General features: G+C 37.7%; 4 protein-coding genes and 2 long non-coding RNA genes across 15 annotated transcripts; 3 read left to right on the plus strand and 3 right to left on the minus strand.

The window, feature by feature from the left end:
* Positions 1 to 6,860: 6,860 nt before the first annotated feature.
* On the plus strand, positions 6,861 to 11,878 carry LOC131322153 (probable calcium-binding protein CML49). The gene is made up of 4 exons (XM_058353360.1): positions 6,861 to 7,433; positions 10,738 to 10,784; positions 10,873 to 11,067; positions 11,426 to 11,878. The coding sequence occupies exons 1-4, from the start codon at positions 6,950 to 6,952 to the stop codon at positions 11,528 to 11,530; spliced, it is 831 nt and encodes a 276-aa protein (XP_058209343.1). The 5' UTR covers positions 6,861 to 6,949; the 3' UTR covers positions 11,531 to 11,878.
* Positions 11,879 to 15,256: 3,378 nt separating this feature from the next.
* LOC131322459 (uncharacterized) lies at positions 15,257 to 16,306 on the minus strand. 2 transcript variants are annotated; one of them, XR_009198846.1, is made up of 3 exons: positions 16,263 to 16,293; positions 15,985 to 16,071; positions 15,257 to 15,397 (listed from the first exon to the last, which is right to left on the minus strand). It is a non-coding gene; the product is annotated as an uncharacterized LOC131322459 (long non-coding RNA). The 2 variants fall into 2 exon arrangements; XR_009198847.1 differs by having other exon boundaries at positions 15,264 to 15,397; positions 15,961 to 16,071; positions 16,263 to 16,306.
* A 2,174-nt stretch (positions 16,307 to 18,480) lies between these two features.
* On the plus strand, positions 18,481 to 24,092 carry LOC131322386 (eukaryotic translation initiation factor 3 subunit E). Its single transcript, XM_058353695.1, has 8 exons — positions 18,481 to 18,863; positions 19,775 to 19,929; positions 20,684 to 20,911; positions 20,990 to 21,111; positions 22,122 to 22,341; positions 22,790 to 22,926; positions 23,442 to 23,579; positions 23,689 to 24,092. The coding sequence occupies exons 1-8, from the start codon at positions 18,656 to 18,658 to the stop codon at positions 23,786 to 23,788; spliced, it is 1,308 nt and encodes a 435-aa protein (XP_058209678.1). The 5' UTR covers positions 18,481 to 18,655; the 3' UTR covers positions 23,789 to 24,092.
* Positions 24,093 to 24,980: 888 nt separating this feature from the next.
* Positions 24,981 to 39,142, minus strand: LOC131322125 (uncharacterized). 3 transcript variants are annotated; one of them, XR_009198701.1, is made up of 12 exons: positions 35,818 to 39,142; positions 35,327 to 35,566; positions 33,730 to 33,859; positions 30,252 to 30,404; positions 29,898 to 30,139; positions 29,722 to 29,791; positions 28,322 to 28,528; positions 27,422 to 27,609; positions 26,866 to 26,944; positions 26,652 to 26,792; positions 25,341 to 25,673; positions 24,981 to 25,307 (listed from the first exon to the last, which is right to left on the minus strand). XR_009198701.1 is itself a non-coding variant. In XM_058353300.1 (11 exons), exons 1-11 carry the CDS (start codon positions 38,973 to 38,975, stop codon positions 25,509 to 25,511), a joined length of 4,773 nt encoding a protein of 1,590 aa, XP_058209283.1. In that variant the 5' UTR covers positions 38,976 to 39,142; the 3' UTR covers positions 24,981 to 25,508. The 3 variants fall into 3 exon arrangements, 1 of the variants encoding a protein (XP_058209283.1); XM_058353300.1 differs by having other exon boundaries at positions 24,981 to 25,673; XR_009198702.1 differs by lacking the exons at positions 24,981 to 25,307; positions 25,341 to 25,673; positions 26,652 to 26,792 and having other exon boundaries at positions 27,422 to 27,605.
* A 3,119-nt stretch (positions 39,143 to 42,261) lies between these two features.
* LOC131322327 (eukaryotic translation initiation factor 2A) lies at positions 42,262 to 52,696 on the plus strand. 7 transcript variants are annotated; one of them, XM_058353620.1, is made up of 14 exons: positions 42,262 to 42,548; positions 43,953 to 44,075; positions 44,163 to 44,517; positions 44,638 to 44,824; positions 46,035 to 46,269; positions 46,362 to 46,430; positions 47,212 to 47,313; positions 47,454 to 47,494; positions 48,944 to 49,077; positions 49,811 to 49,874; positions 49,966 to 50,062; positions 50,161 to 50,276; positions 52,270 to 52,292; positions 52,392 to 52,696. In XM_058353620.1, exons 2-14 carry the CDS (start codon positions 44,036 to 44,038, stop codon positions 52,477 to 52,479), a joined length of 1,551 nt encoding a protein of 516 aa, XP_058209603.1. In that variant the 5' UTR covers positions 42,262 to 42,548; positions 43,953 to 44,035; the 3' UTR covers positions 52,480 to 52,696. The 7 variants fall into 7 exon arrangements, with proteins under 7 accessions (XP_058209603.1, XP_058209605.1, XP_058209607.1 ...); XM_058353622.1 differs by having other exon boundaries at positions 42,284 to 42,548; positions 44,015 to 44,075; XM_058353624.1 differs by having other exon boundaries at positions 42,285 to 42,548; positions 43,923 to 44,075.
* Positions 52,697 to 56,358: 3,662 nt separating this feature from the next.
* LOC131322731 (uncharacterized) lies at positions 56,359 to 62,407 on the minus strand. Its single transcript, XR_009198937.1, has 5 exons — positions 62,199 to 62,407; positions 62,036 to 62,098; positions 61,688 to 61,761; positions 59,376 to 59,474; positions 56,359 to 56,599 (listed from the first exon to the last, which is right to left on the minus strand). It is a non-coding gene; the product is annotated as an uncharacterized LOC131322731 (long non-coding RNA).
* Between the last annotated feature and the right edge of the window lie 8,433 nt (positions 62,408 to 70,840).

Genomic DNA, 70,840 nt, shown 5'->3' on the forward strand with positions numbered 1-70,840 from the left:
AGTACTTTTTGTGGTGGGCATGAATGAGAGCCATCAACATAGCTCATAAGGTCGTACCCGATGAGAAGGGCATTGAACTGCGCACGCCAAGAGAGGTAGTTCGTCGGGGAGAGTTTAAGAGGAAGTTGGGCAGTGGCATTAATGGAGATCAAAACGGGATTGGAAGCTGTGGATGGAACGGAAACAACTGAGGTTACCGGAGGGATATTTGAAGCGTCGCTAGTCATGGTAAAAAGGGGGGAAAGAAAGATCTTGGAACTCGTTAGAGTAGAAGGTGCTTTGATACCATATAAAGTAATAGGGCCATGAAATTGCTTTGTTGATTTTATTGATCTTTTGCTAGAGTATATAAAGAGGTTACAAGATAAGGCTTACAATGAATACAAAATATTTAAACAACATTTGGATGTACTCTATCCTAACTAACAAGCTTGATGCAGGGACTTTGCTATGGTGAAGGATTTTGATCCTTATCCTTTACAGAACATCCCCATTGTAATAAGTAAATACGTGTGGATAAGCAAATTTAACAACAATGCTTAAAAAATACCCTATATTGTAATAAGCAAAGTTATAAGTCTTTTAGCAAATAACCAAATTCCATTCATTTCATAACCAAACTTAATAACTTTTACCAATAACCAAACTCAAAACTTAATAACTTAAAAACACCCTACATTATAATCGTTTCATCGAGACGAATAATTTGATGTGATCGGATGCGTAATTAGAATTCGTTTACGATTGGACAGATGTGCATTGTGTATTGTGGGGGTTTTTTGTTAGGAATGCAAAAATAACCAATATAGAGATAGAAATTGTTAAATTTAATTATAAATTAAATAAATAATCAAATACTGATGTGACACATTTTAATTATTACCATCGCAAAAATGGCTTTAAAACTTCGAGCAACTTTGCCAGATTTCAGGTCCGTTTAATTGGTGCACCATAGCACCGTTTAACATCGTGAGTTGTGTAGGATTGTGTAATTTATTTCCTCTCTATCTTGCCAGATGTCATTAACTTTTCTTCTCTCTGTCATCTTGAAAATGATGCACTAGATATGTTTGAGAGCAGCAGGTATTTGCCAAATTTACCCTTCCCTTGACCCACACGACAGAGACTACTGTTTTGGAGTACTTTGTTTTCCATTTTTCTTTTGATGCGGTAGACAAGTCTAAGCCAGAGTTTACGAGCCGAATTCTTGACTTTGTTCGTTTTGGGATTTTGAATTTGAATTTATAAGTAATAGTATTGAGATAAATAGAGTAATAATTAAAAATAGAAATTATAATTGGAGAGAGATAGAGAAAAATAAGAGTAATGATTGAAGAGAAATAGAATAATAATTAGAATCTAAAATTCAAAACCCTTAAACGAATGGGGTAAACACCCGAAGCCACAAATAAATCAACTCCAACGTGCATAACTAGATGAGGTGGTGTTCTACTACTTAATTTTCAGAAAAATAAGTTGATTTCGTCCTTATTTGAATTTTTTTGCATTTGTAATATTTGCGTGAAACTTCTGTGAATTATTAATTATGTAAAAGCGTGTAGCTAAGTAGAAAAGAAATTTTTTGAGAATTAATTAATCAAAATCTGCTAGCCATGTGGATTTGGATTGAAAAGTGAAATAATAACTTATTTTTTGTTTTTATTCAAAAAAAAATCGCATTTGTTAGTTTTGCGTCAAAATTTTTTGATTTATTGATTCGTCTAGGCAAATATTATCGGAAAAGTATAAAAAAAAAATTAATCGAAACTCATAATTTTTTTTAAAAATACAATAATAAATAAATAAAGTTATCTTTTTGACTTATTTTTGTCTTTATTTAAAAAATTATGAATCTTTTTTATTTACTATTGTCTTTTTTTTTTAATTATGAGTTTCTATTAAAAAAATTCACTTTTCCGGTTCCTCTTATCGAAACGAATCAATAAATCACAAAATTTTGACGCAAAACAAACAAATGCACAAAAAATTTAACAAGACAAAAATTAAGTCATTCAACTTTTTAATCCAAACCTAGCTTAAAGATTAGGAGGAGAGAGTTGTGTATTTCTTCCCAATGAGGGAAGGAGAGTGTAATTAATAGCTGGGGCCAAGCACATCACGTCAGCTACGCTGGCTGGAGCGTGGTGGGTAGCCATAGAAAAAGTGAGGAGGTCAAATATATATAATGGAGTTTTTAAATATTCATCCTCAGATCTCATGCTACATAAGTATTCATCAAGCACTTTTTGAACAGTTATATTTTCATTCTTTCAGATGGTGAATTACCTATATTACCCTTTTAATAAGAAATTCATATGCATGTGTATATTTTCTTCCTAAATTAGTGAGATTATAGTAATTATAGTTACCTAAAATTATGGGATGATTAATTTTCAATTTTTCAAATCCTTAGTGGATATTATATACTAAACCATTCTCACTTCTTAATTTCATGAATTTTTAAATCTTTAATTTTTGTGAATTTTCGTAAAACATGAATACACTGTGATTTATTTAAAAAATATTAATCGAAAAAAGCATGAAAACATGACTAAATTATTCAAAGAAACATGAAAAAACATGAATACAAGATGTTTTTAATCGACCATAAAAAACATGAATAAATTAATCGATCATGTTTTTCATGAATACACCATGAAAAAAATTGAATACAGATGTTTTATTCATGAAAATACATAAATAAACGTCAAATACATTAATACACCGTGAAAACAAAATTTGAATCGAAAAACATGGTTTATTCAGGAATGGAAGACTCATCCAACGAAAAATTGGGTTGGATTGGTACAAAAAGCACAAGCAGCATCAAGAAGGCCTAATCAAAAGCCTTTTAGAGCAAAGCCTTCTTAGTAACATTAGCAACCATCATTCACCAATAAAATCTGCAGGACCCTAAAACTGAGGGCCATCCACAACCATCAAGAACAAATCAGCAGCAGCAGCAAGTGGACCAAACAGATTAACCATTCAATAGCATCAATATAGAGCCAACACAAAAGCACGTAATACAATACTTGCAACCAATCAAAAGATAATTGCACGTTAGGCCTTCTTTTCTTTTTTTTTTATCCGCACGTTAGGCCTTCTTGTTGAACTCCAATTTGTACGACGACGCTGGGAGCTTCGACAGCGAATGGGCCGTTGTGTGGCTTGCCTGATTTGTTGGGTCCACCTATATTCTTCAAGGTCTCTGATAGGGATCGGAACTCTGACTTGGCGGCTGTTGATGGATGGCGGCGACTGTTGGCGGAGGACGTCGGAGGATGAGTGGATCGCCACCCACCGAAGGACGTAAGAGGACTAATGAATGGCGGCGGCTGTTTGTGGAGAGAGAGATGCTTTGTTATATAGAATATCAGCAGATTTTTAGGGAATCCAAAATTTTCGGGATTGAATCAACGGAAATTGTGGGATGGGACAGGGATGATTATATTTTGGTCCCCCTTTTTTCGATGATATATATATATATATATATATATACACACACACACACAGAGTCATTCTCCCATGAGGGAGGTCCTTATTTTAGTTAAAAATGAGGACCTCCTCATTTTTTTTTATTTTCCGATCGAATTTCGATAATCCGAGCTGCTCAATGTGTTCAGAACATGATTTTAAGGGTACCTGCGAGAAATCGGCAAAAAAAATAACCGGGAAGGGCATGATTTGAGAAATTTTTATTTGAACCGTTCGATTAAAAAACAAACAAAGCAAAAAAAATAACCGGGAAAGGCATGATTTGAGAAATTTTTATTTGAACCGTTCGATTAAAAAACAAACAAAAACTGCTTGGATGAAGTCCTTCGCGATCTTTTTTTTTTGCCGATTTCTCGCAAGTATCCTTACAATCACGTTCTGAACACATTGAGCGGCTCGGATCATCGAAATTCGATCGAAAAAGGGAGGTCCGCATTTTATTAAAATAATGTGGTCCTTATGGGAGACGGACTCTGTGTGTGTATATATATATATATATTATTTATTTATATTAGGGGCACTTTTGATATTAAAAATAAAAACAGGAGGAAAACATAAGTGCAAAAAAATGAAGGATGAAAACCTACAATGCATTGAATCCGATGACTATTCTTTAAGTCTCCCATATATAATTTGGCTTTAAAGCTTCAATCACTTCAAGCTGCAGAGGCCAGGAGTTATAGCCAGGGCCCACATACGGAGCTCTATGATGCACCCGTTAGCAATTGCGATGTACGAATTCAACAAATTGTTTCGGCCCGGAAAAAAGTGATTGAACCATTAGAGGGACTCAAGTCCTCTGAGGCCCCGTTTCAGAACCTTAAATAGGTACTTATTTTTTAATAATGTAATTTTAAATTCAAAAATGATGTGTTTACGCAATACCTCTCTAAAACTCTAAAATGAATAATGAATGTGACGTATTAAATAAAGATTTTGTAATTTATTCACACTTTTTGCGTCTTATGAGAGAATCTACAAGGGATCTATCATATTTTTAGAGATTTTGTCTCCAAAATGGGTGTAAGGTCTCCATATTTGGAGAACCAAAGGCAATTTGGAGATCCAAATATCTAAAATGTACAATGGGTCCCTTCTAGATTCTCTCCTAAGGTGCAAAAGGGGAGAATAAATTACAAAATCTTCCTATAATATGTCACATTCATTTTGGGATTTTAGGGATAGGTTAGACATGTTCTAAGCCAATATTTTGGTGAACCGGTGCACCAAATTATTTGAGGTGCAGGATCATGGTTAGAGATTTTCTTGTTTTGGGATTTTAGGGATAGGTTAGACATGCTCTAAGCCAATATTTTGGTGAACCGGTGCACCAAATTATTTGAGGTGCAGGATCATGGTTAGAGATTTTCTTGTTTAGAGATTCTCGCATAATCCTCCTGCTGAAAAAATTGGTATAAAGGAAAGGATACTCTTATCCCCATCCCCATCTAAAAAGAGATATTTTTGAATACCGGATGGGTACCACGTGGCCGTGCCCACGTGGTGTCCAAACAGCCCACCTGAGATATTTAAAAGTGTGTTGAACGGCCCTTATTGAAATCTTTTCTTTTCTCTTACCCCACCACTCTCTTTACTCTTTCTTTCTCATCTAAAAAAAAAAAGAGTTCGTTCTAATTTCCAAACCCTATGAATTTCCTGGAAGATCTGGTAGCGTGGCACACGAAGAGAGAGGTTTGAATTTAATTTAAATGAATAAGAAAGAGAGAATAATAAATACAGTAAGAATTGTCATTAATTTTGACGCGCCTCCGCGTATGAGTTGCCCTGCGGGGAAGAGAAAGTGCGCCAAGCCAAGCAGACGCGTCGCCGATAAATGAACTACCGGTCGTAGCCGTTTACTCTAAAAAATACTCGTACTTCAAGGCCCCTTTGTTAACTGCAAATAACAAGTTTGCCCATTTTTGCAAATCCCTTGTCATCTCTCAGAGTCTAAAATAACACAGAAAAATGAGAATTTGGGTGCCAAAATCCTCTCAAATTTGGCAAATGCCACCAAAATTCTCTCAAATTTTGGCAAGTGCCAATTCCTTTGCCATATATGGCAAAATTGCCATTTTTAAGTTTTGAGAAAGAGAGAGATTGAAAGAAATAGCAAAAACATGAGCCCAACACTTTTGCAAATTTGTTTTTTGCAAAATGAAACTACTCATTGCCCAAAAATAAAAATAACTACGGCAAAATAATATTCATGGGTGTGGATGCCTTAACTAGTTTCACTTCTAAGTTCTAATGAGTTTCAATAACTAGAATTCTAACCGCTCCATAATTTAATTAGTTATTATTATTATACCAGTCCCAAAAATCTATTCATTATCAAGAGTTATATAATTTTAGGATCAATGATAAAAAAATTGTGTATATATTCTTAATATTTGGTGCTAACTTAAAAAACTACTCCAATTAAGATCTTTTACAAAAGTCTTCCAATTACGCACAACAATATTTTTTGTTTCAAAAATTTCACAATTTCCTTCTGTTACTAAAATTTGAAGGCGGAGAGAGTTAAATTTTTTTCGTTAAAGAAATTTAATTATTCTATCTAACAACTTGCTTCTTTATAGCATCTTTAGTCCTTGTATTTTTCAATAACTTAGTACTGAAATTTGTGTAAAACCTAAACTTCACAACAATCTTTGCTTCAAACTTTGATCAATTTGAGTTTTCCTTAAATCAATAGAAACTCAAATTTTTACAAGGCCATTTTCTCTCTCTCAAATTTAGATTTATATTATCAACGAATTATTGTCTAAATTTATGCTAAGATTTAAATTTACTAAATGAAGTTTTACTCAAATTGAGTAAAGACCAAAGATATGCTGCTTGGAGGACAAACCCTACCCTTTTAAACTGACACTTAGAGAAAAATTAATAATGTTAGGGACACAATACTCTAACACAACATCAATCACACCCGCCCACATGGTGCAAAATTGGTGGTTGCGAGGTAGTTTCAAAGTTGTTCTTCTATTATTCATCCAATGTTATTCAAGCGGATGTGGTTGGCGTTGCGGTGAACTATTGTGTCCATTGTATTATTGGATAAAAAAAATATTCATTGTTCCAATGAATTTTATTAAGGAAAATTTTAAAATCAGCTCATTAGGCTGACGATAGTAGGTGTGTAAATGTGTATTAAAGGATGTAAAAAGTGCACAAAAATACATATTTTTCTTATATTTTAGTGTGTTTATCGTCAGCCCAGTGGGCTGACAATAGAAAGACCGTTTTATTAAAGTCTATAAAAATTTGTTGAAATTTCCCACAAAGATGGCAGTTTCGTCATTTTCACAGAAGTCGAAATCCACCGTTATGTTCAGCGTAATCTTCTATATTAAAGGAATTTTTTTCTTCCAATCCAGAAGAGAATTCCCCTTTCCAGTTTCGACGATCAAAACCCTCTCTCTCTCTCTCTCTCTCTCTGAAAACAAAAATGTCTGGATATCCCTATAACAACCCACCACAAGGCTACGGTTACGGCGGCCCCCCGCCGTCCCAGCAACCCTACTCCTCCGCCCCATACGGCGCCCCACAACCACCCCCACCCACCCAAAACCCCTACGCACCCCCACCGTCATCCACCCCCTACGCCGCCCCATCCGCCCCCTACGCCCCCTCAGGACCCAAGCCCCCAAAGGACAAGCCCTACGGCGGCTCCCCCGCCGCAGGGTACCCTGCGCAGGCGCAGCCGTCCTACGGGAGCAGCAGCCCCTTCGCCTCGCTGGTGCCGTCAGCGTTCCCCCCCGGCACGGACCCGAGCATCATGGCGTGCTTCCAGATTGCGGACCGGGACGGGAGCGGATTGATCGACGACAAGGAGTTGCAGGGGGCCTTGTCGTCTTATAACCAGAGTTTTAGCCTCAGGACTGTTCATCTCCTCATGTATCTTTTTACCAACTCCAATAGCAGAAAAATTGGTCATCTCTCTCTCTCTCTCTCTCTCTCTCTACGTTTATTTATGTTGTCTACCCAGTCCCTACGGGTTTTGCCCCTGCTCTAGTTGGGCCCGCTCTGCTAGTGGATGGTGGGATTGCTCCAAAGTAGGGGTGCAAACGAGCCGAGCCAAGCTCTACAGTGTTCGAGCTCGGCTCTTTTGTTGAACGAGCCTAAAACTCGACCTCCTTAATGAGCCGAGCCTAAAAGTCTAAAACTGTCAAGCCTTGACAAGCCGAGCCACAAGTTGCTCTCGAGCAACTCAGTTCGTTTGCACCTCTAGTTCCAAGATTAGTTGAGATGCGTGTTGCCTGGACACTTGAGTTAGTGAGTTATCAAAAAAATTTATATATGTAATCTACATACATACCAGTATAGATGGTTATGATATTAGTCACATATGCGCATGTGTGAGCACGAGAGGATGCGGGTTCGTAAGCATAAAAGAGAAGTCTGAAAATATCTGGAACTACTAAAATTTGCAAGAGCGAAGATTGAGAGCAGGAGCAAAATGTTTTACTGAAGGATTATCCAATTATGTGACTTAGGTTATGATTAGGACTTTAAATCAGTCAACCTATTCTTTATGTAAGCAAATCATGCTTGAAGGTTGTTAAGTTGTCGAACCGAATTTGAATTGTCTAGTGCTTGACTTGGTATGGTTATGTTGCTCAGGAGATCATGTTAATCGAGCTCGGTTATGATGAGCTCAATTGAAGCTCGTTTGGATTCAAAAGGATTAGTTAACAATCGAGATTGAATATGATTTTGAAGCTCATTTAGTGTTCAAACTAAGCTTGAAAACCTACCAATTGGCTGAACCCAACTCAATTTACAGCCCTATATATGGTCTATGAAGTCATTGGATTTTGTAATTAGCAGTTCACAGTGGAGATCTTGGTTATAGGAGAGCGTCAAATAGCAGGTAAGAGCTGGTAATTATGTCTGTGTGTGGACTGAGTATGTTAGTGGCAAAACTCATGAGTATTTGCTAATTTTTGCTAGTTGGGAGCAAGAAAGGGAAGGGGAAAGAGCTAAGAGTGGTAATCGGGAAACTCTGCACCCGTGTAGGGTAGATGTACGTGGTAACTTCTTCTTATGTTTTTTGGGTCACGGCTATGAAGAGCAACAAGACAGAAAACGAGACAGCTGAAAGAAAAGGAGTCACCCAATCCCTGAGGAAGGGAAGGATCCCACAAGTAGCTCCTTCGTAGGCTTCAAAATAGTGTAGGGCCAAATTGGAAGAAGGCAACCCCTTTGTTTTGCTGAATTGGCCTCCTGATTCGCTGCCTAGTTGGGTGTTCTTGGAACATGCAGCACTGAAGCTTTGCTCAAACGATTGGCCAGCTGCCGGGACATCCTTTACATAAACCTTGAGTTTGCCAAGAAGCGCTGCATCTGTGAAGAGAATTGACCTCAATATGGAATCAAAGCCGAGGCTTCACCAATTTAGGGGAAGATCCTTGATAATTTCTAAACAGAATGCCTGAGATCCCCTGCTTGAGCTCAGAGTTGATGTTAAAGACAGCAAATTTACTTTAATAAATAGGAAATTGAGCTAGAAAGGATCAAGCCATCAGATAAAGCCAGAACATATTTCTGACTCTGCCTGTAAAGCCATTTTTGTTACAAGGGAAGGAGACTAGGTTGTTTCTTTCAGTTTGATTCTGTGCGAGTCATTTGGCTCGTGGAATATGGATTGGACTATTTCCCTGCAAATACGGTGTTGGGGACCATTTGTGTCGTGCAATGTCCATAAGTCATCATATGGTCCCGCATTCTTCCTTTGATATAGTAGAAGAAAACTTGCTATCTTAGACTTGGGGAAAATTAATCACTGCAATAATTGTGGCATGTTCACGTGGTTCTTTTTACAATGAGGCTGCATTAAAAAGGCATGGGTTGACCCGAATTGGCCTCCCACTTAGCGGATCACTATTCAGATAGCCTATCGCATTGGACAGTCGGATACCGTGTCAAACACAGTAAGAAGCATGTCCTATTGTTCTTTTAGATTTTGGAACTAGACAATCTTCAGAAACTTAGCAATGCACCTTTCCATCTATAAGACATACACGCAGTATATTATTTCTGGAAAAGAAAGTGATTGGGGATACAATGATAGAATCAAGTGTTCATGATCTTAGGTTATGAAATAGGAGTATACATTTTTAATGTGTATTCATCTTGTTGTGTCTTGCATTTTTTAGGGATTGACGTGTTTGTGTTTGTGCTACTTAGCTGGCGGATAACTGCTTTTCAATTGGTAGTCAAATACATACCACCTACCTTTGCATTACCATGCATCAGTTCGAATCTATTTCTGTATATATGAAGCACCATGTTTATTGACAGAATTTATTGTACTTAGTATTTTAGTTATACATAGGAAAATAGTGAGACTTAATATTCCTCATAAGCTATGTTATTTGCATATAATACACCAAGAATAAATTGGGTAATAATTGAATTGTCAAGCATACAGGAGATAAAACTCTAGACTATTACAAACCATAATAAGCTTCTACTTAGTTTTCTTATGGTATGGGTATGGTTTGATTGCAAGGAAGAAACCAATTTTTGCCCTTTTTTTTTTGGAATCATACAAAGAAACCATTTCATTCAATTATTTTGGGGTGCTACCAAAGTATCTTATTTTTCAATGCAAGGTTTGGTTTCCTTGTTTTAATGAAAATAACCAATGATAATTGATAAACAAAGACAGCTAATTGTCCAAGTTCTGAATGACTAATTCCACAGGTTCTTATCAATTGTGTTTGGACAATAACTACTCCGGTTGACTGGTTGACTGGAATTGACTCGATGGAGTTCTTTTGTATAGTCGAAATTTGCATTATTGGATGGGGGGCTCGCTAATAATGTATACTTTTGGATAAAGAACACACAAAAAGTGGGCAAAATGCAGTGTAGCACATGATTCATCCTGCTGGAAAGTAGGCCCCATTCCTAATGGATGCGCAGTGCTCCCAACATTGCATGATTGGAACTGTCTGGGAAAATTTGTAGGGCAATTTTTTATTTTTTGGACCCAACAATAGTTTGACTTGCTACTTGGGTTCTCTTTTTTATTTAGGTTTTTCAAAAACATTTTTGTAAAATTTGCTTTGTGTCATAAGTAGCTAACTGTTTTATTTCAAGGCAAAAATAAGCATATTGGTGATAGTTTTATGTCTGAATCCCCTTCAGTTTGTCTCTAGTGTTTTCAAGTTACTCGTCTTGTTTATGTGCTTATCTTTCTTTTCTGGGTGACTGAATGTTGGGAAACAGGGCCAAAGGAATTCACTGCTTTGTATTACAGTCTTCAGAACTGGAGGGTATGTTAAAAGATCTCCAAAATCTTGTTTTCAGAATGTTTTGTTTATATATCTCCTGATTATCTGAATATACATTTTGTTGTCATAGTCAATCTTTGAGAGATTCGATAGGGACCGCAGTGGCAGAATTGATACTGGAGAATTGCGGGAGGCGCTGTTGAGCCTAGGATTTGGGGTGTCACCGGTGGTTCTGGAATTGCTGGTCTCTAAGTTTGATAAAACGGGTGGACAGAACAGGGCCATCGAGTACGACAACTTCATCGAGTGTTGCCTCACTGTCAAGGTATGTTTTTAGTGAACTCAACACCATCATCCTTATTGGTGGTGTTTTTATTTTTGGATGGTTTTTGTATCATTGTTGTAATTTTGTCTTTTGACGTGGTCCACGTGGATATCTCATTGACATAAAAAGAGGCAATTCTTATGTCCTAAATATATATGGGTACCACATCCAGTTCTTTGAGTTGATACTTGTATATGATATTCATTTGCATGGTGGAGAAATTATTTGTACAACCCCATGATTTCGTGGGAGGGAAGAGTTGATACATATGTAGAAAAGTACTCATTTAAGTTCATCGGATATACCTCTTCCATTATGGTAGGTATGTGTTTGAGGGTGAATATTTGATCTTTTGCAGGGATTAACGGAGAAATTTAAGGAGAAGGACGCAATGTATTCAGGATCAGCGACTTTCACATACGAGTCTTTCATGCTTACTGTGTTGCCTTTCCTCATCGCGTAGGATGTGAAAAATTCGAAGAATGCTATGACCTGTCAAGGACTGCTGGTTTGGGGTTTGATCAATGTAATGCATTATAATGTATGTCGTTTAACTTTGAGCACTGGCAATAATTTGTGGGGTTAGCTTTGTACACTACTATGCCAACCCTTCCCCAAACCCCGTGATAGCTGTATGGCTCGTGAACTGGGTTTGCCTTTTTTTTTAGCTTGTTTACTAGGTATGTTAACTGGTGTTTGTTTCCCAATTCGCCTCTTGTTTGCTTTCTAAGGCTTCATTTTTTGCCATTTTGTACCGTAACACTTTTATTTTTAAGCAGGAAGTCGTATTAGTGTAGCGTTAATTTCTGTACGTTTTGGTTTCGTATTCCGTTCACGAGCTTTGTTGTATAGTTCAATCATTATGTTCAAGGCAATCTATCACTATATTGTTGCACCTTGGATACATTCAGGGCATTTTTTTTTCGTGTTTAGGGAATTCTATTCCACGCGCGGTTTAGGTTTTGAGGATTATGAATCGCATTTTATTAAAACGACCCAAAATTGTTTGTTTTGTGAGTGGAAGTGGGTGGTTACGGCTTACGAGGTTATGTGATGTTTGGTCGTGACACAAAATTATGTGACTAGAGGTTATACAAGTGTGTATTTTAAGACCGGGGATGATGGAATGAAGACAGTGAAATGGAGAGGATCCAACTGTTGACATTGGGTAATTTTTGGGCAGTTGATAATGCTAAAAACAATATTGTTCCTGCCAAAACTAAAAGTGTTTCTTCCTAAACATTAATTGTAGCTCCTCATAAAATTACTTATTTGTCCTTCTTACATCACTGACTTCTCAACATTATCTTTATTAAGTGAATTACCCCCTAAAGCTCTTCGGGGGTATTTTATCTTTGTTTTGAGGTTTTCAATTGCTCTGGTGATAAATCTTCGAAGCTTCAACGCTTCCCTTCCTAAGGTTGGCTCACCATTCGGATCTTTGCTTTATTTTAATCAATCAAATACATGTGGATTGTTTCTCAAAAAAATAAAAAATAAAAATTTGTACATGTGGATTTAAGGGCTGGTTTGGCCTAAAAATAAGCCAAATTAATCTTTGTCTCTATTCAAAAAAATTCCACATTTGTTTTTTTGGAGTCAAATTTTTTTTTTTAGATTATTGGTTCGTGTATACAAGAAGAATGTGAAAAAGTAAAAACTATGGAGTATTATAATTTAAAAAAAGTTCATTAAAGACAAAATAATTCAAAAGACTTTTTGGATTATTTTTTATCTTTCTTTACAAGAATATAATTTGGTTCATCAATTTTTAAAGCGGAGTGCTTTTGGTTGGATGGATAACTTGAGATAAATTTGTTATTTTTTTGCCGGATTAGAGAGAGAGAGAGAGAAGTTGGACAATTGGAAGTTTTTTTTTTTAATCTCCCAAACAACTTAATTCTCATTTACCCTTCTTATTTTCACGATTGTTATGACCTTCGAGCAAAGTATTTTTTCCACTTTCCAATCCATGAAAGAAAGATGCAATCTATCATACAACATGAGGTTCTTAACTACTTTCTTGAATTGGCCTTCACTAGTACCCTAGTCATTTTATTATTGCATAAATAAATTAGTGGAATATGGGATTCCATATAGCTGCGACGATTGTAGAACATAAACGAAATAGGAGTATTAGTTCTTTGTGTGTTTTCAGACACAACACAGGGGGTGATTAATTTGCAATGCTTGGCCCATTAGCTTAGCTATAGGAGAAGATTATTAAAATTACCTTCATTCTCCAAAGCCGCCAACCAACTTAATTTGAGTACACATTAAGGCTTCCAAAGTCTTCGGGTGAAGTTTATTACGACTTGGACTCACCACCCTACCATTAGTGCTAAAAGAGGACTCCGATGCAACAGTAGACACAGGCACGGCCAACACATCCCTAGCTATGGCTTGCAAAACAGGATACTTTAAACCATTAGACTTTCACCATGCCAATATATCAAAATCATCACACATTGGGAACTGCTCCTTCTCCAAATAACGATCTAATTCTGACTTTACATGCAAAGTTTTGGTTCTCTTTTGTTGATCAAGATAATCGGAAAGAGAAGTCCTATCCCTCAAATAGGTAGAGGGCGGTGCCTTGCTTGAAGATTCACTACGGTCCTTGCTTGAAGATTTACCTTGGTACAACGTAAGCAAGTCATAACACCTTCTTCGAATGTCCTCCGCCATCCCAACACCATGGTCTCCATAAATTCTTTTATAGTAGTACTCAATCAAGGACATCTTGAACCTTGGGTCCAGCACAACTGCGACTGCCAAAAATCCATGCGTATTATCCCAATACTTGTCATATTTCTCAAGCATATTTAAGGCCATTTCCTCCACTACATAAATCCCACAACAGACCCACTCTGACAATCTAACTTTAATATCACACACATCTGGAAAAAATAAATTGGAAGTAGGATAGGTAGTCCCACTAAATAACAAAGTGACCTTGTAGAATATTTCCAATCTCTCACATATATCTTCAGCCAAGTTCCAATCATCATCATTTGGGCAACTTTTATATTGGGGATCCTTGAGTTTTAACCGACCAAAAGCATTCCTATATTTTATGGCAGTTTGAAGCATCAAAAAGGTGGAATTCCACCTTGTAGGACAATCAAGGGACAAATTTTTACCATAAGTAATTCCTAATTGGCGAGCTGCACCTTCAAATGTCTCCTCTCTCTTTTGAGTTGCTGTCCAATAAGCAACACTATCCCTAACCTTCACAATGGAAGACTTAATGACATCCAAACCATCTTTTACAATCAAGTTAAGAATGTGGGCAGCACATCGCACATGAAATAAACTCTTACACCTTATATGATCACCTCCAAGTTTTTCTAACAACAAATCAATCATTGCATCATTGGTAGTACAATTATCAACGGTCAAAGTAGACAATTTTCTATCAATATTTCACTCCAAAAAGGTATCCATCAACACTTGACACAATGCTTCCGCCGTGTGTGGACATGGCACATACACGAACCTAAATAAAATAGTTACTATTCAGTATGAATGTACAATAACAATAACAACACTCAACTTGCATAAAATTAAACTTGCATAAAATTAAAATTACCTTAGAATGCGGCTTTGTAACTTCCAAGAATCATCGATGATGTGCGCCGTGATAACCATGAACCCCCTTTTCTTACTGATAGATGTCCACATATCCGTAGTCAAGGAAACTCTACTTTTGTTTCTTTCAATAAGCCTCATTGTCTTCACCTTCTCAACATCATATATTTTAAAAATGTCCCTCTTTATAGTGTTTCGAGAAATCACATGAAAGGCAGGTTGTAAAGCATGGCAAAATCTCCTAAACCCAGCGTGTTCCACCATGCTTAGAGGGTACTCATGCATTATTATCATGTAAGCTAGTTGTTTCCTGGCAACTTCTGGATCATAGTTATATGATTGAATGTTGGCCTTTTTGCCCTCCCCCATCAAAAGACTAGGTGTTATAAACTTCTGCTTGCTATCAATTGCTTTTTTCATGTAACAAGAGCTAGTATGATCTTTCAAATGTGTTGTTCCACTCTTACCATCCCCAACAAACTTTCTTTTACAATACAAGCACCTTGCTTTTTCTACACCAGTGTCCTTGATTGTTATTTTCTGAAAATGCTCCCAAACTGTACTCCTACATTTAGCTTTTGACAATATTTTATCACCATCAGAAGTATACCCAAGATCTTTTGGTTCATTTGTAGGGAGATTTGACTCAGTTTCTGCTTGTGAACTATCAAGTGTTGGTAATTGTGCCTCATTCGATTCAATTTCAGTTGACGTAGAGTTACTTTCCCAACTAGGCACACTACATATTAAAAAACATAAAAGATTTTATAAACATAAGATCACAAGAGCTCACACACACTCACAATAAAAAGATGATGCACTTAATTTATGACAAATGACTAAAAAATGGGCAAAATTTTCATTTTGTTCAGGGTATTCTGGATGCATCAATTCTTTGTCTCCTACATATTCCAGTAGCCCTATAGGTGGCCCCTAAAAAGAGATCAACTGCTTCATGCAATTATTAACAACATTTTATGGAGGATTATCCAACAAAATCGTATCCATCACCAACTCAAATTCCAGAAAGAAACACACTTGAAAATGCTAATAATAATAGCAAATACAATGAATTTCAAAAGGTATTATTGTGCATGCAAAGTCGCAATTCAATGATCAGATTCAGTCATAACAGTCAAACTATATTTTGAATTTAAGGACTTGGACAATTCGACACATCAATTGTTAAAGAAACAATCCTTTTTAGAATCACCATGCTTTTTTATAACTTCGACTGTGAGATATATTGACTTAGCAGGCTTGACACTTCAAAAAAACCAAATAGATCAATGAACCAGTTACCTGTTTCGTGACCATTCGGTTTACCTTGACGAGCGTACGGTTGGTCTGGTTGGAGTCGGAGATCTCGAGCGAGGAGGGGGCATCGCCATTAAGAAATAACCCCTAACAAATCTCTCTCTCTCTTGAGAGAGAGATTAGTAGATTACAGAATGCAAATAGATCGAGAGAGAAAAAAGAGAGAGAACGAGAGAGAGAGAGAGAGAGAGAGAGAGAGAGAGAAAGAGAGAGATTTTACCCTGGTCGACTGTTGACACTCGACAGAGAGAACAAGAGAGAGAGAAAGAGAGTTTACCCTGGTCGACACTCGACGTCGACTGGGGAGGGAGATTGTCGAGGTGGACGGTGGGAACTGGGAAGTCGGCAGAGCACACAGTAGCAGTCGAGCTGGGGGGCGTGGGGCTGGGTGTGTGTAATATAACCCTAACAGGTAATAAGAGGTATTTATACTCGGGCATTCGGGGTGGATCGGAGCGGATCGGATACGGATCGGGGATCGGATTCGGAGCGGATCGGATCGGATACAAACTTACATCCGAATCCGATCCGAACTCCGAAAAAATCCCCGAATATCCGATCCGTTCGAAGCGGATAATAGATCGAATTCGGATGGATCGGCCGAGATGGCCATCCCTACCCATCAAGCGCCAACAAAGGATGGCAGTAATTGAAACCTTTGATACACGCATCAAATGCTACAAAAATCCTTCTAAAACAATTAGTTTTGTCACAATACTCAACATCAATAACACTTCCTGGGTTTTTCTCCTTCGCTACCTCATCATACCACCTCAGTAGGTCAAAAGATAATGCATAATCTCCATACAGCTCATCACCTGCCTTCTCAACCCCAAACCAAGCATGGTGATAACTGATTTTACTCCCATAATACTTCTCAAAAAACTTCACTGCTTCTATTGGTGCAAGTTTGTCTTAGTTCGAACTTCCTCCCTAATCTGTTTAGCAACCAACTTTGAACTCATCCGAGGATTCTTCGAACTAGCAAAAACACCAACACAACTGTGATTCTTCTCAAACTCCCTAATACAAAAGAAACCGTTAGATCTCTCAATGGTTGCATGAATAAACCATTGACAACCAGATTCTGTATGTTTTTTTGAACATTCCGTCGTTACTCTAGTCTTGTCATTCTTCAAAAACTTATATACAAATCCGACTTCAATAGTATACATTGCCAGACAATCCCTAAATTCTTTTACTCTGCCTCTACTCTTGGCCAACATGAGTAATCAACTTAGCCCAACCAGCAGAAAGACGGACAGTCTCGTGGTGCTGACAAAACTTCTCAAGTGGATCTTCTTCTACTTCATGCATAGTACTACTTTGACCGACTTCAAAACTTCTTCGACATTCAATACTTTCAACAACAATACTCCGATTATTATGATCAGCACAAGAAGAAAGCACTTCAGCAACTACATCAATACAACTAACCCCATACGCACTAGCCAATGCGAACATATTTACAAAATCATCATCATTATTGAGATTGCAATTGTCATGTCCACCTACAGCATACAAAAGCTGAAAACTAGAGATTTCCAAATTTGACCATTTCTTAACCAGACTACGGACAACATCGTCAAAGCAGAAATCTCTTCTAACTGATACGACAAGAGTTTTTGAACCATATTTGCACAAAAGAACAATAAAAGATTCCATACTAGAAATTTAACACCCTCTGCAAGCAAAAAATGTAAACAAATATCATTATCTGTCCTATTAATCTGCTCCAAAAAATGTAAACAAATATCATTATCTGTCCTATTAATCTGCTCCAAAAAAAATGAAAAACAAAATATCATTGTCGACATCGATCTGTTCTATCCATTCAGTCCACAAACCGCACAAATGCACACACACTCAAAAGCTGACTTGTAAACTGGATTATCAAATAAACAAGAGAGAGAGAGAGAGAAAGAGAGAGAGAGAGAGACCTTCAAATCGTAGTGAAAAATCTTCGTCAGATCACAGTGAGAAACCTTCGGCTGCAATTCAAACCTTTCAATCGCAGTGAGAAATCTTCGTCAGATCACAGTGAAAAACCTTCGTCAGCAATTCAAACCTAAATCTCCAAACCAAACAAGAGAGAGAGAGAGAGAGAGAGCGAGCGAGCTCAGTAATTGAAACCATGAGAGCGAGAGAGAGGAAGCATTGATTGTGAATTTGGTCGTCCCCAAATTCACGACGGTAATGACAGTAAGAAGAGTTCTCTTCTCAGAGTTTAAATCTGGCTTTTATATACTAAGGGTAGTTTGGTCCGTTAATGGACCTAAATAGAAGTTAGTATCATGGATCCGCAGCCTGTTAAAAGAATTATCCGGACTAGAAGGCCCAATAAGTCTAGACTGTGGACTCTAGCCCAATTTATTTTTGAAAATATTTTCAAGTGTCAACCGAACACTGAAAAATAAAAATTTAAAATTTATTTTCTGAAAAAATATTTTAGGAGCCTAATTAGTCCCTATTTTGCTATCCACAAACCGGAACTCAATTCGCTCCAAAACAGCAGATAGGCAATCCCCTCAGGAATAAGTGAATTCTCTCGTTTTTTCTTATTCCGGATTCCCGTCTCCAAAACCAAACACACACTTCATTATTCTTTCCCCGTCCTCTCTTTATCTTCCTCCAGTCTCTCTAGGGTTTCATTCTCTCTCTAACTCTAGCAGCGGCGGCCATGGCGAACTACGACCTTACTCCTCGCATCGCCCCGAATCTGGACCGTCACCTGGTCTTCCCCATACTCGAGTTCCTCCAGGAGCGCCAGCTGTACGCCGACGAAGACATACTCAAGGCCAAGATCGAGCTCCTCAACAACACCAACATGGTCGACTACGCCATGGACATCCACAAGTCTCTCTACCACACCGAAGAGGTCCCTCAAGGTCTCTCTCTCTCTAGATGTACTGATGGTTATGCGTGTTCATGAATCTACCTTCATATGTACGTTTTGAGTATGAAGGGGTTTTCTAGGGTTGTATATTTACTTGATTCTGCTGGGGTTGATGTGGCTTACTTGGACAGCGAGGAATCGGACATATTTTGACGGGACACGATGCCGTTGCTTGAAATTTTCCTTTCTAGTTTGTTTAGTTGGTAGCCATTGATAAATTTTTAGACATGTTAGGTATTTAGAGCAGTGTATAGTCTTTTTTTTGTTTGTTTTAATGATTGGTCTTGGCCTTTTCATTTTTCCGCTTTCTTTTTGTACACGGGTGGCATCCCCTTGATGAATTATAAATTTGTTACTTATAAAAGAGATATGTTTACTAGGCTAGCGAGCCAGCTTTGAGAATTGAGGTGTATGGCTGGTGTTGCTTCTTTCGAAGCCGTAACACCTTTTAGTGGCCCAAGCCTCAGTGTAGTATGGATTGGAAGGGACAGTCCTGTTGGAGAATGTTGTAATCATCGAAAAAATTCCAGGTCGATCGGGTGTAAAATGTAGCCACATGATTTTGTCATTTTCGATTTGAATTATTTTTTCAAAAATCGCATCTCTTATCCAATTTTTATTTGAGGGAACCGATATGTCAAGTCATGGAGCTACAATTATCAACTTGATCTATTTTGTGTGGGTGAATGATCTACCCACGAAAACAGAAATGGAGGGATCAAGTCATCAAAATTCGACCCATTTTGGACTCTTAACAGCACCGCACAGTCCATTGCTGGAATGGTGAAAAGCCAGTCTGGTGTATTGATACACGTGTGTGTATGTCGATATGTATGTTTTGTGTAGGAATGGTGCTTTATGTGTTCTGTAGGGTTTTGAGTTTCTTTGTACTGTGTGTTGCAGAGATGGTGGAGAGGAGGGTGGAAGTGGTAGCAAGGTTGAAGGCACTAGAGGAGGCAGCTGCCCCGTTGGTTACTTTTTTACAGAATCCAAATGCGGTTGGGGAGTTGAGGGCTGAGAAGCAGTATAATCTTCAGATGCTGAGTGAACGGTACCAGGTTTGTACTTTTGATTTGACTCTACTGAATTAGCTTGTTTATTTGTTTCTTTCTACTTTTCCAGGGGAGAAAAGATAGCAATATTGTTGTTAAATCATGCATAAAAACAGTGTGGTATAGAAATCTGAAAATATTGTGAGTAATATAAATTCTAGAGATAGACGATATAATACAGATTACAAGAATGTGAGTTATGTCTATTTATAAGGGATTACCGGACTGGTAATAGGTTAGAATTGAACAAACTTTGGTTGTACGAGAATGATTAAAAGCAAGCTATTAAAATTGAAGAACTTTAAAGTTTAAAGAGCAATGTGGCTGGGAATAGGTTAGAAGTTGTGAACTTTGGTGGTTGTGTCAGTTGCAAGTTGAGGGTAAAAACCATCTATGTCAAGTCTGAGTGTCTGACCTTCATAAACATCTTCTGCATATGAATGCTTCTATAGTTGCTGTATATCGATTCGTTTTCTTCTACATAGTTTTGTGGCCAGTTCTTTTTCACTTGTTTTGTTCTTGTACTGATGCTGTAATCGGGCTTTTCGCTTTGCCCTATCTTTGTTTGTTGGGGGCTCTTCATTGCCTAGCTTTGTACAGGGTTTGGATCTACCCTTTTTTATGCTTCTTAATACATTTCCTTATGAAGAAAACACAAACGTATTTAGGGATCCTTCACTTCTCCCTTTGTCAGTATGCTGTCATTATTGCAGATACCTATGCTCTTGTTCTAAGCTTACTAAAATATAATTTCTTTCAGATTGGTCCAGAGCAGATAGAGGCATTATATCAGTATGCTAAGTTCCAGTTTGAATGTGGGAACTATTCTGGTGCAGCAGATTATTTGTATCAGTATAGGGGCTTGTGCACAAACAGTGAGAGGAGTCTGAGTGCATTATGGGGAAAGCTAGCAGCTGAGATATTGATGCAGAACTGGGATGTCGCTCTTGAAGAATTGAACCGGCTGAAGGAAATTATTGACTCAAAGGTTTCCATCCTGCATGAACTGACCTGAATTCCTTGTTTGAAATGCTTTTTTGATGGCAAGTCTTTATTTTTTATGCAGAGTTTTGCATCTCCTCTGAATCAAGTCCAAAGCAGAATATGGCTAATGCATTGGAGTCTTTACATCTTTTTCAATCATGACAATGGCAGAACGCAAATTATCGATCTCTTCAATCAGGACAAGTATGGTGTCTGAAATATTGCTCCTCTCTAGATTCTTTTTTCCATTGTTAGTGCTTGTTATTTGAAGACAATTTCTCCTGGTGTCAATTATACCTAGGGATGAAGATGCACATAGAAAAACTGGGGAACTGCTAGGATCTTCCCCTAATTTGATTGGTTGGATGCATCATAATGGGGGTGGGATGGTATGGGAAAAGAAGCTTACCCTGCATTATGGTGGGTGAGGCAACAGGTGTGATAACCTAGTGCGCAATGTAACGTGCTACAGAAAAGGAGAACAAAAGATTAGGCATGGTGGATTTAGTTAATATAATCAAGATAGAAAAGAAAAAAAATCAAAGGAAATAGTCAAATAAAATATGTTCAATTTATAATCTATTGAATTGCTTTCTTTACATTTTTTTTTCTTTGTTAGCTTAGTTATGTGAAGACAATTACTCTTGCATCCTTGTACTCCTAGGCAGTATAAAGTCTGATCGAGCATGCTACGGATAATTGTAAATCTGTAACAAAGAGTAAATCTGTAAGTCCATAAGCACATTTGGTCTTATTGTGAAAACCCCTTGATTAGTTCTTTATGCTCTCTTTTTTATAGCTCAATGCCACTTATTTGGTTGACCTATGTACAAGAAGCAAAATTTTGGAGCAACACTATTTGCTGTTGTTGAGCATTGTTGTTTTCATTGAGTTTCCTGCATCACAACCCAACCTCTTACCTTGACGACAAATTAGTCAAAGTCTTCCCCTGTAGTGCATCATTTTGATTTGTGATGGTTTAATTTACAACTCTGGTGGCCCTTATTACTTTTTCATACACTAGCAAACACAGGAATTGTAAGTAAAAAACTATTACCAGTTATTTTTAATAGCGCTCCAATCAGTTCACAGTTCTGCTCGGCGTACGCTTGCTGCTTTCTCGTATTTCACAAAGTTTAGTTATTGATGCAGCTTTATCAATTTCGGTTGTCATCTATTAGTGTTTGAGATTATTAACAATTATATTCTTCCAGGTATCTAAATGCCATCCAGACAAATGCTCCTCATCTTTTACGTTACCTAGCAACTTCCTTTATTGTCAACAAAAGGAGAAGACCTCAATTTAAAGATTTTATAAAGGTCATCCAGCAAGAGCAGTATTCCCATGAAGATCCCATCACGGAGTTTTTGGCATGTATATATGTCAATTATGATTTTGACGCGGCCCAAAAAAAGATGAGAGAGTGCGAAGAAGTAAGCTCCTTTTTCCTTGTAGAGTTCTTTTTTTATTGTTCAATGTTGGCTGTTAAATATTCTTTATTGTTTCAGTTATCTTGTGCAGCAGCTATACCATTCACATGGCATAGGGCTGACCAAGTAATTGGAGGCAAAAACATAAGATAATTAGATTGAAAATTCAAACTTCTTTTGGAACTAAACTTCCTAAAGCTTGACGCCTCTGGAGAAAAGAAAAAAAAAAGTGGGGTGTTAAGCACTCTTCCTCCTTGATCCCGTTTGGTTCCTATTTGTTTGGAGCTAATGCTTCTGCTGTTCTAAGCAATGAGTATCTGGTGTTCTCAACATATGGTCATACGGTTTTAGTTGCAAATTTGTGATGAAATTTTGGTTCGTCGCGTTTGTTGACTTTCTGTTGCGTTTCCTGTAATGTCTAGTGCTTGTTGAACATGGACTTATAATTCAGGTAATATTGAATGACCCGTTCCTTGGCAAACGAGTGGAAGAAGGCAACTTTGTACCATTGAGGGATGAGTTCCTTGAAAATGCACGTCTTTTTATCTTTGAGACTTACTGCCGAATACATCAGCGCATTGACATGGGGTATGTATTGTTTATGTAGTGGCATACCTTTGGTTCAGTTACAAACATTCTAATCCTTCTTGTCTTTTTCTGTCTTTTTCCGAATCTTGTTTCTTTTTGTTTGAAAGATGTGCAATATTGAGGATATGGACCACTTTTGAGAATCCCAAATTGAACATTTGAGAATATGTTAATGCTTTATTCGACTAGTACTTCGGAATGGTACAAAATTGAACTTCAACTTTTTCGTATTGGGTTGTTTCCGGAGAGACCTCTGAGCATGATTGTTGGAAGCGAACATCCACTGTGTGTGTGACTGTCCCATATTCCCTTTCATTTCTGGAATGAAACTGTCTATTGAGCATAAATGTTTTTGGGCTGTTTCGCAAATAACATTTTTAGACCAAGTTTCTTGCAATCCATCCGGAATTCCATTTTCCGAAGATTAATTCATTTATCTGGGTGGTATTGGATTTCAATGTGCTTTAATTACTTGTGATCCTTCATTTTGAATTTTATTCTCTCTTTCTTGGCAGGGTGCTTGCAGAAAAACTAAATTTGAACTATGATGAGGCTGAAAGATGGATTGTGAATCTTATTCGAACCTCGAAGCTAGATGCTAAGATTGATTCAAAGTCGGGAACTGTTGTCATGGAACCTAATCATCCTAATGTGTAAGTCGTTACTTCATTTACTTCCTGACCACCTTTTTCATTGCCCTCCTCCTTTTTTTTTTTAATTTTTAATATATGTTTCCAACCTAGACTTTTGTTTTGGGTTCAGGTATGAGCAGCTTATTGACCACACCAAAGCTATGTCAGGACGCACTTACAAGCTAGTTAGTCAACTTCTAGAACAAGCTCAGGCACAACCTACTCGATAGATTTTGGCAGCACTTCTGTGCGCACCTTTCGGATGGAGATCCAAACACACATCCCTTGGGGAAGAGGGCGGGTCTCGCTACGCGTGGGATGGTGTGCATGTATCTTGTTTCTGTAGTTTCGGCATTAAAACGAGATTTCTAGAAATCGCTTCTGTGGTGGGGGGCAGAGAGTCAAATCTAGGGCTAGTCTCCTTTCTTTTCTTTTCTTTTTCTCTCTGCTGAGAGATGGACCTTCTTTATATTATTTGGACTTCTTCAGATTTGGGGTTCTATTGTATGCTAAGCAAATTGGAATTTTTGCCCATCCATGTTTTGTTGTGTATTCTTCTTTAAGTTCGTTGTTTTGCTCGGTCTTTCCCTTCTGGCACCATTTAAGTTTTTTAGTTATTTCGTGGAATTGATGAAAAGCATTGGTGTAAATGACTTTTTCGCCAATGCCACCATCTGCATTCCCACGGCCGTCCAGCATATGCTGTCTTCCGTACGGTAAACTTGAAAATTGGTATAATTTGTTTAGCCGAAAATCATCCCAAGTACTCTGCTATTCTTTATTTAGAGTTCAATATTTTATTTTGGATTGTTCCTTAATAAATGTCAATTTTGTAAAATGGGTGCATTTTTCATTTTACTTCTAAAAGTAAATTTTATTTTAAAAAATTAGTGAGTAAATATATATTGATGATGTCTCTCCATAGAGAATAAGTAGAGAAAAGAGATATGAGTATATGCAAGTTAAACATATTAAAATATATGTAAGTAATCTAACTAATCTAATGAATACCGCTATCGTTATTGTCTCCCTATGTGGAAAACATCCAATAAGAAGTAAATTTTTTGTAAATGCTAGGAAAAAAAAGTGCTCTCATATATAATCTACAATAGCAGAACAGAACTTACCAAAAAAATAAAAACCTTTATGCGAGATGAAACAGCTCCTGATAAAGCATTTTCGAAACTATAAACCAAATTACAGTTAACCAGAAAGCTCTTTTCTGCATATATTTATTTTTTTGATAGAATAACAAGCAGGTCACCGAAAGAAAATTTCCAAACTCGACGAGGGAGTATATCTTTATGCGAGATGAAACAGCCCCTGAGAAAGCATTTTCGAAACTATAAACCAAATTACAGTTATCTTTTCTGCATATATTTATCTTTTTGATAGAATAACAAGCAGGTCACCGAAAGAAAATTTCCAAACTCTCCAGATAAAAGAATCCATCACATTCACTAGTTCATAGAATCCATCACAATACCTTACATTATAAATAGCCATATCTTGATAACCAATCTGTAGTATCTATATCCAAAAATACATACAAGTTTCACAACTTTGTATGCACTATGCTATTCCAACCCACTTTACATGACAAAATTTTGGGGTTGGTAAAAACGGAATTTCCATGTTTTTTTCATGGGAATATCCCAGTCGTAGTTGGCATCAAAAGTATAATTATTTCCTCCCTTCTCCCACGCTGCCATCTCTCCGTCACAAAATTATCTACATACTATACCATACCTAGCCACCCCCCCCGCCGCCACCAAACACCACCCCCCCCCCCCCCCCCCCCCCCAACCAATCTTGATGGAGCTTGTTTTGTTTTCCCTTTTTTGGTGCATATTGTCCATGGAACTTGGAATGTATGTCAATTGGTTTTTATTTTTTCTAAGATCACAACATAGCTGCCACAACAACATAATCCTCTTCTTTTACAGCTTGTTACCATTCGTCATAATAGGAGTACCTGTACCCCTGACGATACTGCCCATTTGCAGTGGTTCTAGATGGAGACTTGTAAAACTCAGGTGATCCTCTGAACCCTCTGCTTCCATTCTTCCCCTTCTGTTCATTCCTCAATTCCTCCTGAAGGTCATACTGTGAACGCTGCATATAGGTAAATAGGAATTACTTTTATGACCGCAAAAAAAAAAACCCATATAGGATCGGACAGGTCCCAGTATAGAATTCGTTAGATTGAGCGCAATGACTATGACAATCTTTATGCTACTACGTACCAATGTCAGATAAGCTTGAACCACAATAACATAAATTGAACCCATAATCATGAAAAAATTAAGTATTGATTTCTCTGCCCTTTCAAGTGATGCAATGGCCAACATGTATCAAAAAGGAGTTTGAAGTGTCAAAGTTAGCGCTTACCTCAGACTGATCCCATCTGACGGTTAGGGTGAATATAAATTTGTCAACTTAAGAACATTCAATTTCAATAGAAAGAAAGCCAGTACATACAAAGCAAGACTTGCTACAAGTCAGAAAGCACAGAATAAGCATAGTGGTCTTAAAAACACAACGTGCTGAGAAAACTTTTCCTCCCCCCCACCACACACACACCCACACACGCACAAAGAAAAATATCTCATAACCATTATTTGATGTGAAAAGAGGACGAATTAGACAATTCTTCAAGAGAAATGCAGTATGCACTTTTTAGTAAAATGCCACGTCGGTGGAAAATAAAACTTGAGGAACCCCTTAATCTATAAAAAGCTTCACAGTACAAGACAAAGTCAAGGTCAACCAGCTGTTTCACTTGTGCTGCCCGAGGCAGTGGTTACTGCAACTTTTGCACCATGCGCCAGCTTTTGCATTAAAATAATCAGCTTTAGTTTAAGTTTCACCCCTCCAGGTTCTATTGACCGTGAACGGTCCTCACGATTGGCTGGTTCAACTGTCTGATCCAAGTGGTTTTCACTAAGGAAGCCGATTTTTGAATACAAGTGGTTCCTTGGTTAATCAGGACAGGTACATTGACTGGTCGGTGGTCTAACCGGTCAAACCAGCCAGTCCGGTATGGTTTTTAAAACTTTGCTCATTACATTACGTATCGCACTAGTAGCATACCTTAGTGGGGTCTGAAAGTACTGCATATGCCTCTCCGATCATTTTGAAAAGTCTATCAGCATCCTTATGGACTTCATCAGCTATTTCCTTCCATAGTTTCCCATCATCTCCACTCTCACTTCTTGCCAGGAATTGACCAGCCTACATTACCATAAACTCATTTAGAAGATGGAAAGGGCAACTGTGTAAAAAAATAACTATTAAATCCAAAGACCTTGTCTGGATGATGTCTCAGTGCTGCTTTCCGGTATGCCTTTTTTATTTCCGATGCTGTATCAGATTGTTTAATACCCCTGAAATTGAAATGTTGAAATGAGGAATGGCTTTTGGTTCCCGTGTTAAGTTTATAGTTGTTTACCAAAATACTCACCAAAAAAAGACCAAAAATACCGTAAACAAATTGTACAGAGAATATTGAGCAGGCACAAAAGCACATAAAACCACCAAAAAGAGGAGGGAAAACAGAGGAAAAAGCCTACAAGATAGACCCAAAACCCTACTAGAACCCCATGAAATATCCACTCCCAATTACTGAAATGCTTCAACAAAGCTGCTTTACAGCAAAATCAAAAGAAAACCATATGTCACGTGGCAGGATGAGGAACTGTACAAGCCTGATTCCGAAATACTACAATTCATCAAACGATGCGTGAAAGTAGACAATGAAAAATGTAGATACATCAGGCACCATATTTTGGGAACCAACACAATTAAACATCCAACCATGAAAATCCAAATGCAACAGGAAACACAAAAAATGGATGCCTTACAAAATGAGGTAATGATCCAAGGACATTCCCTTTTTTGCCTTTTCTTCCATGGAATAATGGCGGCGACGGACTTGAGTTAATTCTTCTTGAGATTGCTTTTCAAAAAGAGATATTAGTAACAGAAGGTCACTGGCTGCTTGTTCATAGTCTCTAATTTTCTCATGTAATGTGGCTCTTCTAGAAACTGCCTGTACAAGGTCCAATCAGGCACAGAAATTACGAATAAAGCGAAAACAGTAAAAAGTAATTTGGAAGAAATGCCCAAAAACCTACTGCATTCTTGTGACAAAACAGCACATACGTTATTGATAAATAAACAAAAGAAACCATATCAACTCTAGGAGTAATGGTACCACGAAAACTAAAGGGTACAAATACATTTATTTGAATGAATGCAATACAAATACTGAAGTCCAACAAAACTTTTCACCATTAATGGAATTTTTTCTCTCCCTGGTAATCACACCTAGATTCTCATGCACCTATCCTTAGTTAGACAGAGTAGGCGCCAAGTGTTAAAGCATTTGCTTTAACAGTTTTTAAAGCATCACCAAAAGTGGCTAGAAAGTATAAACTGATACCAAAAGAAAGAACGGTTTCCTCAAAACCATAGAATAGTTAAAATTAAAAATCGTAGCACAAATTACTTTGTCACTGAATACTGAGCTATCCTATGCTCATTGTAGAATTAGCCGTCTCTTCGGGTAGAAAGACATTTTCCATGACCCATCATGTTCACATCCATAACAAAGATGAAGACGATGATGCCGACAGAAGGAGATGGAAAAGGAAATAAGTAAAGAGAGTACGAGAATCTTGTGATGAAAGCTTTTCTTAGAAAGAGAGAAGGTGAAAAAGTAAACCAGCAAACCACATAGTATATACACTTTAAAGGCCAACCTTTGAGTAACTTCCATCAAGAGCTATGGCTAGGCTGCAATCAGCGATGGCATCCGAAATTTGGCCCAGAGCTTGGTGCGCCGCAGCACGGTTGCAAAAACAAATGGCTGCAAAAGGACGTGATTCAATACTGCTGGATACAGCAGCAGTATAATGCTCCACTGCTTGTGTATGCCTACCAGATTGAAAAGCTTCATTCCCTGCATTCTGTTCACAAGTATATGCAGTTAAACCAGAGAACAAATCAAGAACTCAAGAAGAGCAATACAGAGCTCTTAATCTTGTTCTTCTATGGGTAAATCAGAAGTTTAGCAGTTTGAATTTTGCAAGAGAAAAGAAGACCGCCACCAATTTCTTCGCTTTTGATATTTTATTCTGACAATCTCAACAAGAAATAGATGCCACCTATTTAACAGGTTTATATTTGATTTACATGCATTGCATACAAGGTGACTTCAAACCAAATACTGACTTTTTGCATCATATTGATTGCAAAATCAATTGACTCCAACTTCAAGTTATAGTATACAAATTGTTGGAATTTGCCCCCGCAGTTGTTAATTATCACTTCCAAAACTAGTACACGGGCGTTTTCTCCATTTATTGCCAATTAGTTTAGATTAGATGCTTTAACATGGTATCATATCTAGGCTTATGGAGGTATTTTGACAAAGTCTCTTTGATTGATTTGCTCCTTTGTTTGTGGCTTAAATGCACCTTCGAATATAGTCTTGATTAACTGAACTTTAATTTATATGTATTGGTCATGACATGACCTCTAGAAACCTTGAAAACTTGAAGGGTCACTTTGCCTAATACCTCTAGAACCTTTCAAACTTCGCCCAGCCATTCCAGCGACATATTACAAGTTTCTCCAACCCACCCAAAACCCTAATCGGGACGCACATAATACAAGAAACTCCAATCCACATGATCACACGCTTCCATGAAATTCACCTAAATATTAAACCCTCTCAATTAGAGCGTCTATACTCGTCAACCGCCTCATTTGCGACCAAAACATCCAATATTTGGTGTCCCTCCACAAAAACAAGTCTCTCCAGTACAAGAAAAGGTGTACTTGGGGTCGGCAGCCAGAAGTACTAGTTCTATTACAACAGGGTCAGTACCCGTCATATGCTACATGTTCAGGATACAGTAAATGGCATCTAAATCCCAGATTTTCTTCCAGTCTTGTTTTAGGAGGGAAGGGTATCTTCATCTCTCTTTTTCGTAGTTTTGTGTGTGCGTGTGTGTGTGCGTGTGTGTGTGTGGGGGGGGGGGGGGGGGGGGGGGGGGGTGGGGGAAGACAGGTGGGGGGGTGAACATTATCAAAATAACTGAGGATCATGATTCAAACTTCCAATCACAAAATATACTGAAAACAATGGCCAGAATACCTTGTGGTGTAAAAGTTGACGAACAGTGACAGCAAATGGAATTGATGACTCCTGCATGTTGGTTCCACACCTAAACAACAAACATTTGAACAGCTTATTCAAAACTGAATGAGGTTATATGTCCTATTTGAACAGTGAATCAGTAAGAGTTGCCTGTGATGGAATTCCTTTATGACCTGTCTTCAGAAGACCTCAATAGCTCTTGCTTCTCTAGCAAATCAAGAGCCACCTCAAGCCTTCCCAGATGAAAGTAGGACTTGGCCATCAGATGCCACCTCCACAGCCTTATAGATGAGTTATTGTATGTAGGACCATCCACAATATCTATGTTGTTATCACCAGCTACTGAGACAACATTCAGTTCAGCAAAAACAAGAGTCTGCTCACAGAGTCGGATAACCTCTTCATACCTCCCGAGCTGTAAAATGGCAAAAAGAATAAAGCCCATGCTGAGAAAGCTTCACCCAACAGGAGTTTTTACTGCTTAATGAAACTGTCTAATTAATACCAATCATGAATAATTTACAGACCATGAGAAGAGCCTCTCCTTTCATTTCAAGTAATTTCTCTGAATAAGAACTTGTTGAGAAGACCCCAGAAATTACTTCCAAAGCACTAATTGCTGCATTGCAAGTTCTCTTTCGGATAAGTTCAGCACACTGATTCACACACTTGGCCACTTTCTGCCAGTCACAAAATCACATAGTTAGCCACTGCAGTACATCACTGATATCCTGAGAGAGAGAGAGAGAGAGAGAGAGTCCCCAATGGCACTATTTTTTATTATGTTTAAGTACCATACGAATATTGTTTTTGACAATTAAAGCACCAAATGTTCAGTCCTCCATGGAACCGCATAAGGAGAGAGATTAGTAATTCATGAAGAAACCACATGAAACTGCTACACAATAAATCAAGTAAGTTTCCAAAGCTGGGGTGGTAAGGAGGGATACTTAGGCAACTTTGCAAAGCTTCTAGCCAGGGCCAGCCCTATTCATTTTGGGACTCTAGGCCGACTAACAATATGGGGCCTCTTTACATTTACCAGAACATTAGATCACTTAATAAAGAATAGTTTAAAAGGTAGAACATAATTTTTTAAAGTAAATTACGTGTATTAAATAATACTTTTAGAAAATTAAAAGCTACAAATATTAGAAAATAAATTTTGGAGGGCCGAGATATGCTTTATTTGAAATTTTCTTCCTTTACACAAATAACGTTTGCAAGTTTGTGGCGAATTAACAGTTTGTCCCAACGGTTAGAATGCAGCATTTTCACCCATAGGTCGTGAGTTCAAGTTGTTGCCAGGTCAATTTTTTAATTGTTCACAAAATACTGTTGCGCAAATAGATTGAAGTACGTAAAATTCGAACTTGAACCAGTTGTGGCAAAACAAGGCCCCCTATGCTGAACGATGCAACTAGATGACTTAAAAATTTGCAACCATAATACATATGCACTTCCACGAAATCGGGGCCCCTTTTTGGGCTGGATTTTGGGGGCCCTAGGCAATGGCCTCTTGGGTCTTGCCCAGGGGCTGGGGCCTGCTTATAGTATCCAAGGAATTTTGAGAAAAGCATGAACACCTCCTTCTCTACTGCCTTGCCGAAGCAGGTGGCCATAATTGACCAAGAACCTAGGCTAATTAGCTTGGTAAGGACTGGGTATAATACTGCCACGCTCACAGGCGGAGGGAGGTGATTGAAAAGGTCATCTTGAAATCTAAAAAACTTATGTGGGGGTGCCTAGATTCCGAATGCAGTAGTAATCGTGACTGGGTGTATGGATGCAAGACTGAATAGCCATGTGTCTGGGAATCATTTATAAGTTGGAGCTTGAGTATACAATCATGCTTATTGGGATGGGATCTCTAACTTTATGTTATTCAGAAGATGGGCTTTAAGGAGAGGTGGAGAAGGTGGATCCAATTTTCGAACATCTACAGTGAAGCTTTTTGTTCATGTCAATGGCGTTGCCAAATACTTTTGTCAGGTTTAGATCCTTGAGGAAGGGTTTGAAAAATTGGATCCACCTTCCTCCACCTCAAGCATCAAAACCACCGAAAAAGTTTTTTTTTTTTTGTAGCTTTTTGTTCTTGTGAATGGCGTTGCCAAATATTTTTGTAGTTTCCCTTCCTAATGGAAGCTGTTAACCAAATGATAGGCAAGGCAGCGAGCGATGGCCATCTCAGTGGCTTTGTTTTGATTTTGGCTATGGTGCCACGTTTTGGGAGATTGGCCACACAAGAAGATCTAGCTCATTCCTACCGATGATAGGATGACCCTTACTAAAAGCACATGGTCGAATTCTAATATGCTTCGTATCATTGTTTGCAATCCCCATCTCAACAGCTCGGAATTCCAATGGTTGAGAATTTATTGCAAAAGCTTCTTTGGAACAGGTCGAGAGATGATCTTAAATATCTTCTTGCTGATTAAAAGGGGGTTCTTTTGCCAAACGAAGGGAAGGGTTTCACCATGTTCAATGACCCCTTGCTTGGGAAGTGATTGTGGAGGTTTTCCTTTGGGAACGAGAGCCTTTGGAGGAGGGTGATAGTTGCTAGGAGCGAGTACTGTAGGTTGAATGGTCCATTGGGTCTGTAAAAGGGCCTTATTGGATGTGGGTTTGGAAAGGGGATCATGAGAGTAAAAGCCTATAGATGATTTCTCAGAATCTCTTCTATCAAGGTGGGACGAAGGGTGACACAGGCAGGGCACTTGGGGCAGTATAGACAGTTACGGGAAGCTTTTCTGAAACTCTTCAGATTTGAGATGGACATGGATTCTCTTTTTATTGACAATTGGTCTTTTGACAAAGGGGCTAGGGTTAACTCTATTGTTTAAAGGTCGTTGCAGCCTGCAGGACCATAGTTTGGCTCAGTTGTGGAGTTGATTGGGTTGCTCGCATGGAAGTTTTACAGAGACATCCCTGCTGTAAGACTCTTACTGGGCAAGAAGACTACAACTTCCCTAGAGAGGGCAGTCCAAGGCCCCTCTGAAAGTTGCTTTCTTCCCTTGGAATCTTGGACAACTACTGTTAATAACCTGAGGAGGTGGAGGAAGTTCCTGACGGACTGGAGTTGTGAAACTGTGGGATTCGATGATTCGCCTACTGTTTTGTTGTTCTGTAAAATCATAATATTGTTGTTCGTTGCTCTGTTCTTAATGTCGTGCAGGTGATGGCCGGTTCGGTGAAGGCTCATTTTTCTGGTTGGCATAGTGGATGCATGAGGAGTGGTAATAAAAAGGTATGGAATGTGGTGCATTTCAATAAGAGGAATAGTACAACTGTACAACTTTGGAGGGGAAAGAGTGCTCGGTTCCAGCTTTTAAAGTCATGCCATAATCACCAATTTTTGGTCAAGGATGATTTTTCCTTTTCCTTGGATTATTTTGTAAAGTGTGCTGAGAGTTTGTTGTTGTATAATCCTGTAGATTTTAAGCGGTTTTAAAGAATTTTTAATTTGGCTTTGTAGAACTAAACGGAAGTTGTGTCCCTTTTCTTTTCTTGTGTGTTTGTGCAGAAAAAGGTTGGATTCCCTGTGGTATGTTCATCCTATTTTCAAGAACATCAAACCATGCTCCTGTAAAGCATCAGCTAAGTGGTACAGAAGCACCGAACAAGAGTAGACTGTAGAAGAATTGTCAAACTTATTTTAGCTCCTGAACACGTACAAGAAGCGGTCGAGAGTCTCAAGAGAAATCTCGGATTGTATCTGTGTCTGACTTCTGCCCAAAACAGGCATATTGACTCGCTAATGGCATGTATAAGTCATATCGCTACTCAACATTTAAAGAGGGTATCCTAGTTGTTTTATCAGTGAGAATTCATGAATCATTACATGCACCAGCACAAACAACATATACATACTAGCTCCTACAACACTTTGATAGAAATGAAGAAATACTTTTACATCTCCCCTTATTCTATTCTTTCCTTTTTGGCTTCTATGAACATAACTACCTACAATACCATAGCAATCAAAAAGCTTTTCAAATGTGGTACCTGGGCCTTTTGTTGGCCATTGGCAGCTTCTATTATTATTCTACGATCCAGACAGACTTCAGCCCCTGTCTCTAAGCACTTGCTAAAGTATTGGAGTGCAGCTTCAACTTCCCCCATCTCAAGATGACAACTAGAAAACAACAATAACTATTACGAATGAAAAAACAACAAAAACAACACCACAAAACGAACATAATGACAATAACGACAACAAAACAAATGCATAAGACGTCACCTGATTTTTCTTTACAGCAGAAACCCTCATTCAATAGATAGCAAGGATGATAACTCGACAAGAACGGTACAGGGATTCATGGCTTTCTAACAAATTTTCCAGTTCTCACTTCTCTCTCTCTCGGTGAAAAGGATAGAAGTAAAACCAAAGTTACAGAATTTCACTAAACCATTCCCCTGAATCCAGATACATTTTTGATTCCTCTGGGCTCTGATAATAACACAAGTAGGCCACTCTAAGGTTTTATAGGCATACAACTTCCCATTCTACCTCATTACCCGGGTCCTCGACGTAAACCGCTCGATCACCAGAGTACATGCCTAGGTGGTACTCAACAACCAACAAAGACGCAGATGAGACGATTCTATTACTAGAAACAAGCCCCATAGCAATAGAATAACATCACATTTCTGCATGGTATAGCTCATCTCAAACTGGAGAATAAGATTCCTGCAGTTCTTAATTTCAAAGCCACCTCACTCACGAGTTGATTAGACATTTAGACACAATCTCAATGTTGTGATGTTGGGTTACTTCCCATCGAGGTTGACATTCACTATCCTCCCTTCTTGATGAGTATCAACAAGCCTCATATTTGCCGCAGCACACCCACACCTTCCCCCCCGATCTCTACGCGCTTCAGATTTTTCCTAGAATAAAGTTTTTACAAATTTTATGGTCCCGTCCTTTGATATATTTCAAGATACAAATGAAGTCTGACAAAAATGTTGGCATTGAAGGGAGTGGTTCTTAACTTTTGGCACACAGACTCTCATAAATTGGTGAAGTACCCATGCTGGATACTCGACATTCCGAGGGTATCGAACATACATCCGACGTGTCTAGTAGAACATGCAATGCACAACCCCACAGGAATAGTAGTAAGGTAATAAAATTTATTACTACATGATAATTGCCTAAGACACGCATTGTGCATAAAATACTCCAAATTCTTTACATACTCCATTTTAGATGTTAAGAAAGTGTTCTTGGCTTGGACATAGAAAGTAGGGGAATCTAAAATTCACACCTACTCGCAACCAACACCTATACCGATATCGATATCTTCCGTTAGCATTATCTTCAAGTGACTTTCACCACATTCCCCCAAAAGATTCGACTTATAACCAGAATCCCGATAGAAATCAAACTTGTGGACAGTCCCCGGTCACAAAAGAAAATAAATTGACTATATTTAGCGACAGAAAAAGAAAATGAGACATAGTACGATAGTGTAGGTCTACAGTAAGTAATGCCTACGTTTCAGATAACTGTTACAAAATGGCAAATACATAGAAGCAGAGAGAGAGAGAGAATTTTGAATGCACACAAAATATGCAAGAGCATAGAACAAGGCCATACTTTGCAGCTCTAATTTGGACTTTGTGAAAGTTGGGATCGAGAGCAGCAGCTCGCATACAGTCACCTAAGGCTTCCCTCATCCTTCCAAGAGACATCCGAGCAGCAGCACGGTTGCTATAACACAGCACAAGAGGCGCAATGCAGCATCCTGATGTCCCACTGTGAGGGACCGAGTTTATACCCTTTGTGTAAAATTCCTCAGCTTTGGACGGATTCCCTTTCTCATAAGCTTGATTTCCCCTGATAGAATCACATCCATCCAAGCACGGATAATAAAATGAGGACATCCAAAATGAAAAGACATGATAACTTATCAAAAAAAATAAAAAACGAAAAGACATGATTCCAAATCTTAGCAGCTGAAGTGCTGAACCAACTAGGCATGAGAGACCCTTTACGAATACAATATTTGAAAACCAAAGTATAACTTTCGAGGGAGAAAATGTGTAGAGGTTTGAAAAGGTGATGAACTTTTATGACGAAAGAAGTACCTATTCCGCCACTTCTGACAGGTTTTTTGAGTTTGAGCAGTAGACCCCTGCTCATCATCTTCTTTATTCCCTTTATATTTACTATTAAGATTCCCTTCTTTATCATGCGGCTGTACTGGAAATTGGACCGAGGAAGATGCAGCGTCAACTTTTTGACTTGGGTTGGTCGTATTTGGAGCATGGCCAACTTTCATCCTATATTTCTTTTGGTTGTGACGCCTAGTTGCTGAAAGCTTGTCTTGTGTGCAAGAGGCAGAGAAGGTAAAATTTCTCTCAACATCATCATTTTCCCTTGAGGCAAAACAAAATTGATTTTGCTTATTACAATCACTTTCTTCCCTCTTAGTGTTGGAATTACTGCAATCAGTTTGACTTTCTTCTAAAGAAGAATCAACAACTCTTTCTTGGTGACTACGTAAATATTCTTCGTTTGACCCTCTGCATTTCTTATCACCTTCGCTGATGGCACCTTCACTCACAGTTTCTAAATCTTCATTTTTCCCTTGTGGAGAACTTGTCACATTTGAGGTGGAGGGTGCATCGTTGTTATCCTGATATGGAGTAAAATCCATCGGTGAATAGCTTCTAGGAGACTCCATTTGTTGCTGGGAATCTTCTTTAGGCAGATGATTTTGCCTTGACTCCGGAAAAGCCCGCCTCAACTTTCCTCTCCTATTCTTGCATCCCTTGTCCCTTTCTGATCTCCTCTTTCCACTAGATTCAAACTTTTTATTGAACCTGGGAGATAAATTCACCATAAATGCACACGATGTATCAACATTCGGCATTCTAAAGTCCTTCACGGATTCCCCTACTCCCAGTGGGGTGTTTGCAAACCTGAAGTTACACTCATTCTCAACTCTGCCTGAGGAAAGTGCTTCAGAATCAAGCCCACAAGGAGGAAACAAAGCCTCGTTGGTAGGTATATTCAGTTTTGAATGATCATTGAGCTGATCTCGAGGCCCATCATATCCTATATCTCGCTCAGCCTGAAAAATAAATGGATTTGGAGTAGGGATACCGAGAGAGGGATCATTGGAGCTATTATTATTGGTATTTTTTGGTTGCCTCTCCTCCCAAACACATCTAAAAACACCGCACCCAAGTTTTATCTGTTCATCCGAATCTCCCAACCAACTTCTTGCGTGTTGATTATTTTCATTAGGCATTGCGTGTTGGGCAGCCTCACCAAAAGAGCAAGCAGCATCACTACTACTTGCAAATACAAGGGTATCCTCTTCGATGGTTCTAAAGTTAAATCCTTCAGCACTCCCATTTCCATGTCTGAGAAAACTTTCATTCATCATTTGATCACAAGAAGTAGTTCGGGATTTTCCAGTACAATAACCAGGCGACTTTTTGTTATTTCCATATACAAAAACAGGTTTAGAACAGGCACTAGCATCAATACTAGGATCTTTCATGTGGCAAGAACATCCAATCTTTTTGCAATCACAGGCTGTCATTTTCTTCATCTCATCAGATAGTTTGCTTACTGTGCTTGTCCCAGAAGCACCGATGGTATGAGCACTGCTTCCAAATACAAAATTGGATTTGCTGTTTATTAGAAAATCCAACTTACCAAGATAAGTGTCCGCAGAGCCAGCATCATTCCGAACATTTTGAGGGTTCACCTTGCTCATTTCATCACCAACCTCAGTGCTTTCACTGACACTAGAACTTTTCGCACTGCTACTCCCAAAAACAAAAACATCATGAGCTTCTGCTTTCTGAGCCTCTACTTCAATATCTTTCGACTTTCCACTGTCCTCAAAGCTCAGATTCCCAGCACTTCGACTGGTTTCTCCTTTTTCGGAATCTATAGTCGATAATGAAGCCTCCGGACAAACACTAGAAACAAAATCTATCTTATCAAACTTACCGAACTGTGCTCCAGACTTCATTTTCTGGTTGTCAATTGGAACTGATTTTCCCCCATTTTCAGGGGATTCATTCTTCACCGAATTCGAGTTTGTCCTCAGTTCACTCCAGTTACCATGAAATACAAAACCTAAATCATCTACTTTCCCAAAATCAAAGTTCATTCTCCCCCTTCCATCAGAAGCCAATTTCTCTACATTTTCACTATATTTTCTCTCTTCAAATGTTGAATTTTGCATTAAGTTTCCATGCTTACTGTGGAAAGAAAACTCTTCAGACCCAGATTGTTTCACCTCTGAGTCTGATTTGCTTGTTGAACAGCGATTATAAGCACCAAACACAAAATCAACTGTATCCTTAGATTTCCCGCTTTCACAACACTGGCCATTTTCCAAATTGGAATATAGTAGCTGACTACTACTATTACCAAACAACAAACCTGAATTTTTAGATTCCCCAAACTCTTTGGCACCAGATTTTACCATGCCTGAACTAGATTCATTATGGTCCGAATCAAAATTACTCACATAGACACCAAAAACAAAACCATCACTACTTCTTTGTCCCATTCCACCGCTTTGAGTCTTTTCTGTATCCAAACCTGAAATCAAACTATTCTTATCTGAACTACTCCTATAATCACCCAATAAATTACCCACATTTTCAGATTTCCCAAACTCCTCGGCACCACATTTCCCCCCGTCTCGACTACATTCTTTCTGCTCTGGATTTGAGTGTGAACCACAATTACTTCTATCCGCACTGAAAACAAAACCCACGTCATTGAATCTACCAACCCCATCACTACAAGTTTGCTTATTTTCCGCGTTCAAATTCGACTCTAAACCACTCTTACTTGCACCAAACACAAAAGCCTCATTATTAAACTTCCCATACATGACACCATCGATTGAAGCACTTAACCCATTTGATGTATCAGTAGTACTAGAACTATTATTATTAACTTGGTTGGAATTCAAACCCGATCCTTCACAAGGCGGCCCCGGTGTAGAACACTTGCCTCGCCGAAACCCTAGCCGCCTCCTCTTCACGAGCCTCGGCTTCGACCGGCTCGAGACGGCCGAGTCACCGGACGGCGAAGCAGCCGGGCCGAAAGCGAAGCCGTTTGGGAACGAACTCTGATGCTGCTCGGAGAGATTGTTTATGGAAAATGCGCTGAAAGTGAAGTTAGGGTTAGGATTTTGAGGAGTAAACGGTGGTTGTTGTGTTGATTGGGTTTTGGTTGGGGAATTGAACTCTGCCGCCGCCGGCGACATTACCGGCGGGTGGAATGGCCGCACAGCGTGTCGGCGCCGGCGATTTTAGGGGTTCGATCGGAGGTGATTGTGAAGTGATTGGTGAATTGGTTTTTTGTATTTTCGCTTTCTTGTTATGTTTTTTGCTTCGTTTTGAAGTAAGTATACTGCGTATAGTACTCCTACCAGCGACGGCTCAAGAGGGAGAACATGAAGGGGTTTAAAAACGGGGAAGTGATACGTACAAATAAAATATATTCGGAAATTACTTTCGAAAAAGCAAATTAACGGTACAGATGCATTTCAAAGTGAATCAGTACCATTAATTTGCCCTTTCAGAATAATTTTTGGGTATGTTTTTTTTGTACTTAGAATTTCCCTTAAAAACGTGTTTGGAACTCGGGAAAGGAAAAATGGAGTTGAGGAGAAGTGATTTATAGAAGGGAAATACTACAAATTATTGGGAATTAATTTTTATACTTCCTTTTTTATCTAATAAATGTACTATTTTTTGGGTCTTGTAGTAATGTGAAAATTACATGATTATTCTTTTGTTCTTTTACATGAATGAAAACATAAAATTGAGTGCACCTGAATAAAAGAGGAGGGTGAAAATCAATTTTCAAATTGATTTGTTAGTCCTTTTCTTTTACTTACGCCGACATAGTCTTGCAAAATGGAGTAAAATAAGATCCATTTGTAACAGCACATCTAGGATTCGTTTGTTTCAATGTAAAGTGTTTTCTCAAAAATCAAATTTCAAACTTTTAATTATTTTTCATTGTTTGGTTGACACTTGAAAAATATTTTCATAAAATAGTGTAGAGAGGGAAGGGAGGGCCTAAACGGTGGAGAGATATGAGAATATTAGAATTGAACGTGGATCAGAACTAACGATCGAGCAAACTAATGTGAGAATTGCTGTAGAAGACAGTGGGTTCATTTCGGAAAATAACTTACGGAGGATTTAAGAGTAAGTCATTTTCATCCAATAAATGAAAAATGTTTTACATGTAAAATATTTTTCTCATTTTTTACACAAACCAAATTCCGAAAAATAAGTAAAACATTTTACCGAAAAATATTTTACCTCCAAACAAATAGAATGTGTGTACCAGAATCTACGTAAGTAGTAGCGTTGTTCTTTTCTTTCTTTTTTTTTATAGAATTTTGTAAAGAAAAAGACAAAGAATGAAAAGGATTAGTAAACGAGAAGGGAAACAACTTTTTCTTTGATTGTTTTTGGAAAGAAATTCTATTTACTTGCTCTGTTTTTTTTGGTTGAACCTAGAGGTGGCAATCTCAACTCATATTTTGTAATCCGTCCAAATCTGCCCACTTATAACCCAACTCAACTCGCCCATATTATATAATGGATTGATATGAGTTCATATTTATATGAATTTAAGTGGGTTAAAAATGAGTTTAATATGAACTTAAACTAAAGACCCAGGACCCATAATACAAGCATAATGAATAGTACTTTAATTACGGAAAATGGGAAATCTGGATTTTGGCTTTTCTACTTCTTCGGTCGAGTGAGGAGGAGACAACAAATTATCATAGTGAAGAGGAGACAACGAATTATCATACATGTACACGACGCCATTAAATTGCCTCCTAATTATGAAGGCGTGACGAATAAATTCTTTTTTGTGAAAAAAAAAGCATAATTCAAAATCAATAACAATATGGTTACACCATTTGGCGCACACTAAATATACATCGCGTTGTGTCACAACTACCTTGGAGTTCCACACAATTGATCGACCAGTCCATTTGCCATCTCTAGAAAATACGATGTAAAAATTATACCTTGATCTCGTATTGAGAGAAAACAACCAAGAAAACCCCTTCTTCTTTTTTTGTCTTCATTTAAATTTTTCGTATTTGTTAGCTTTGCGTCAAACTTTTGTGACTTATTGATTTATATTGACGAGAGAAACTATAAAAGTAAAACACTTTGGACACGTAGGAAAATTAGGTTAACGCCCTCCGACTAAGTGTTGTCTATTACTTAAAGACAGTGGGGGACGACACGTAGGAAAATTAGGTTAATTAGGGAAGCTAATTTTGGTTTGTGCTTAGTAAAATGGGTCGGGTTGGGTTGGGTATGGTGCAATCTCAGTCATCTATTTGCGCAATCAACGGCTGAGATTCGTTTTCAATTATAATTGATCATAATTAATTGTTATCGGTCATAATTGATTTTCAATCCGGATCGTCGAAAAACACTTTGGACATGTGTGATTGGTCTCCGTAAAACCTTCTTTACGGAATGGTCTGCAAATAAGATTTTCGTGTTTGTTAAGTTTGCTTCAAACTTTTGTATCTTATTGATTCGTCTCGTCGAAAGGAATCGGAAAAGTAAAATTTTTTGATCGAAACTCATAATTTTCTTTAAAAAAGAAAAGAAGAAAAAAAAGATATCATGGATAAGGAACCATGTCGGAGAGAAGGGGAAAGGAAAAAAAAAAAGAAATAAAAGAAATAAAGAAGAGGAAAACGGATCGGGTTTGGGTTTGGCTTGACCCATATTTGACCAAACCCGATTCAATGCGTTTTAGTATATGACCCGCCCATATTTGACCTGTAACCAATTTCAACCCGCCCAAACCAACCCATTTGCCACATCTAATTGAACCTAATGGAAGTGTATGTGATTATCAAAAAAATGGAAGTGTATGTATGTATCTATCACCTCCGCCAATTGAGTATTACCCCCATCACACAACAATGACCATACGACCATTTGTAGGAGACTTCACTGCAACTACGGGGTGGTGTTAAGAGTACAATAATTATTCCATATTTGTAGGCACCACGTGGTGATGCCCGAACTCTTTTCTACCATACATTTATGTGTGGTGCAAAAGAGTGTGGCGTGCCTCATGAGCATTCCTTGAATAAATTTTCTGTTAAGAGGGTATTTAGCCCCAACAAAATACTATGGAGAGTTGAACCCAAGCATCTACGTCCGAGTTTTCACCTTTGAACCAACAAAATTTTTTTCCATGCCCCACAGTAGTACCGGGGCATGAACTCCCCATAAATATGACCGTTAGATTGAAATATGGATAAATCTTAGCCATTAGATCCAAACCACTCACAAAAACAAATGTCGTTTTATGATTTTTCCGAACAAAATTTTAATTTTACTTATCACAAAAATTGGCTTTACATATTATTTTCTATGACCACACTTATTGCAATGTATGGCTATAATGTATTGGAGTTGCATTAATGCATGACCACACTTACTAAAATAAGTGGAATTAAACAAATGGTTTCAAATTGAAAATGGGAGATCTAACCGTTGAGGGAAAATGGGGGCATGTGCACCCCAAACCGGACTCAGGCATCATAGCCGGATCCTGAACCAACCAAGTCCGAGTTTGCCTTTGACCCATGAATAAAACCCACTTATTCGAAATCGGCCTCCCATTATGCCGTAGACAGATGGGCCTGGATTATCGCTGGTGCATTCCTCTTTCCGGCTCGTAAAGGCCCATTCCTTGTAAGAAGTGTCAATTGTGTGCGCAGTCAATTGTGTCCGCCGGACGGCAACGCTGGACAGTCTCGAGCACTCCTTTGGTAATAAGCTTCTTTCTCTCTCTCTCTCTCTCTCTCTCTCAGGCATTCATTCTCTATCTAAAAACGCCCCAATTATCTATGATAACTGAAAGGGTTTAGTTTGTTTCTGTTTGAAGTTATCGTCTTTTAGGGTTTTACTCCACTTGCTGATCTGCACGTGTCGGTATTCGTATAGGTATTTGGTCGGAAATGTTTCAGTATTTGTAGTACTGTGTGGTTGGATTTGATTGTACCGAGTAGTTTCTACGTGATTTTGTTGCTTTGTATTTTGATTTTCTTCCTAGTGCTCTCAATTATACAATGCATGCCGATCAAATTGGAAAAAAAGTTCTTCATTAGTTTAATTCCATTATGATTATTCCTTTAAGTGTATAGAATTCGTTTATAGCAGGCGCGTAAATATGATGAAGGAAATTACCCAATTCCAATTCGATACACAGTAAAGCTGCCAAAACAAGGAGAAAGGGAAAAGGGGAGGGGGGAGGGGGGGGGGGGGGGGGGGGGGGGGGGGGGGCTCGCAATATTGGCGTCAGTCACCGTAACGATAGTGGTTGCAATGTCAGGGTTTCGGGGTGTTATATTCGTAGCGGTAAAGGTATCGGCAAACAGAGACGTGAATTTTTTTAAAATTTCACCACAACATAGGAAAAAATTACGGCTACCATATTGGTCCATTACTGCCAGTACGTATCGCCCGATACCCTTGCGTAACACTGTTACTGTGTTACATATGCTATTTTCCTTCACACTGCAATATCGGCCAAATTCAAATACGGTATGATGGTACCTAGTACCTACCGTCTACCTATACTATCGGCTGACACCGTTACGTATCACCGATATTTCAAACCATCAAATACCCATTTAGGTCCTCTTTTATTCTTTTTAGTTTTAGACTTTTAACATATAATTAGCATAATGTAGAGGGTATAATCCTATTCTCCAATTCGCACCTTGATAACTGATGATGTTTTTAGTGAACTCCGATTACTAAACCAACAACGATTAATTCTTATGTCTCAATCAATTTGGGTTCAGCTGCACGGATCCTATTTACCACTCAGCCATGTAAGGGGCTGTGTTTAGTTAAATTTGATATTTAGTATCATTTTCTTTTACCACAGAATCCCATGTCAATCTAATAGTCGAACTCTGATTCTTACATATTTCAAAGAAATAGTCATCCTGGGTGCCAATTCCAATTCTGCTACTTGATAAGATAAGTTTAATATATAGTTTAAAACAAGGTCATTAGCGTCATTGTGTTCTCTTTTCTTTCTCTGAGATGAGTTCGGTTTTTTCCTGGCACAGTTACTGTTTCTTGGTTAGTAATTATCTTAGTAGAATTTTCTTCATGCTTCTGCACTTGGTAAGTAAATGAAGACTGGATCTAAAATGGTGTAGAGCACTGAAGATTTGTTGGAGGCTTGGAGTCTGCGGATAACTGATTTCCCCCTTATTTTCAGATAACCGTCTACGGGCCTGTAATGGCAGTTGTGGACACATCTCCTTCTTTGGAGATTTTAGGTAATGTTACCCGACTACGTTAGCATTAGTTTAATATGCTAACCATTTTCTTTAATTTTCTTGTTCTCATAGTCTCATTTGTCCCAGTTAGAGGACCAGATGGTTTCACTGTTTGGACCGGTCCTCCTTACAGCAATGGTCAACCCGGCATCAAGCTCGAAAGAATCCCTTGCAGTAATGCAAAGTTTAGTGAAGATGGATGCAAACTAATGGTCATGAAATCTGACTCTGTAATTAGCATATATGATTGCAAAAGCTCCAAAGAGCTAAGGTCCTTTGAAGTCCCCAACATTCTTGGAGCCACTCTGTCCCCAAGTGGAACTTACCTTCAAACTTTCCAGAAAGCCTCATCGCCACAGGAAAAGAATGTGATCTTATGGAAGACGGAGACTGGAGAATCCGTTTATCATCTGTTCCAGAAGAACATGACGAAAACCACATGGTATGTGTAATAAGGGAGGTATTATATTTATTTTGGCTTTTGGCTTTTTGTTTTTTACTACTTAACTTGGTGTTTGATTTCCTTTTATATTTTTAATCATTTGATTGTTGTGCTCTTCAGGCCCTCAATACGATTTAGCTCTGATGAAGCTGTTGCATGTCGCATGGCAACCAATGAGATACAATTTTTTGACACGGGGGATTTTTCTAAAGGAATTGTGAATCGGCTCAGGATTCCTGGAGTTGCTGCTGTGGAGCTTTCGAAGAGTCCTGGAACCCATGTGGCGGTGTTTGTTCCAGAATCTAAGGTTTGTCATTCATAGCTCCATATTTTCTATTAAGTTATTAAGGGAAGATAGTGTTCTAAAACTCGGAAATACTCAGCGAGTACTCGGTGCCTAGCCGAGTAGAGTTAGGGCTACTCGGTGGGAATTACTCGGTGAGTACCCGGCGAGTACCGATTACTCGGTAAAATGAGATTACTCGGAAGTGGGAGAAAATCGAAAAAAAACTGAAGAAATGGGGTAAAATACATAATATGTTAAATTTGAAGGGTTTGTGTCGGAAGATGATACCGAAGAGGAGGTAGATGAGGATTTTGAGTTTGAATCTGATGGAGACCAAGTTATGGAGGGATATGGAGAAGAAGAGGAGGAATAATTGACTACTAATTTCGTACTTCGTTTCATTTGGTTTGAACATTGAACTTTGTAATTGACTATTAATTTCGTACTTGGTTTCATTTGGTTTGAACGTTAAACTTTGCAATGGACTAGTAATTTTGTACTTAGTTTCATTTGGTTTGAACTATGAACATTAAACTTCTCATTATGCATTATGAATATCATTTGGGGAACATATAAAAAAAAAATCCAAGTAATTTCTACTCGCCAAGTACTCAGCCTACAAGGTACAAGGTGGCCGGCCAAACGAGTACCGAGTACCGAGTTTTAGAACATTGAGGGAAGAAAAAAGTAGGTGCAGATCTATGCTGATCTGTATTTAACCTTTTTCAAGGATGTGTAAAGTTTTTTTCTCACTATAGATGATAATATCCTATGGACTTCCAAAATCAGGCCACTCTCTGGACTAGAAGTTCAGAACTATGCAAAGATTTTTAGCTCATGAATTTGCTGAGGAGTTGGTGTTTGTATGTGGTCTTTAGGTTTGTATTTTAGTTAGTCATGTTTCGAACATATATGAGGTTGCGTGTTCTAAATTTCTTAACAAGTGCTGTAAACTTCCTAAAGCAAGACAATTTTGAAGAATGAATTATTGTGGGAATATATAACATTTTGAAGTTGACTGAATGTATCCAATTATTGACATCTTTAATTTTTGCTAGAAGTTGGAGCCGAAAATTTATTTCCTCAAAGAATATGAAATAGATTCATATTGATCTCATATTCTGACATTCCTCATTCCATTGAAGGAACCCCTTCACGGACCTTTCTCTAAGCTGTATCAAGGATTAGGAATTTGGTTATGTTCCTTCTGCTGATCAATGTGTTCTTGTAGGGGATCCCTGCCAGTGTCCAGATATTTGTTTGTGGAAAGGATTCACAGAGTCAACCTGTTGCCCGAAGGAGTTTCTTCCGATGTTCAACAGTGCAGCTGAATTGGAACTCTGGTTCTACGGGGCTCCTAGTCGTAGTGCAATCAGATGTTGATAAAACCAACCAGAGTTACTATGGAGAATCAAAGTTGAACTATTTGACAACAGATGGGACTCATGAAGGAGTTGTACCACTAAGTATGTTCCTCTCCCCACTCCCAACAAATTATTCCCTTGTTCCGTATCATTAGGTTTGTCTTTAATCATTTGATGCTTGGAGTATTTGGCAGGTAAAGAAGGGCCTGTCCATGATGTGCAATGGTCATGTTCTGGTTCAGAATTTGCCGCTGTTTATGGATGTATCCTTCTTCTTCTAGCATATTAGTGTGAGCTATTGAAGTTCGAATTTAGCAAAAGATGTAAATTGTCAAGCAGGCAATTACTTGAGAGCAACAGGAGTGCATAGACCTCCATGATCATCTTACGTCTGATGCAACTATAGTCAAATTATTGGAGCCTATCTTTTAAAGGAACCTGAAATGTTTTGTGTTTTTAAGTATTCTATTTTATCATCTTGCTATTTGTTTGTAAAGGCTTCCCTGCCAATAATTATGGAGTAAAACACCCCCAAAGGAGTTGAGACTAGTTCGCGTTGAAATCATTTGGACCCCGTTCGTTTTGGGGTTTTGGATTTTGGATTTTGGATTCTGGATTCTAATCACTATCCTATTTCTCTCCAATCATTACTCTCATTTTTCTCTCTATCTCTCTCCAATCATTACCCCTATTTCTAATCATTACTCTATTTCTCTCTACACTCATTACCTACAAATCCAAATCCAAATCCAAATCCAAATCCAAAATCCCAAAACGAACTGGGTCTTGTTGCCTATTTCTCTTCAGGGGTGTTTATCGCAATATGGATCCACTTGTTCACATATGAGTCTCAGATGCTACACAGCCTACACTTAAGTCTGCATTTAGTGGTAGACTGGGTTGGTGTTGTTACTGAAAGTTTTAGAGGATTAATGAGGGGAATTGGGATAATTATCTTAGGTTATTCACTGCAACTCTGCCTCTCGTAATCTGATTTTGATACTTGGCAATTGGCATATGTTAGCATTCCTTGACATTCTTCAGTTATGCCTGCCAAGGCAACAGTGTTTGACAAGAAGTGTAATCCTCTTCTTGAGCTCGGAACAGGCCCTTACAATACAGTCAGATGGAATCCAAAAGGGAAGTGTATCCTTTGATGGAAAAAGACATTTTTTTTGCTTTATTGTAACTTACGTATCTAGCAAGGACATGTTGGGCTGTTGGCCGCCTATTTTTCTCTAGTTTCTACTATTTTTAGTTGTGGCCTTAATTCAACTGCTCTATAGTTCTATGCTTGGCTGGCTTTGGAAACTTACCTGGTGATATGGTATGTTGATAATTTCTGACTGCAATGTGTGGCTTTGACGTCCTCTGGATCACAGTTTGTGAACATTCTCATTCGAAGCCTTATTTGCTACGAATTGCTGCTTCTGTTCTAGTAGTAATTCCTTAAATTTGGAGGCTTCGGTTTTTGTCTTATTATGCTTGTAATTATTTTCTAAAAGATGACTGATTCCAGATTTTCTATGGTAGATGAGATTCCTAGGATTAGAAATAGAGCAGTTTCCTAACATGCAGGTCATTGTTACTATGGATAGATTCATCGCATAGGACGCCTTGGTGGGTTCCACAAGTGTCGTTGTGTTAGTAAGTGTGGCATTATTGATTGTTTTTTTATGAAAGCCCCAATGGTAAAGTGTCATACACGTTTTTAGGTGTGTATGAAAAGTGTGGTTGTCGACAAAACACCTATCCACCAAAAGCTTGTTAACGTACGAAAGCTGAAGTCTGGATGAGACTACAAGAATTCACTCTATAGTGGCAGAACATAATTATATAGAAGATGCTAATAGATATGCACTAATTTAGGTTATTGGTGTCCAATGTCCATCCTCATTTTCTGATACAAAAAGTTTACTAATAACTTCATGTTCTTATCGAATTTGAATGCTTCATTAGTACTATTACCTGCATTTCGAGTGCGTGCACTAGGTTTTCCTTTCCTTTCTCATTTGGCTTATCGGAGCAATCTTGTGTGATTTGATTTTAATTCGGAAACAGAGATAAGTATGGTGATCTTGGGCCTTTCATGGTACAATATTGCTCCTCTCCTAATGTGTAGACAGACAAAATTTGAGTACGAAGTACCACAATTTTTTAACATCAGTATGCATGGATACAACGAAAAAACTTGTAAGTTATATAGTTATCAATTACTACACACACAAAAACACCTATCTCCAATAAAAGATGACACTAGTTGAATGTGTAAATGCGTTTCTATGCATGACTAAACAAAATTCATGGCACACTATAAAACTCAATAGTCTAAGCACAACAAAAGAGGAACTACTCACAAGCATTGTCTTTATTGTCGGAACAACTCAGAACACTTGTCTGCCATTCCAAACGTTTCGAACGAAAACATTGATGATAAAGAGATACTACACGGTGTGTCCAAGGCACACATGTCGGACACTGTTGCAACGACTAAAAATCTATTATCTATCCTTCATAACTCCTCTTTAATTCCAACAATCTCTCTGTGAGTTTTTCATCAGTCTTCTTCTGCTTTTTCTGGGTTTTTTTTTTTTTTGGGCAAATGGGCTCAAGTCCTCATCTACTATTGCAGCTTCTTGTGCGCTAAAATGCATATTGAGGGTAAAGATGTATCTTTCACTTTGCCACATCATGTCATAATAACTCCACTGCTACTCCCCCAGTAAAACATTTTTAAAATTTTCTATTTCATGTTCAAGCTATTTGCATTGTTCAGGCTTTTTGGGACTATATGGAGAAAAGGCAGCTTGGGACTACTAAGGCTGAATGGTCAGTAACAAGTGAATGGTCTCCCGATGGTTGCTATTTCATGACTGCCACAACAGCTCCAAGACTACAAGTTGACAATGGGTATATCGATCGTTAACTGATTGTTGATTTGGTGCTTGAGCAAGAGTGTCTTTAAACGTCATTAATCACTGTTTTACTGTGTTTTTAAATAGAAAATACTTTACCGATGGTCACTAATTTCCAGACTCCAGAGGGGTTACTTGAATCTGAAATTGCAATCCATAGATCAGGCTTCAAATCATCGAGAGTAGTTATTTCAACGATCTTTTTTTTTTTCCTTTGGGTATGAGCTATACTATTAGTGGGTTAAAAATCCGTTTGGATGGCATATCTATACATACGATTTTGGTGGTTGAGCTGGTGAGAGACTTTCTGATAGGTCACTGTTCCAAACTACGTAAGTGATTTAACAATCCACTTGGATGGCACATCTATGGTTCCGATTTTGGTGGTTGAGTTGGTGAGAGACTTTCTGATGGGTCACCCATAAAATAGTTTCACTCAGTTAATCAGTATGTCGTTGATGACCAAATTTGAGAATACTGAAATGAAAATTTAAGGAAGGTACTCCTGTAACTTCAGCGTCACGTGTCAGAATATTTTGATACTCATGATCAATACACTCCACAGTTTTTTACATTGACCATGTAATCAAACAATGCCTACAAGTATGGAAAAACCTTGTAATAGTAAATGTGGATTTTTGTAGACTTCAAGACAGTTTGAGGTGTTAGTCTTGCTGTAAGTGAATATTTTTGCTGATAGTCTGCTTTGTTTTCTCTTCTTTTTGAAGGATTAAGATTTTTCACCACAATGGATCATTGTACTTCAAGCAGATGTTTGACAAACTGTATCAGGTCAGTTTTCTTATTGATATTTTCCTAATCAAATCCTTAATCTGCTTCCTTCTTCCAACTCCGTTATATTTGCTGCCAACTATCTATTCAGGCTGAATGGAAACCAGAATCTCCATATAGCTTTGGCAATATTGCAGAACTTGTCAAGTCTGTTGATTCTTTGAAGATTGAAGAAAACAAAAAACAAGGTTTTTTTTTCTCTCGTTTTAAATAGCTATACGGATTCTTATCTTCAGTTTTTATGAAAGTCAATACTTGGGCAACTGAAGAGGCTTATTATCTTCAGGACAAGGGTCAAAATCCTCCAACCCCTCGGCAAAATCTACCTCGGCTAACACTCCACAGAAACCTGCTGCATACCGTCCACCTCATGCTAAGACTGCAGAGGCCATTCAGGCTGAGGTATGCATACCGCTAGTCCTGATTTCTTTTTAACTGGGTTCACTAATTTCAATGGCTTGCACCTTTGAAATCAGCTTTGAGACTCTAGGAGTCCTTAGATATGGATAAAATAACTAAATAGTTTCATGGTGGATGTTGTTCACAAATGATTTTGTCTTACTAGATGAAACTAAGGGAGTTAATCAGAAATCTGGAGGGAGGCATTGGAGTGAAAAAAAGGTTAAGTACATATGATAATTGCAATACTTATTTAGTAGCAATAGGAGTGTCAACAACGAAGAAGTAAAGAGTCAATATCATAAGCTACCTTTAGGTGAAGTTTTTTGTTTTAAAGGTTCGATTTTCTACAAGGATGCAGAGATTGCAGATGATGTACTCATATGATCAAAGTAGATAGGCTTAATTGGAGGGGTGCTTCTGGTGTATGCATAGATTGGTACCTATAAATTGGAAGAAGTTTATTTTATAGAATGACGTTACGGCCACCGTGAATATCGAAATTGTGGGCAGCTAAGAGACCAGATAAATAAGATGAATGAGGGGGTTACGGCGTATAGAAATGAAAACATTTGTGACTTGGCAGGGATAGCACTATTGAAAATAAGTTGATAGAAAGTAACTAAGATGGTTCGGTCACATACAACAGAGAGCAGTATATGCAACAGTTAATGGAAATTCTAGGCCCTACGAGGACGGGACGGTCTAAACTAAGAGCATCCGCAATGGTAATAATCAAAACCAATAATCAAAATGTGCCATGTCAGCATTTGATTATTCATTTAGTCCATAATCAAACTTAATAACCTCTACCTCTACATTGGTTATTTTTGCATCCCTAACCAAAAAACCCACCACAATACACAATGCACATTTGTCCAATCGCAAACGAGTTCCAATCATACATCCGACCATACCAAATTATTCGTCTCGATGAGACGATTCCAATGTGGGGAGTTTTTGAGTTTTGAGTTTGGTTATTGAGTTTTGATTATTGGTAGAAGTTGTTAAGTTTGGTTATGAAAAGGGTGGAATTTGGTTATTTGCTAAAAGACTTGTAACTTATTACAATATGGGGTGTTTTTTGAGTATTGTTGTTAAATTTGCTTATCCACATCCATTTGCTTATTACAATGGGGATGCTCAAATACGGAATGCCGTCATAAATAAAGGATACATATTTAACAAATTTCATTGATCTGCGAACAAATATTCAGATAGATGATCCCAATTAATTAGGACAAAGGCTTAGTTTGGTTTGGTAAGCTCTGGTTAACATTGTTAATGGAATGGTAAAAACTGTACCCCTTATCCCTCATCATTGGGGTTCCATGTTTCAGTCAGAGGAAATTTCGTTCTATTCTGTTGGTACTTATTCCTTGTGACATTAATTAGGAAATAGGAATACAGTAATCTCCTTCACTGCGTAATAGTGTTTGACTAGGGTGTGTTCCACTAACTAAAATAAGTACTACTTATTTTTCAAATAAGTACTTATTTTTTGAATTAAAGATGATGTATTGTGAGAGAATGACCTGTCTTGTAAAGTGGAAAATAAGTTCTTCAAAAATAAAAACCTTAGCGGAACGGGAACTGTAGAGGTGGAGGCCTCGTCTACATGGATTGAGGTACAGCAGGTAACCAACTGCTATAGGACTACATCCAGGCTTCTCTTGTTTTGACCTCCTGAAATCAAGAGGGGCTATAAACATTTTGTGAACCAGCAACCGTTTCCACCTGGATTTGTTATAAGTTTCTTCTGAACTCTTTCAACTTCATTGCATTGATGTATGTTGAATTGCACAAGGGTAATTTGCAACTTCAACCTTCAAATTTTCAACATGTGGTTTCCAGATTCTACTTTTTTTATTTTTTTTATTTTTTTTATTTTTTTGCATTTTCTCTTGTTATTTTTTTTGATCATCCATTTTCTCTTGTTGTTCCTTGTTCTTTTCGCTCCTTAATCTGTTTCTGATGATATTGATACTAATGACAGTTATTTGGACGAGGCCCTACACAGTAAGTTCTCTCTCTCTCTCTCTCGATCGATCGATATCGATATGTTGAGTTTTGGTTGCCATTGTGAATGTTTGATGTTTGTCCTTCCCTTTCGTTCAGAGAAATGAGCAAGAATGCGTTGAAGAATATGAAAAAAAGGGAGAAACAAAAAGAGAAAAAAGCTGCTGAAGCTACCAGTGGTTCATGATTGAAGGATTTCAATTAAGCATCGGTCTGTGACATTACATAGAGTTGAGTTCACCCCCTAGCATTGCTTTCTTGATGTGATTGGGTTTTGATTTTCTGACAACTGCCCCCTAGATGTAATGTTTCGTCCTAACGATAAACTTTTCCATGGCGATGACATTAAATATAGGAATTTTGTATGGAGAGTGATTTTGTCCCTCTCCAAATTGTTTATGGCACTCGAGTGCAAAATCAACTCATATTGATTTTGCCACTCCCCAAAAGTTAACAATTCGGGGGTGGCAAAATCAACCCATATTGATTTTGCCACTCTACGGTTAATAATTGGGAGAGTGGCAAATTCACTCCCCTTTTGTATTTCTGGGTCTTTTATGATTGTGTGAAACTTCTACATGCTTCCTCTATCCCAAAATGTTTGTTGGGTTGGCAAAACGAGAACCGAAAAACAATCTTACAAATTTTCCGAGGACAGTTCAGAACAATTTCAACAATTTAATAGATACTGTATTAATGAGTTATTTCGATTTATGATTTATCCTTAAAAAATTTACTATTATTTTTAAGTTATGATTTCACAAACCGTGCACGTAATTTGGGCGGAGGGAGTATTATTTTGGAAGGATGTGGGATTTTGTGGAGGAAGTGTGTCATTCTGATGGTTGTGTAACTATCGCCCGTAGAGTTGGTATAACAGAAAGTTTGTCCACACAGACAATTCGAGCACAGATCGCAATGTGGGGTTTACTACGAGTAACACAAACGATCTGAGCCATTCATTAACTTTTTTTAACGGTTCCGTTAAAAATCAGTTCAATCTGATACCTATGAATGCTCGATCTGATCATCTAACTTTTTATTCATCCAAAAACTTGACTGAAAATTAGATAATTAGATCGAGTACTTATAGGTAATAATTGTATTGAGCTGATTTTTTTTGGAGGCGGATCCCGTCCATTTGCTTCGAACCAGTTCGGTTACTTGGTGCATCTGGACTGTCTAAAAGTGTTTTGGACGACTCAGATTTAAAGGGGTGTTTTTAAAAAAATAATAATCATAAACACTCTTTAAATCTGAGCCGTTAAAGACACTTTTGGACGCACAGTCTTATCCATCAGCAGTTCTTTGTATTTAAGCAGATGCTTCATGCTTGTTAATATAGAGAGGTGGGTCTTTGTAGGTTGGTGTCTCAACTTTTGGTTAGTATTAAACTTTTGATCTGATAGTCATTGAGTAAAGTCAGGCCTTCAGTATTTCATGTCATTTGGAAGTATTCCAAACTGTAAGTCATTCTATTTGAGAGTGGCTTAAAGATTACCTTGTCGTCCACCGTAATTCTATTATGGTGGCGACTCCAAAAAATACTTCATTCATACAATATGAGTTAGTTGATAAATTTTGTAGTAAAACATTATGGCCCATTTGGTTGGCTGGTAACTAACGAAGGACAGGGGTGGAACTATGTAGAGGGGAGCGTGGCACGTGCCTCCTCCGTTTCAAAAATAGTAAAAAAGAAAAGAAAAAGCACAGATCTAGAGCACGTTAAATACAAAGAAACACGTTAAATGCAAATATAGGGGGATTTTCACTTACACCCTCCTATATTTTGAGTGAATTGCAGAGATGCCCCTTAACTATATTTGTAAAGACCTACACCCCTTGCACTATGGATTCAAGTGAGACTGTTACTTATTCCATTTAAATTGACGAAAAAGCATACTTTTGCACATTTTGTGGCATTTTCTCCACCAAATAAGTTTTTAAAATTCCTTTACTGACCTTAAAAACCATTTACAAGTTAGTTAAAGACTTTTTGGCCAAAAAACAAAGCATCCTAAGTTCCTAACTCTCTTTCTCTCACTCTTTTATTTCTAACTCTCTTTCTTTCCCATTGTAGCTATGACTTGCAGCCCAATATATGTGCCTTTCATTTGCTGAACTTAAAAGTTAGCCAAATTAAAGGTTAGCCCATACAATTTTGACCTAGAATATACATGGTACTATTAACCAAAGTCGAGATTTAATGGCGTCAATTCTAATTGTTAATTTTGATCCATTGCCCATATGACGAGGGCAACGTCTCACAAATTTTTAAAATTTTCAAGAGTTTTCTCGATATTCGAAGACCGTGGTTAAATTTTCTAATGGCTATGATAGTTTTGAGAGTTTTTCACTAATTTAAATTGGACTTGATGTTGTTTGCTATCAAATATTAATAAAAGTTGTAATGAGGTTTTTCATAGGAAGGACATACAAATATAAAAATAACAGTACTAAAAAAACCTTATTAACTTAAATTTTAAAATTTGTTCTTGGACTTATGCTGCATGGAGGTTTGACTAATAAATCTTACACTTATTTATTTTGAATTTTAACCTCTATATACTGGTATACTATATATTATTCATTCTCATTTCTTTTTTACTGACACGTTATTAGTTTTGACTAATTTCCTGGGACTAAAGTAATATGGGGTAAATCCTTAATCGGTTTAATTTTGAATTTCATGAAATGAAATGCATTTGTATTGGGCTGGACGTCACAACTACAATGGGAGAGAGAGAGTAAGGACAAGAGAAATGAGAGGAAATTTTTTGGCCAATGAAGCTCTGTATAACATGTAATGGCTTTTAAGGTCAATATAGAAATTTTAAAAGCGTATTTAGAAGGGAAAATGCCGCAAGTGCAAAAAACCACTTTCTCGTCAATTCTAATGGAATAACTAAGCGTTTCACTTTAGTACATAGTATAAGGGGTGGAAGTGATTCAAAGTACAGGGTATGAGAAAATTCCCCATAAAGTATACAAACTACTGTGAGCTTAATTTGCCTTCTTCCATTGTGCGTTCAAAAACGTTTACGATGTACTACCTCTGGACCACAACTATATGGAAAAAAAAAAGCCCTATTAATATCAGCAATGCCATCCAAAAAAAGAAAAATACACAAGATATTACAATCACACTCGATGAGTTTTCATAATTTGCGGTTTGATTTTTGGGCCGGATTCAATTTTCTTTAGATTGGGTGTTCAAGAGGGTAAAAATTACTACTAATACATGTTATTTAACAAAAGAAAATTTTTGAGTGTTCAAGTGACCACCCTTTACAATAGGTGGAGCCGCCACTGGTTTTCCCGCAAGTTTAGTATTTCAATCGCCAGTAATTTTTCCCACAAGTTTAATTAGTTATTTGACTGCACGTAATTTCCCTCCAAAATTTAGTATTTTCCTGCCCCTTTTTTTTACGAATTATGGTGAGTGTGAATAAATGTGTAAAGTAAATTCACAAACATTTTGATTTTCATACTTTTATAAATAAATTACGAATTACTCCTCCTTTCTATATATGTAGGGTTAAAGAAGGATGCCCCATTGCCTTTGGCATCTCGTAAAACTTGTCATTGTTTTTGGGTGCTTGTTAGGAAAGAAAGCGGAATGCTGTGCCTCGGTTTTATCATTTTATTTTGTCATTGTTTTTGGGTGCTTGTTAGGAAAGAAAGCGGAATGCTGTGCCTCGGTCTTATCATTTTATTTTGTGATGGTGCTCATCAAGAGAAAAAGCGGGACGAGGTTTAGCGATTTTCTTGAATCTAATTGGTGCCACCTCGTATCGAAATCCTGGTTCCGCCCCAAATGAAGGGGATCTATAAGATCACATGGGACAAGTAATCCTAGCGGACTAATAATAGGGAAGGGAAAAGATATCCAAAATAAAAAAAATGGAAAATAGAAAACTATCAAAAATAAACAAACGATAATTACAATGAAGGGCATTTCAGTCAATTAATAACAAAAACTGTAACACCCCGATTTTCAGAAACGTTAATTAAATCTTTTAAAATAATTTAATGTCTTTAAAATTTGATTTGATAAACAACAAAGTTAAACATCGGAAGTCTTTAATCATTAAAATTAAAGTTGACATAATTAGGTTTCACATATTACTGAATAAAATAGAGTACGACAGTTGTGCAAGCACTTTTGGAATTGAAATTACAATACTAAAATAAATAGAGCTTCTTCTAGCAATTCACCCACGGTTCTACGAACTCCCCTTTTTGGTTCAAGAGGTCTTCAACGTGGTACTGTTCCTCAGGTTGATCATATTGCTCTTCCTTGGTACCTAACGCAAAACGCCGTAAGTCGACACTCAATAGATAAATCCCTACCCTACTAACCCCTTACTATACAACCCAGCAGTTAAATAATATAACAATTGATATCAAAAGAAAGCACGGAAAAGTAACACATCATCCTTTTCTTACTATCCATTAACTTAAGTGAATTCTAGGGATCTTTTCCACAAGATCTTTTCCTCCCATATCATTAACTCCGCCCGTTTCATGAGATAACCCACCTCTTGCTTGTCCAGCACCGGGGTCTTAGGCGAATATGTTTCACTTAGACCATAACAAGGGGTTAAGTTAACCATGACGTAACCATCTGTTAGGGTCGCACACAATACATCACACGCTGGGCCTCGATTAGCACCCTGGGCCCTACCTGGTCACCCATTTCAACATCATAGTATTGTCAAGATCACAATGGCCCTAACTGGTCACCATTTGATCACTGGGCCCTATATGGTTACCCATTTCAAAATTTCACAACACACTCTCTCCACACATTTTCAAATTTCCATTAACTTAACAACATCTATCAGTTCTCTTATCATAAACCACCCCGTGAACCTAAGTCCGATCTAACAAGTCCAACATGATTCATCAATAACAGTATAACTCATAAAAATGATACATTTCAATGGGTAGCAAGTATAACAATAATAATTCCATAACAGCTAAATCAATAATATGATACATTTCAATTTGGAAGCGAACACATCTATTTATATTGTGCAAGTAAGAAAAACACATAGTATTTTATGATTGGGCTGATGCCCTTGAGCTTTGAGAAATTTTATTAAAAACTAAAAGGTTAGTTTAGTCACCATTTATATATAAAGGTAATATAGTCACTTAATAATTTTCGTACTTTTATGTATAAAATACTTAGATTAAAAATAGTACTGTTACATCAAAGGGCATTACAGTTACAAGCTAACTTAGTCCATAATTGTTTACTAGAATGATTAGTAGTATTATAAAGTACTGTACTTCATTAGTTTGACTAATTTTTTTGTTAACTATAATATTTTTACTAAACTAATTTATCAAGCTCGCTGTTCTACTAGCAATAGATTCCACTTACTACGTTTATTAATTTATGTTTACAATACACTAACTACGTAGAACAAATATTGGTTCTATCATTCACTATTGCTAGTTCAAATCTATTATTAATATTTATTCTATGACATACATTATTGTGATAATTAGTTTACTTAAAATAATATTTGATTATGTTCACAGTGTAAGAACAACATTAATTACTCTAAACAAGGTAGATGATCATAATCATATGCCTATAACATCCAGGAAGTTGATTTCATACTTTGAGTATAAACATTTGAATAACAAACATAGTTGGGGTTAAATGGGCATAACAATATAACACAGGGGAAAGAATGTAGATTCAGTGGATCATTTTTATGTTAGTGCATTGGAACAAAACAGGGCATTTCGGTTTTTTAGAAGTTTTGATGCATGGGTTTACTTCTTTTCACTTCCTAACATTAAAACAACATAATAGGACTCTACTATACTTAGGGGATGGTAGGATAGAGATTAATTTACCTTGGGTTTGATCGGAAAAGAAAACTAGGAACCCGGTTCGATTGATTTCGGAAAAACGAGGAAGATGACGGAGACGGGAAAGGCTCAGGAATGGCTCGGGAACGGTTTGGAACCGGCTCTCGAAATGGCTCTGAGATTCTTGAGGTCGTGCTAGGAGTTCGGAGTCCCAAATTCGATTAGTGAGGTGGTGTATGTGCAAGGGCGGAACCAGAAATTAATTCTATTCTGGGCTGACTTAAATCATATATATATCAATTATATTTTTAGCCATATTTTTATGAGAGTTCTAGAGACAAAATTTAATTATGAGAGCTCTAGAGACAAAATTTAATTATAACCATTTACTTATATGATCAGAATAACAATATCTTCGTACTGGTTCAAACAAATTGAAAATTGGAGCACTTCATTTTGTAAAACTGTGTTATATATTAAAAAAATATAGTTACAAAATTAAGTGTTCCAATTTTCAATCCGTTTGAACCGGTGTGAAGATATTATTTTGTTGATCATATTATTCTAAATGGCCATAATTAATTTTGTCTCTAAAGTTTTCATAATTAAGTTTCTGCTCTATAGGGTTCCAAGTAAAGAACAGAAACTTAATTATGAGAGCCCTAGAGACAAAATTTAATTATGACCCTTAAGAATAATATGATCAGAATAATAAAATCTTCGTATTGGTTCAAACGAATTAAAAATTGGAGAACTTAATTTTTTAATTATATTATACGAAACTTACTCATCTATCACTGTTATCAAACAAGGTCTAGATAATCATAGAATTCGCTAAAAAATCATCCTCCATTTTGATAGAAAGATCAATTTTCACATGCTTCATAACTAAACATGTTCTTTCTATAAAAAAAAATGGGTTGGACCAATAATTTTGGACCGAAATTTACATATAGTAATAATTTATTTTTTGGGGTTTTTTGAAGGTCCACCTGGGCTACAGCCCAAGGCAGCCCTTCACTGGTTCCGCCTTTGTGTATGTGAAAGACCCGTAAACCCACTATTCTCTCTCTATACCACCATGGACGAATTTGAAGGTTTCTCTCCTCTTTTCTTTCTTGCTCTGGACTTGTAAGTGAATGGAGTAGTAGTGTTGCTGTGTTTATTTTTAAGGGTAGTATTTACAGTGGAAGTGTGTGTGTGTGTGAGAGAGAGAGAGAGAGAGAGAGAGAGAGAGGAGGGGAAATGTACCTGGGAAGGAAGAAAGAATAGTAGGTGGAAGCATTGGCCAAGGGAGGGGCCACGTACCAGTAGAAATAGTTGGCTGGAGCCTGGGGATATTAGTCTGACCTGGTAGTTTATAGAAGAGTTTTGTTCATGGGTATCCCATGGATATGAGAATGAACACAGTTTATTATCCTAGCTTCCTATTAGAACTAATGGATATATAGTTACTTTAATGCTTTGTTCTCCTCACTTTTTAAAAAGAATTTTTTAAAAAATTCTCTCTAAATTCCTTCTAAATTCTTCACGCTTCTAACATTTTTTTTTTCTCTCCACTTATTATTCCTACTATTTTTCAATTTTTTTTTTCAAAACCCAATTCAAACATAGCATTAAATGTTTTCAACATTTCACTTCATTGAGCCCATCACTTAATCAAAGGTCAAACTCCTTTTTTTTGTACACCGGGTAAAATTACGGGTTAGATTTACTGATGGGTTTTAGTGGCTAGAGATTAGTTAGGGTTTTTAATCACATACCTTCTTAGTCACAGAACCATATAATTATAATAAGTAATTTTATGAAGAATACAATTACTCTAATTATAAAAATAAAAATATAGAGCCAAAATTAGGGTCGTTACAAAAACTAGCAGCGTTAGGTTGGATTTAGCGAAATGGAGAAATTTGAACAATAGTTTCAAAAAAAAGGGAGGTCAGTGTCATTTTAGAAACCTCAAGAGAGACCTTTGCATTTATCAGAAATCTTAGGTGAAGTCAGTGAAATTTACCCAACAATTGTTAATGGAAAAGAAAAATGAAGGCTGCTGATTTTGCTACTCCCTTTTTTGTTAACGCCACTCCCCTGCAAGTGTATTTTGCAAAAATACACTTGCAGGGGAGTGACGTTAACAAAAAATGGAGTGACAAAATTATTCCCAAAAGGAAGCATGAATCAGATAAAGTAAAAGAAGTGGATTTCGGGTTGGTCCTGTGCAGTGAAGTGCACAGTACCGTGCTGCGCACCTTTGAGCTGTCAGATCGTGCATTTAATTGTCGAGATGAGATCCGAGCCGTAGGATGTACGATCCAAAAGCTCAAAAGTGCGCGCTACGGTACTGAACACATCACTGCACAGCACGATCACCCAATTCGGAAGGAGTGGAAGGACTAGTTAATAGGAGTCAAAAAGAATGAAAGTGACTGGTGAGTCACTGATACAATGTACCGTAAATACGAAAACAAACGACAAATAAAAAGGAAAATGATTTTGCCACTCTCTTTTTTGTTAACACCACTCTCCTGTAAGTAGGGGCCGGGAGTGGTGTTAACAAAAAAATGAGTGACATAATCAACAGCCAATAAAAAAGCAGAGGCCATTATTGTACCTAAGAAAAGAAGAATTCACAGATTTTGTAGGTATGAAAGTGACATAAAAGGGAAACTTCTAGGGAATTTGGGGAGAAGAACAGATAAAGGTGTGCAGTTCATGGAGTTGGAGGACACGTAGTGGGGCGGTAACAGTTTTGCGGGTGCATTCTTTTGCTCTTTAACTTAAACTTAAATTTAAAATGAGAATTTTGTTCTTATTTGAATTTTTTTTTGCATTTGTTAATTTTGCGTCAAACTTTTGTCGGTTATTGATTCGTCTCGACAAGACAAATGAGAAAAGTAAAAAAAATTCACTATTACCCAAGTATTTTGAGAAATAACAATTTTTTAGCGCAAAAAAGTGATTTGCGCTAAAAAGTGATTATTTCTCAAAACATTTGGGTAAAAGTAAAGAAATTTTACTTTTCTGATTCCTCCTGTAGAGACAAATCAATAGCCATCAAAAGTTTGGCGCAAAATTAACAAATGCAAAAAAAAAATCAAATAAGAACAAAATTCTCATTTTAAGTTTAAGTCAAGGCCAAAAGAATAGTGTGAAAATGTTCATCCCCATAGTTAACTATTTTGTATTGTGTCTTTTGAGAGGGCACTTGTAGAAAAGGAAAATACAAGACAGGACTTCAAAAAAGAAAAACTCCCAAAGTTGTGCTCTTCCTTTATAGTATACTAGTGTAATGCTCGTGCTTTGCACGTTTTTGCAGGCTCATTAATTTAATTGATAGTCAGGAAGTTAATAATATACATATGTTATTTTTGTTCATACCACCAACTATATACTTTTCGAGTACGTTCAACGGTTCAACTTCAACGGCCATCACTCAAATATCATAAAATGACGAAACCGTGATATACTTGAATATTTTGTAGTTATGCTTTAGACAATCAAAATGATACCAAAATCAAAATTTTCCAAAAGGAAAAAGGTGGAAAGAGGCTACTTCGATTTACCTTCATCTAGGGCTTGAATGGAGCGAAAGTAACTGTCACATTATGCCCACCAAAGCCAAATGAGTTGGAGATACCTGCACGAAATAGGCAAATTTGATTAGTAAATGTTGAAATATTATTTATTCGCTAAGCAATGTTGGAATATGAGGAATTTGGATAACAAAATGTTCAAATGTTTGATTATTATATAGGTTGCCAAAGATATATTATCTTCATTGCCAACAAAGCAAAAACATGTAACAAAGGCACTTAAAGGTCCTTGGTTTTTAACCAATAAACTGCATGAATGGATTAAGCATTATGCTTCTGTGGTTTCATATTTTCGAAAAGAGGGACTAAAATACGTACCAATATGGACTTCATGCTCTTCACGTTTGGAACAGTGTTGACTGTAACATCAGACTCCAAGTTCTACAAAATTAGAGAACCATAAGGGCATGAAGTGCATCATAAAATTGAATAACTAAGAAAATTTTAGCATAGTTGGAGGAATGAGCTTTCGGTGCAATACACATTAATTAATGGTTGGATGCAGTTAGTTAGTGTTGATTGCTTTAATGGTTACAATAGATTCCAATCCTCCTGCAGCTCCAAGCGCATGTAAACATTCAACAATGTGGATATGGCAATTTCATGCCAATAAATTTATGTGATACTAAATTAAACAACATATGGACTAAGAAAGAGATCAGGACCTTCTGAACAGTAATGAAGACAAATTTGCAGCCGAGAGAGAGAGAGAGAGAGAGAGAGAGAGAGAGAGGTTTTTACATAGATTTAATACCCTTAAATTATGAAAAAATCTTTTCTTCTTGACTAAGAAAATGAGGACTTAAAATACCTAAAATACCCCCGAAAAGTCTTTTTTTCTTGCCTAAGAAAAAGAGGACATAAAAATACCTAAAATATCCCCAAAAAACCTTTTCTTCTTGACTAAGAAAGGAGGACTTAAAATACCTAAAATACCCCCGAAAAGCATTTTCTTCTTGACTAAGCAAAGGATAACAAAAAATACCTAAAATACCCTACCTATTAAATTTACTATTGTCAAACTACAAGGGTAATTTCATATATTTATGAAATGGCTATGCTTGCCACTCTTCTCCCTTTTGCCTTTAAACTAAATATCAAGCTACATAAAATACCTCAACCTCTTAAATCCGTCCTTGCCAAATTAAAAGAGCTAATTCATCTTTTCACAATGTACCTCATTTTCTTCTTGATAAAACAACATTCGTCATAAATTAAGGGGGAAAAAAGTACTTAAAAAGTCAAAAGTAAGCCATAAATTAATGGGAAAAAAAGTGAAGGAAATACTTTAAAAGTCAAATGTAAGCCATAAATTAAGAAAAAAAAAATACAAAAAAGAGCAAATTCATCTTTTCATAATGTATCTCATTTTCTTCTTGACAAAGCAACATTTGTCATAAATTAAGGGGGAAAAAAAAGTGAAAAAAGTACTAAAAAAGTCAAAAGTAAGCCATAAATTAATGGGAAAAAAAAGTGAAGGAAGTACTTCAAAAGTCAAAAGTAAGCCATAAATTAAGAAAAAAAAAATACAAAATAAGGATAGCCACTCAATTTTCTTAAACAAGATAAGTCCAAAATACCCTCAAAAGTCCAATACGATCCCTTTAAAAACTACAAGGGCAAATTCATCTTTTCACGATGTGGCTATGCCAAACACAATTCTCTATTTTGCCCTCCAACAAAATACCAAACTACAAAAATACCTCTTTCGATCATCATAAATAAAGGAGGGCATTTATGTCAAATTACATTATGGCTATGCTTGTGCTTCGTTTGCTCCGATATATGGAATAACGCCCTAAGCGTAAGGCTTAATACGTCAGTTGAAGCATGATAATTCGGAAGACCGGGATCGTACCCAAGGGAAAAATTAATACGGCTTTGCTGGATTTGTACATGCAAGCAAGGGCTTTCGGCTTTTAGACAGCCAACTAGGTTTTACGTGTGTAGTGGAAATGAAAATGGGCTAAATTGAAAAGCTAATAAACTAAGATAAAAGACAGGTTAGGTCTAGGAATTACTAACACTCATGACTCAAGTTAAACTGCATTTCTCACCCAAATATGCGCTTCAGGATACACAATCAAGGTTCCCGAATCGGAAAATAAAATGGCTCGATTACCAAGCTAGCTCTAGAATTTATTTAGCAAATGCCTCGTGCGTCAGAGCTCCAAGTATCATGTGTGGTAGGTAGGCGATGCTCCTACCTACACATGATCAAGGAGATTAATACCTTAGCGATTTGACAAATAAACCCGAACCCCACATTGATTCTCGAACCAAAGGTATAAACTTTATGATGAAAAACACAATTCTACTTGAGCCATGAGGTGCTAATCAACCCATGACCTAACATTGGAAAACTACTCACACATATCTATTGAGATAGGAGTAAGCAAAAATCTACTTAACATAATTGAATTAACAACACTAGAAGAAAATTGGATTAAACGATAGATCGAAGGATTTACTATAACTTTAATGAAAGCGATAATATCAAAAACTAATTAATTAAGACAGAAAAGTAAAGATTCAAAGCTGAAAAATGAAGAACAACCAAGAACAATTCAAAATCTAGATCTAGATCTAAAAATGATGTAATCAAATCTATTCTACTCCGTATGCCCCAATATTCTTCAGGAGATGCTTTGAAATCACCCTCCTAACAGCCTCGACATCGATGGAGAAGGGCTTAGGCTGCTGTGCTAAAGGCTTCGGCATCGATGTAAACTATTTTCTTCCATCGATGCCGAGCAGCTTAGGCCAGTATTTCACTAATTGGTTCGGCATCGATGTAAGGTAATTTCTCCCACCGATGCCGAATGCCTTAACTCCAGTCGCTGAGCTTTGCCTTGCTTTGGCCTTCTTTGCCTTGCCTTGGTCTTCTTTGCCTTGCCTTGGCGAGCCGTCGGGTCACCATCAAGCCATTCCGGCCTAGGCTTCGGACTTTAAAACTCCCTTATTTGGATGATTGCTTCGCTTACTCTGATGATAATGTGGAATAATACCCCAAGCGTAGGGTTTAACACGTCGATTGAAGCATAATAAACCGGAAATCCGGGATCGTACCCAAGGGAAAAATTATATGGCTTGGTCGGATTTGTAGATGCAAGTAAAGGCTTTCGGCTTTTAGACAGCCAACTTTGTTTTACTTTAAACGGTGAAAATAAAAGGCTAAATTAAAACGAATTAACTAGAGAAAAGATATGCTAGGTCTAGGAATTATTAACACCCAAGACTCAAGCTAAATTACACTTTCCACCCAACTACACAATTTAAGATACTTGGTTAAAGTTCTCAAATCGGAAGATAAAATGATTTGAAAACCAAGCTAGCTCTAGAGTTCATTTGGCAAATACTTCGTGCGACAGAGCTCTAAGCATCATGTGTGGTGGGTAGGCGAAGCTCCCACCTACACATGATCAAAGAGGTTAACACCTCGGTAATTTGACAAACAAACTCGAACCCCACATCAATTTTCAAATCAAAGTTTAAAGCTTTATTGGGTGCAAAATGGAATTTTCGCCCGAGCCATGAGGTGCTAATCACCCCATGACCTAACTCTTGAAACTACTAACTCATATCTAGAGAGATAAAAGCAAGCAAAAATCTACTCAACATAATTGAAAAGCAACACTAGAAGAAAATTAAAGATTAAGATAGATCGGGAGAAAATAAACAACTTTAATTAAGGCGACAATATCAAAAAGTAACAACTAAGGGCAGAAAATTAAAAGATAAGTGCTGAAAAAATGAAAAACAATAAGAACAATTTGAATCTAGATCTAGATCTAAAATTAGGTAAGCAAATCTAATTCTACTTTTTGTACAAAACAATGAAATAAGCTTTTATACTTCTAAGATCTGCACCTGGAATATTCCCTAGATGCTCTGAAAATGCGCCCTTAAGTCCCTCGGTATCGATCGCGAATTCCTTAAGTTGCTGAGATAAGACCTCGGTACCGATTGGATAGAAAACATGGTATCAATACCGAACTAGTTAGGGGTTATTACTGAAGAGCTCGGTACCGATGGATGCTAAACTTTCCTACCGATGCCGAACCAGTTAGGGGCTGTTTTGAAGAGCTCGGTACCGATGGATGCTAAACTTTCCTACCGATGCCGAACCAGTTCAGCCCAGCCCTTAGTCTCTTGCTCTGCCTTGCCAGCTTGCCTCTTGTTCGGGCAAATCTGGTGCTGCTCGGGCAATGTTAACTTCTGCTCGGGCAATCAACCTCTGCCTTGGCCATGACAGGTTCTGCTCGGGCAAAGACATGTATTATGCAACGAACACTCCCTTTTGTGGCAATTTACCTACAAAATAGACTAGAACACTATACGAGCAAACAACGTTAATAATAACTAATAAGTAAGTAAATTAAACTAAAACTAGATACTAGCGCACCCTACATTACATTCTCGGGTGCTTATCACACCCCCCAACTTAAGGTTTGCTAGTCCCTAGCGAACGAAATGCAGAAAATTAGAACGTTATCAACTATGCAATCCTTCCGAATTCACAACTTAGAACGTGCTCAATTCTGTAACCTAGCAAGAGTTCAACAATCCATCTTTTTGTTTCATTTCTACAACTCACATTTTCAACATTCAATTAAATAGGCTAAATATCAAGCAAGTCTAAGAGCAGGTCAAAATGGTCTGCGTCCTTGAACAATGGGAGGATACGGGACACAGAACCTGCGAAATCAGACTAAACCATATCCACCGAAGATGTGCTTAACAACAGGCAATAGCGAACAAGAAATACTACGCCTCAAACAACTAAAGCACTTTTATTCAACAGATTTTAACAACTATCAGATGACTTTGGATAATCGAAAGGAAAGCATGTCATTAACTAGTTATGCAACTATCAAACAATCAATCATAACGGAATCACATGTGCACTAAGGATCAACTAAGGACTTCATTAGCTTGTAATGACCTTGGTTACAAAAGAACAGGTTAGCACAAAAATGGGTGACGGTCTTTACTAGCTTGGTTAACTACTCGAGTGACCGCCGCCAACAAAAGAAATGAACCAAGTCAAGGCCAAACCGGCCAAACTAATAAACCAACTACTAACTACCAATGTGCAAAGCTAAACTACGAAGTGAAAATGCAGCAAAACAAAATAAAAGGATAGGATAGTTGGCATGTCAACCAACCAAGACCCCGACCAAGTAAGGGGAATTTCTAGAACCACCGACTCTCTATCGGATCACCACCACATCAGGCTGCCCCATCATCCTTCTACTTCTTCATCATCCAAGGCCTCTTCCTCTCCGAAATCATCACTCACTTCTGCCTCAACTTCAGGCTCTGGTACAAATTTCTCTCCATGTTGACGCTCAAGGATGGTAGTTTGCCATGCCACCTCCTTCTTGAGCTGAGCTTGCTCTCTCAAAATCCTTCTCCTTTCCACTTTTTCCTTCCTTAAACTCTTAATGATCGAGATGTTTTGACAACAAAGTAACTTGATCCATGTGCTTTGCTTTGATTTTTTCGAAGGCAAGGTAGTCAGATAATCCCCCATTTGAACCTGTTTATCCTTAGCAGCATGGGTTTGGGACAAACTCTTTGGATCAAATGAATCATCAAATGGCCCTGGAGACAGCTCCTCCAACTTTTCATAAGCCCATCCCCTAACTCCCTTCTCTCTGCACAAACTGGTGATCATACAAGGAAAAGGCATGCTGGCAGTAATCAAGATGTTAGCTCTGAAATCTCTCAACTGAGTGAAGATAAACATCGCCCAATCCACTACCAAATCATTTGCAGTGAATGCATAAAGAATTTCTCCACTTTTCCTAGTTGGTTTATGCTCTGTGCCTCGGGGGTATAAATTGCAATGAATTACTTTGTTCAAAAACCTAAAACTTGCTTTAAAGTTTCCGGGCACATGGGGAATTGAAGCCACTGCAGAGTCACTATACAAGACACTATTCACCACTTGCATATCTAACATCTCATCTTTTCTAGGATAATTCACCAAATCAGGAGGGGGGCGCTGAATTCTCAAATACCGAGCAATGTCATCGGGTGTAATCTCAACATCAATCCCACCTACTTGAGATGTAATTCTAACAGCCGGGTCACTTTGCCAATCACCCTCAGGAATTTGCATAAACTTATAAAATTCTATGACAGCATTCTTATTATAACCAAGTAATGGCTCAGTCCAGAATTGCAAACCTTTGCGCATAATGTATCGAAGACCCATGTGATCAGGCTTGAATTTACTAGCATCCACTTGACACTCATTCTTGAACTTCTGACCAGCAAAACTGCCCTCCCAAGTCTTCTTTTTATCTGCTGCAATCTCAGCCGGAGTACGTCTCCTTTTTCTACTTTGCGAGCCCGAAGCCTCCTCGGGCTGCCTTTCCTCCTCTGGCACGAAATCATCTTCCTCCTCTATTTCTAGTTGAGAAGGAGGAGCACGATGTGCGGTCTGTTTTATTCTCGGCATTGAAAACTAAAAGGGATTTTGGTTTTTATTTTTTGGATTTTCGGATTTATGGGGTGGGGGTCTTTGGAAATCTGATTTTTGGTGGAGAAGTAGGGAATGTTGGGTAGAATAAGGTGCGGTAAGGATATATGAGTAGGAAGTAGGAAGAAACAAGGATTTTTGTGGAAAAGTAGTAAAAATTTCGGATTTGAGAGGGAAAAAAATGGGTTTACTTGTTTTTGGACGGAAATCTTGAAATTGATGGTGGATACTTGAAGTTTGTTGAAGGAGATGGAGGAAATTGGAGATTTTCTGGAAAAATGGGTGATTTGGTGGGTTGATTTGAAGGTTAGGTTAGGGTTTTTTGGTGGTTTAATGGAGGAAAGAAGAGAGGGCAGTCGGTTGTTGAAGATGAAAAGGATTTTGGTCTTGCTCTGGGCTGCCAGATCTGCTTCTGTTATGTATTGTAAAGGCTCGTTACCTATGGATGCTCTTACTCCCAATCGATGCCGATCAATTAGCAAACCCCCGTTAACTACTCGGTACCGATAGCTTCTGTTATGTCTAATCGATGCCGACCTGCTTGAGGATAATCTAATTACTTCGGTACCGATTGATACTCAAATATTCTACCGATACCGAAGCCAATAACTCCGAACTCTTGCACTCTTTCACTTTGAACCCCTGAACTTCCAACACTCAGATATCATTCCCAAAACACCTTTGCATTTTGAACACACATCCCAACAACCCTCCAAACAACCGATTGCCTAGGTTAAGACAAAGAACGAGATAGAGGACCAAGATGCAAAATAGGACGAGGTGACACATATGTGGTATAATCATGCAAAGAATGCCTTGTATCCTTTCCTAAGTGCGCCTTGGATTCCAAAATGATTGAAAATCGACATTTGAACACAACTAGTCATGGACATGCGATTATTTACCTAACTACAAGCATTTTATTGAGAAGATGGGGATATGGGCCAAAACTTGCTCAAAAACTTGCTCAACATTTAAACCATTCAATTTTCAACTAAACATGCAAATTAAGAAACACAAAATTCTTAGGATTGCTACGAATTCTTGTTAACTAACAACGATTAAGCATGCAACAAGTCACGAACAAAACTAAAAACTATGACAAAAGGAAGGAATGCAAGTAAAAATCTTTTATTTATTTTTGAAATTTTCAATTTTCTCATGTTTTTGGTTTTTTTAATTTCTATTGTTTTTGAAATTTTCAAAATTTTCACAAAATGCAAACAAATAGCACTTAAGCTAACCCCTCCCCCCAACTTAAAGCGATGCTATGCCCTCATAGCATTAGGAACAAGAGCGAAGAAAGGAAGAGTGCGCGAATGTACCGTCCAAGGGGAATGTCAACCCCTAAATACCTCGACCAAGTTGGAGGATTTTATGTCATTGTTTTGCTCCAGCCAGATTTGATGCTTCCAGGGTTTACTCCTTCGGTTCTACCAACTCGGAACCACAGCTAGTCACACAGGGCCATTTCCAAAGCTTTATCGGACTAACAACTGCGGCGCTTAGCCACACCCATGCTTAGGGCTCCTGAACGCCTCACTCACTCTGGCTTTAGACCCAATCCACCAAGGCTGGTGTGGTAGCAAATAAACCCTGCAGAAGACTTAAGAGAACGACCTTCCATAAAACAAATGACATTAGAACCACCGGCCCGTGTTATCCGGCTTCCAAACAAAACAAAAACTAAAAGGCAAAACATAAAAACAATGCAAAGAACAAATGAAAACATGCAAAACATAATTAAATGCACCACCCGATCATCACGCGATCACACGAGTCATACTTTTCTTCCCATTCCCTACCGGTGGGGTAAGAAATGGGTGGCTATACTAGACCGTTGAACATGTGTTATGCTAGCGCCCATAATAAAATCTATCGCTTGACCTCGCCAAACAATGAAGTCCAGCGTCCCCTAAGATCAAAACAAAGCAAGATGCAATACAACCTAGCGTGCACTCTAGGCAATATCAAACCTCACTCACAGACCTAAGTTGCCTCCGATTAGGGGCAATCGCGGAGAGCATGGATCATTAACGATAAACTATTACCAAGAAGAACTAATAAAAGCCCTTTTTACACTAACACATTGGTGAAATCTTTTGCAAGTGATGTATCTCCAAGATTTTATTTGATGCAAAACACAGAACAAAAAACAAACAACACATAACAAACAAAGCATGCATACTAAACTAAAAGAGAAATAAAGCAAGAAAGAAAGAAAGAACAAATATGCACATTATATACAAATTTAATATCAGAACTCGGAGCGTCAAAGTCACAGCTAGACTCCGCCAAACAATGAAGTCCAGCGTCCCCTAAGGTCGTAACCAGGCAAGCAAACAAGATAGAGCCAAGTGCGTAAGCACGGGAATATCAAGGCCAAACCTAAGGATCTATACCGCCCCCGTTGGGGCTAATCTGGGAGACGTGAGTGGTTTACTGTGAATTACTCCTATCAGAAAAGCTAATTAAAGCCCTATGTCACTGATATTAAATGATTTGCCCTTCGAACTGGAGCTGGGCACACGATCCTTCTTTTAGTAGCGGTGTGCGAAGCTACATATACCCAAGTCAATGGAGGGTACCCCCTACCCGGGGGCCGGGTCCGACAAACAGTTAAGTTCAGCGGT

The sequence above is a fragment of the Rhododendron vialii genome, chromosome 4a (genome assembly GCF_030253575.1).
Source record: "Rhododendron vialii isolate Sample 1 chromosome 4a, ASM3025357v1".
Classification (NCBI taxonomy): domain Eukaryota; kingdom Viridiplantae; phylum Streptophyta; class Magnoliopsida; order Ericales; family Ericaceae; genus Rhododendron; species Rhododendron vialii.

Excerpts from the sequence above, each read along its gene's own strand:
- LOC131322153 (XM_058353360.1), top strand. The coding sequence starts at position 6,950 with ATGTCTGGATATCCCTATAACAACCCACCACAAGGCTACGGTTACGGC. Across the intron at positions 7,434-10,737 it reads CTCCAATAGCAGAAAAATTG|GGCCAAAGGAATTCACTGCT; the intron begins GTCATCTCTCTC and ends GTTGGGAAACAG. Across the intron at positions 11,068-11,425 it reads AGTGTTGCCTCACTGTCAAG|GGATTAACGGAGAAATTTAA; the intron begins GTATGTTTTTAG and ends GATCTTTTGCAG.
- LOC131322327 (XM_058353620.1), top strand. The coding sequence starts at position 44,036 with ATGGCAGTTGTGGACACATCTCCTTCTTTGGAGATTTTAG. Across the intron at positions 47,314-47,453 it reads ATGGAATCCAAAAGGGAAGT|TTCTATGCTTGGCTGGCTTT; the intron begins GTATCCTTTGAT and ends ACTGCTCTATAG. Across the intron at positions 47,495-48,943 it reads GAAACTTACCTGGTGATATG|GCTTTTTGGGACTATATGGA; the intron begins GTATGTTGATAA and ends TGCATTGTTCAG.
- LOC131322386 (XM_058353695.1), top strand. The coding sequence starts at position 18,656 with ATGGCGAACTACGACCTTACTCCTCGCATCGCCCCGAATCTGGACCGT. Across the intron at positions 19,930-20,683 it reads TGCTGAGTGAACGGTACCAG|ATTGGTCCAGAGCAGATAGA; the intron begins GTTTGTACTTTT and ends AATTTCTTTCAG. Across the intron at positions 22,342-22,789 it reads AGATGAGAGAGTGCGAAGAA|GTAATATTGAATGACCCGTT; the intron begins GTAAGCTCCTTT and ends CTTATAATTCAG.
- LOC131322125 (XM_058353300.1), bottom strand. The coding sequence starts at position 38,975 with ATGTCGCCGGCGGCGGCAGAGTTCAATTCCCCAACCAAAACCCAATCA. Across the intron at positions 28,529-29,721 it reads GTCAACTTTTACACCACAAG|AATGCAGGGAATGAAGCTTT; the intron begins GTATTCTGGCCA and ends ACTTGTGAACAG. Across the intron at positions 25,674-26,651 it reads TACTTTCAGACCCCACTAAG|CGTTCACAGTATGACCTTCA; the intron begins GTATGCTACTAG and ends ACCTATATGCAG.